The sequence below is a fragment of the Pleurodeles waltl genome, chromosome 1_2, assembly GCF_031143425.1.
Source record: "Pleurodeles waltl isolate 20211129_DDA chromosome 1_2, aPleWal1.hap1.20221129, whole genome shotgun sequence".
Classification (NCBI taxonomy): domain Eukaryota; kingdom Metazoa; phylum Chordata; class Amphibia; order Caudata; family Salamandridae; genus Pleurodeles; species Pleurodeles waltl.
The window spans coordinates 603,984,074-604,056,162 of record NC_090437.1 but is presented as its reverse complement, the minus strand read 5'-3'; the positions used below and the strand labels follow the sequence as shown (position 1 = coordinate 604,056,162).

Below are 72,089 nucleotides of genomic sequence, written 5' to 3'. Positions count from 1 at the left end.
TTTTGTTTTTTCACTGCTGATCTTATCACATTTAATATGTGTTAACTTTTGATTGGGAGCAGGTAGAAATGTCATATTTAGATTTAAATGAAATTGACAGTTTTAAAAAGTAAAAGTTAGCATTTTGCTGTCCTGAACATTCTGAGTCCTTTCCAGAGTTTCCAGCTGAAAAGAAAAGGCCTCTTTTGATATGGTTAACCCCCCACTGCTTCCCTGGTATTTGATGTAGCCTAGGAATTGGTAGTGACAAGGCCCCATGCTAACCAGATTCCCTGGGTCAGATCACTTTCCCTAAACCATTGTGATGCCCTGGCACAATTGGCAACACTTTTAGCTGCCACTATAAGTACCTAGTAAATGGTACTAAGGTAACCAGAGCATGGGGTACTAAGGGTAGGCCCCTGAGGGCAGCAGCACTGATTGTGCCACCCTCTAAGGCCCTACATCCAGATACACCCACTCCTACCATTTTAGGCTGAGTGTTCTGATGCAAACCTAAAACACAAACTGGACATGGCACCCTGCCTGTATGCTCTGTCCAACATACACTGCATTCACTATGGGTAAGACACCCCTCTGGCAGACCTTCCAGCCCTAAGGCAGAGCGCACTATACTGTATGTGGGGTATAACTGCATGAGCAATATGCCCCCACTGTGTCCTTGTCAAGCCAGGGATATAGTGAGTGAACAGAATAGCCATGTTAATACATGCGCTGGCCACTTGTCAATACGAGTTTCACAGCTACATGATAGCCACTCTGAACCCTTGGTTGTTTGGTATCAAATATCAAACAGGTACAAGTATTGTATGTATTACCAAATGTACCCGGGGGTCACCTTAGAGGTCCCCTCAGCAAGAGCTAACTACCCTGGCATGGTTGCTGGCCAGTCTTATCCAGCCTGACACCACCAGACACAAATCTGCATCCCTGGGGTGAGAAATCCTTCTCTCTGGGACTCAGAACAAAGTATTTCCTGGGTGGAGGTGGTAATAACCCTTCCTTCAGGAATGTGCACTGCCTGTTGGCAAGCTTCAAAGGGCTTACTGCCTTTGAAACTCAACATCCAGCCCTGCTGCTAGGAACAGATGGTTGCCCCCACTGCAAACCCACACTTTTGGCAGAAGCAACAGCGGGAAACTCAAAGAAAGAACAGGAAGAAGGGCCCTACCTAGCATGCATCACTCCTAAGGTGTTGCATGTCAGGTTGACTCTCCATTTAATTTTCCTCCATCATGGATGGAAGGTAAATAGCCAATCAGGTGTAGGAAAGTGAACTCTGCCCACAGGAAGGGGTCACTTAGTAGGTGTAGCCACCTTAAGGTAGGTGTCCCATTGGTCACTGCTAAAGGGACACCTAACTTCAGGTGCCCCCTAAAATGCCCAGTATTTACAGTATTTAGTGGGCATCCCTAGACCAAAAATCTGATTCTAAGGACTCAAGAAGAACAGCAACAAAGAAGACCCAAGGCACAAGAAGTGAAGACCTGCTGCACAAAGAAAAGGCACCAAACCCTGCCTGCTGCTCCCAGGACTCGACAATCATGCTGAGGGGTTGCTTGGACACTGGTCATACTCTAAAAAAAACAGAGGATCGCCACTCTTCAAAACTCACCAAAGATGTCCCTCCAGAGTGAATGCATCACTCTGCAACTCCAACAAACCAGCAAGCAAGTGTTGTCCACTTTAATGATTAGCTGTTGACCATCGAGCAAGATGCTGCAGTTCCACCAAACTTCACACCAAGGACCATGAGGACAAACCATGCCAGTGTACCAATTTTGGTGGCACTGCACCCTGCAGCAGCTGAGCCATATCATTACCCTCTGTAGTGGTCACTTCACATCGGACACCTGGAAAGACAGTCCACCCCAGATTGTAAAATGACCTTGAGGAAGCCCCATGTGAGGGCTTCAGAAACCATCATGACCTCCCACCAGAGTGCTCCTGCTGAACTGTAAGAAACCCTCAAACTGACCTACCTCGTGCTTCTAAGGGCCTCTTTGCGCACAGCTCCTGGCTCACCAATTTGCTTTGTACCTGGTCACCCTGTGCCCTAAAACGAATACATAGCTGAGCTTTAAGGGTCCCCCACCCCTTGAGACCTCAACACTCTAAGGGGACACCCCGGATTCACCTTTAAACTTACATGAGCAGTGCTTTTCCAAGTGGTCCCCCGCCAAGGCCCTGCACTATCTCTAGAGACCTTTTTCTCTTCTCTTGCCGGAATTGGGAGCGGCTCGAATTTTTCAAACTGGCACAGTGTGACCACTGATGGACTTGACCAACCTGCAAAAGATCAACTTGGTAAACCTACTGTCTGGTTTTATTTGCATTTATAAAGGTTAGCCTCCGTTGATTCCTGTGGTGCATAATTATGCACAAAATACAATTTTTATTAAACTTCAAAAATTCATAACTCAAGAATTACTTACCCAATTTTGATGATCTTGGTCTTAACACTTTTATAAAAATCTGAATTATTTTTGTAAATTGGTCTTGAGTTATTCTTTTAAGTGTGTGTTTTGTTTTATTGATACTTTGAGTACAACAAATTCTTTGCACTTCTCCAAGATTAGCCTAACTGCTTGACCAATCTACCATAAAAATTAGAGCATTGCGTGGTCTACTTTTTACCTGTTTGAACCAACATGTGGTTGCCTGGACCCCCTCCACAGTGTGCCTAGCTTTTCACACTACATTGAGGGCCATCCTCCAACACTGCCGGGACATGCTAATTGCCCCCATCAGGAATGCACATTGGGCGAGAAGGTTAACAAAAGAACTATGACAATACTGGGTGAGGGCCATTCTGCCAGGATGGAAGTGGGGAAACTATTCCCTGCCTCAATCACACTTCTAAGGGCTGCTTTCAGAACACTCACAAAGGAACTTGGCACCAGCCTTTTGTTGCCCTCGACCTCTTGGAACAGAGGAAGAATGGGGATGGAATAAACTTTCCAGAACCAGATGTGTCTCTGGACTAGTAGTTTTCCCCACTTCAGAGAGTGGCACCAGGTAGAAATAGTGGCCCTCCTGTGTCACTCATCAGTACACTGCTGGACCTGCAGACATTACAGAAGAAGGGAAGCCCTGTTCCTAGAGGATTGTCCTGCTGCTTGAGGCCTATATTGTTCTTTGGAGGACTGACCTGCTGCCACTAGAGGACTGCCCTGCTGCCTAAGGCTGCCTTGCTTCCCAGTGAACTGCCCTGCTACATGCCGTGGTATTTAATGTACTGTCTGCTCTCTGAGAAAGAAGACTGGACTTGCTCCCTTCATCCCAAGCTAACCAGAGAGACTCTAAGGGTCAATTGACTGACATCCTGTTCTGAGTAACAGGAACGCAACAAACTTCAGAGGCCTCCATGCAACTGCCCAGATGTCTTGCTGCAAGTGGCCCTGACTGGACCTTCAACTAACCCTGCCTGAGCCCTGCTGACCTCTGCTGGTTTGAGTTCCTGATCCCCAAATGTTGCCTCTCCAGGTCCTGGACCCTTCACTGGCATCAGTTGAGCTCCATCTGTGAAATGCTAAACTTTTGAAATCTTTGCCCAAGGCTTTGAGAAGGTAACTTTTTCAGCAGGACTAAATGGGTCTCTATATCTGGTCTATGCTCCATTGGGGTCAGCCTGAATTTATGACTTCTCCCGATCTTATACAATCAGATGGCTGTGAGTGGAGCTTTTTGCTTTTAGACTCTATACCTACCTAAAACTTAAAAATTGCATATCTCCTTTTCTACGGCTTGGATCTTTGAGGAATTGGTCGCATTTTATTTAATACATTTTACTCCATTTTTCTAAATTGGTGTGGGGCACCTCTTTTGTAGTGTTTTCACATCATTCCTGTTTCCGTGCTGCATAAATACTTACCACAGTGGGGGTCATTACAACCCTGGCGGACGGTGTTAAAGTAGCGGTAAGACCGCAAACAGGCCGGCGGAAAAAAAAGGGAATTATGACCGTGGCGGAAACCGCCAACAAAGACAGCCACTTTAACACTCCGACCGCCACGGCGGTACAGACAAACAGCCCTGCGGTCACCGCCAACAAACAGGCGGGAGACAAAGTACCGCCCACAGTATCACAACCTACCAACCTGCCACCTTTTCCGGGGCGGATTCACCGTGGATAAAAACACGGCGGAACCAGCCATTTCAATGGGAAAACGCTCACCTCAAACACTCCATGAGGAAGGAGGGCACCATGGAGCTAGAACTCCAAATACTCCCTGCGATAGTCTTCCTGCTCCTGTATGATCACCAGCAACGCTGGCGCCGAAGACAACGGTGAGTACTGCACCTACGACATAGGGGAGGGGGAAGGCAAAAGTCAGGGACACACATGAAACACCCCCACCCTCACCCTCACCCACTACAACACACACACTAATGCATATCCAAACATTACAGTAACAACCCCCAAACCCCCGGAAGAATGCAAAGACAAAAGGAAATGAGTGCAACCATTGTAATGTATACAAATACAGTAAACTAATATATACAGATATATATACACATCCAACAATATACACATCACTATTAGTAGTGCAGGTATGCACCATTCAATGTCCGTGGACCACTGGCCCCAAAATGCATGGGCGAGGCCCACACTAGATACCTGAGCAAAATGGAGAGAACACTGCTGTGGCATCAGATCGAAATACAACAGGCACCTCAGGGGGAAGGGTAGGGGGGGCACCTCAGCCGGATGACACCACCACGCCAGATCCACGAGGGGGCTCCATGCCCATTGATGTATCCTGGGGAGTGCAAAGCCACAGTCTCACAAGTCTTTTCAGTGGGTGGTTTGCCCAATGCTCTATCCTGAGGAGTGCAAAGCCACAGTCTCACAAGTCTTTTCAATGGGTGGTTTGCCCACTGTACCATCCTGGGGAGTGCAAAGCCACAGTCTCACAAGTCTTTTCAGTGGGTGGTTTGCCCAATGCTCTATCCTGGGGAGTGCAAAGCCACAGTCTCACAAGTCTTTTCAGTGGGTGGTTTGCCCACTGTACCAACCTGGGGAGTGCAAAGCCACAGTCTCACAAGTCTTTTCAGTGGCTGGTTTGCCCACTGTACCATCCTGGGGAGTGCAAAGCCACAGTCTCACAAGTCTTTTCAGTGGGTGGTTTGCCCACTGTACCATCCTGGGGAGTGCAAAGCCACAGTCTCACAAGTCTTTTCAGTGGGTGGTTTGCCCACTGTACCATCCTAGGGAGTGCAAAGCCACAGTCCCACAAGTCTTTTCAGTGGGTGGTTTGCCCACTGTACCATCCTGGGGAGTGCAAAGCCACAGTCTCTCAAGTCGATAACAGGCTCCACTGGTTCTGGAGGGGGCACAGTGCCCAGACTGCTTCATCCTGCTAAGGACAGACAGAGTGGATGTATGTCTCCACTGGTTCTGGAGGGGGACTGGTGCCCAGAGTGCTTCATCCTGTTAAGGACAGACGGAGTGGATGCATGTCTCCACTGGTTCTGGAGGGGGACTGGTGCCCAGAGTGATTCATCCTGTTAAGGACAGACGGAGTGGATGCATGTCTCAACTGGTTCTGGAGGGGGACTGGTGCCCAGAGTGCTTCATCCTGTTAAGGACAGACGGAGTGGATGCATGTCTCTACTGGTTCTGGAGGGGGACTGGTGCCCAGAGTGCTTCATCCTGTTAAGGACAGACGGAGTGGATGCATGTCTCCACTGGTTCCGGAGGGGGGGCTGGTGTCCAGAGTGCATCACTGTCCCAGTGACGGTCTCAGTTCCGTCACTGCCCCTGCCGCCCATGGGCTAGCGGTGCTAGAGTTGGCGGTGCTTGCCCTGTTCAGCGGTGCTTGCCATGGCGGTCTTTGCCCTGTTCAGCGGTGCTTGCCCTGTTCAGCGGTGCTTGACTTTGCAGTTTCTGACCTGTGGCAGTCTTTGCCCTGTTCAGAGGTGCTTGCCCTGTTCAGCGGTGCTTGACTTTGCAGTTTCTGACCTGTGCAGCGTTGTTTGCCATGGCGGTCCCTCATTGCTAAGCGGGGCTGTGGCTGCCGGGGCCCTCCTGGGCACTGACTCTGACGGTGGTCTCTTGACCACTGACGATGGGACTGCCCTCCAGGGCACTGACTCTGGCAGTGGTCTCCTGACCACTGACAATGGGACTGCCCTCCAGGGCACTGACTCTGGCGGTGGTCTCCTGACCAGTGACGATCGGGCTGGCGGAGGCCTCCTGGGCAGCGGGGATGATGGCGGCCTTCTCCGCCGTGCTGCTGTTCCCAGACTTTGGCTCTTTCTTCTGCCCCTTCCCCACCTTAGGAGGAGTCACAGCTGAGTCGACACTCCCCCCCGGGACCCTTGTAAGCGGCTTTGCAGGCTGGAGTCTTCCCCCTATCCCGTCGGGCACTGTCCAACTTCTGGTGCTTCACAGGGTGGGGGACTGGCTGTGCTTTGGCTCCGTGTCACACTGGCTGCCCTGGTGCCCGGTGCAATCCACATACCTCTAACAGGCACCACTGGTACCGGAGATTTTTTGGCTGAGGTGCTAGTACGGGACCTATGAATTGGAGGGGGGGGTGGTGGGAAAGAGATCTACGTTGCTCAGGAAAAGTTTTTGACGAACACTGGGACGGGTAGCTGGAGGGGGTCTGGGAGTGGAGGAAGAGGAGGTGGTTGTAGGAGGTGTAACTTTGGATGATTTTGGCACAGGTGCATGTTCTGGAGGCTGTCGTGAGGTGGATGGATGTCGGGTGTGTGTGTGCCCATGTTTGTGTACTTTGGAAGGAGGCGTCACAGACACACTGGGAGAGGACACAGGGGACGTGTAAATGGTAGTGGGGTTGGTGAATGCAGGTGAGCGGGGTGTGGTGGTGGGTATGCTGGTGCGAGTCCTAGTGGCTGTAGTGGTAGTGCATGCAGGTGAGAGTGTAGACGACACTAGGAGGGAGGAGGGAGATGACAAGGAGGGGGACACAGTGGAGGCAGTGGATGTTGATGTGTCTGTATGTGGGTGATGCTTGTGTGAGTGCCTGTGGGATGTGTGGTGCCTATGTTTGCCTGAGCTCCCCTTGTGTGTTGACGTGTGTGCAGGCTGGTCTGATGGTGTGCTTGGGATAGGCAGAGGTACAGGGAATTGCGTCTGGGTGGAGGAAGTTGGAGGGGGGAGGCTAGACACAGGGACAATGGCTGCCATCAGTGCTGAGGCCAGAGATTGCAGGGTTCGATGATGGGCAGCCTGACCAGAATGAATGCCCTCCAGGAATGCATCAGTGTGTTGCAACTCCCTTTCTACACCCTGGATGGCATTCACAATGGTAGACTGCCCAACAGTGAGTGACCTGAGGAGGTCAATGGCCTCCTCACTGAGGCCAGCAGAGGTGACAGGGGCAGGGGCTGAGGTGCCTGGGGCGAAGGTGATGCCCACCCTCCTGGGTGAGCGGGCACAGGGCAAAGGCTGAGGGGCAGCTGGGAGGGCGGTGCTGGTAGGGGGGGTGGCGGCTGTACCTGTAGAAGTGGGGGGCACAGATGTTGCCACCACCACAAGGGAGCTCCCATCGGAGGACGAGTCTGTGTCGCTGGCTGCTGATCCGGTGACCGCTGTGAAGCTCCCCTCGCCCTCCGTCCCACTGGTGTATTCGGAGTCCGTGGTGTGGCCCTCCATGGCCATGTGGGATGCAGCCCCCTCAAGCTCCGGTGCCACTGTACCTCCGCCTGATGATGCTGATGCACAAAATAACAGGGAGAGGACAAAAATGGGGGGGGACGACAGAAGAAAGACAGGTTGAGTGCATGGCTTACCGCTACCGTTGGCGGACAATACAGACACAGCAGCCCCCTGCACTACGCCGTGCTGTTGGGCTCTACAGATGCAGTTCCGGGGATATGGCCTACATGGCTATGGTGGACATCTGCACACATAGATGACACAGGGGCATGTATACCTGTACTTTGGCACTCTACAGAGGTAGGGTTGAGTGGCACATGGCCTGCATTATGGAGGGGCCTAGTCTACGGAACTCGCCCTGGCCTAGGGAAACCCACAGCCCTCCTCCCCCACCCAGACCCCTCCACTGCACGCAAAGTCAGCTGAATGAGAGTGTACTCATCCCCTTGTGTCTGCTGTGATGCCCTCAAGCGCCCATCCAACTCAGGGTAGGCCACCACCAGGATCCGGAACATCATGGTGCGACGGGCACCCCTCCCACGTTGGGAGGCCATCCCCAGCTGAGCCTCCGGCGTCTTCTTGCTCCAGCGGCGAATGTCCTCCCATCTTTTATGGCAGTGGGTGCTCCGTCTCTGGTCGACCCCCAGGGTCCGGACGCCCTTGGCGATGGCACGCCAAATATCCTTCTTTTGGTTGGCGCTGACCTACATGACATGGACAGGGGAAGAAGGGAAGTCATTACCAACTGCACCGTCGAAATGAGTGGCCCACATCCCTGCCCTTGCCATGTGGCACATGCATTCACAGTCCTTCATGCTCACAGAACTCTGCCCCCTTCCTTCTTACGACCAGCCCTATCCACCCAGGCATAGCCCATACAACTTGCACCCTATGTACTCACCTGTTGGTCTGGAGGACCGTAGAGTAGCGTGTACTGGGGAGGACCCCGTCCACGAGCTTCTCCAACTCCTGTGTAGTGAAGGCAGCGGCCCTTTCCCCAGACGCATGTGCCATTGTCTCTTCCAGACCGAGGTCACAGCAGCACTTGCAGTATAGGTCCTCTCCTGTCGAAGATCAGGTATTGAGTGATTCAACAGATAGAAAATGGTGGTCACGTCCGCGGCGGTAACGTTCGCGGCGGTGCGTACCATCACCGCTGGCACACTTCGTCATTGGCTCCTGGGACCCATAGGGTCCAATGTTAACCAATGCAGCATTGCGCTGCGGTCTTCGAACGCCTACCGCGACGGTGTACAACGCCAGCACAGTTACCTCACATCCCATTGTCCCAGTTTAGAGGTCAGGCAGCCGCCATTTCAGGGGCCCACATGACTTCATTTTCAACTGCGTCACACATACCTATACCTGGACTCAACACTCTTACAGACAACTTTTTGGATTATGTTTCGTGTTCTGTGTAGCTATGGGTACATACCTCTGAGTTGCTTGACTCTGTGGTCGCTTTTGTCCTTCCTAGGCACCGTCAGCTGGGACATGTGAGGAGATGGCGGAATCCTCCGGTGTACCGACCACTGGTGGACCTGTTGACAATGGAGGAGCGACATTTAATCATCACCTACAGGTTTGACCGTGCCACAATCCAGGAACTGTGTACCCAGTTGGAGGCAGACCTGATGTCAGCAATCTGCCATCCCACAGGAATCCCCCCTCAAGTGCAGGTGCTATCAGTGCTCCATTTCCTTGCAAGTGGGTCATTTCAAACAACAGTGGCCATGGCATCAGGGATGTCCCTGCCTATCTTTTCCAACGTGTTGTCCAGATTGTTGTCTGCCCTGCTGAAACACATGAGGAGCTACATCGTTTTCCCTCAGGTGGAGGATTTGGCTACAGTTAAAGGTGACTTCTATGCCCTTGGACATATCCCTAACATCATAGGTGCCATTGATGGGACCCATGTAGCTCTGGTCCCCCCCGACAGGAGTGAACAGGTGTACAGGAACCAGAAGAGTTATCATTCAATGAATGTACAGATGATATGTTTGGCAGACCAGTACATCTCCAAGGTAACTGCTATGTTCCCTGGCTCTGTGCATGAAGCCTACATCCTGCGGAATAGCAGCATCCCTTATGTGATGGGTCAACTCCAGAGGCACCGGGTGTGACTATTAGGGGACTCTGGTTACCCCAACCTGTCAAGGCTATTGACCCCAGTGAGGAATCCCAGGACAAGGGCAGAGGAACGCTACAATGAGGCCCATGGGCGGACTAGGAGGGTGATCAAACGCACCTTCGGCCTCCTGAAGGCCAGGTTCAGGTGCCTCCATATGACAGGTGGTTCCCTATTCTACTCACCAAGAAAGGTGTGCCAGATCATCATCGCCTGCTGTATGCTTCACAATCTTGCTTTGCGATGCCAGGTGCCTTTTCTGCAGGAGGATGGTCCAGATGACGGTGTTGTGGCAGCTGTGGAGCCTGTGGACAGTGATGAGGAGGAAGCAGAGGAAGAAGACATTGACAACAGGGACTCAGTCATACAGCAATATTTCCAGTGACACACAGGTGAGAACACTTTCTTGACTCCTACAAGTACTTTCACACTTCTACCTCTATCCTGTCTGTCATTTTCAACCAGTATTTGGTAACTGAGTTGTACATTTCCATTACGGTTTCACAGGTGTGGTTACCAACGTGTGTCATCTGCTTGCATCCTTCATGGACTTGTGATGTGTGACATAGGTATGTTGACATTACTATTGAGCACGGATTTTGTCACTGTCATTGCTAATACACATTTTCTCAATCACAGACTGACTCCAGATTGTTTTGTGGTTCAAGGGTGTTTATTGAAGAGCTAAATATTGGAGGGGGTGGTAAAATGGTGAGGGGTGATGGTGGAGGAATGTCCATGCAGAGTCCAGTCTATTAGTCTCACAGGTGCATTGCCCATATGGGCATGAGAAGTGGAGCTGGGGCAGTTCCAATATGGACAGGGTTACAAAGTGGGGCAGTGGGATGACAATCAGGGTGGTCTCATTTCTTGGCGGGGGTCTTGCCATCGTGCTCTATCCTGTTCCTTGATCTCAGGGACCGCTTGTAGTGGTGGACACACAGCTGATTGACGTGTCCTGGGTACGGAGGTATGGGCCCGCTGGGTGGGTGCTGTGCTGGTGTTTCGAGAGGGTGGAAGGTCTGTGTTGGGCTGTGCCTGTGCGAGGGGAACCGACTGTCCCGAGGCCCACTATGGTCCGGGCTGGTCATCTGGATCCAGTTGGCCAGAGCTTCTGTCATCACTGTGGGCCTCTTCTGTGGGTGGGGTAGAGATGTCTGGACCCTCCTGTCTGGTGACATTAGGTAGTGGCCCTGCAGGGGTGTATAAGTATGATTATTGCATGTGTGTGTGTCATGGTGTGCAATGGGTGGGTGAGCGTGTACCCCAGTGATAGCATTCCTGTGTGGGGGCTTGTGTGATGATGGTTGGGGGGGGTGTTATGGGTATGTGCAGTGGGCATGCTTTAGTGAGGGGTGTCCATGCTTTGTTGTGTCATGCAGGGCTTGGTGTTGGGATGGGTAGTTTGTGTTATTAGTAAATTAGTGAGGAATTGGAGTGATAGGGGAGGGGGTGAGGATGTGTGATAGCATGCAGGTAGGGTGGGGGATATGATAGTTAAGATTTGACTTACCAGTGTCCATTCCTTCACGACTCCTCCGAGGCCCTCAGGATGCATAATGGTCAAGACCTGCTCCTCCCATGTTGTTAGTTGTGGGGGAGGAGGTGGGGGTCCGCCGCCTGTCCGCTGTACCGCGATGTTGTGCCTGGAGACCACGGAACGCACCTTCCCCCGTAGGTCATTCCACCTCTTCCTGATGTCGTCCCGATTTCTTGGGTGCTGTCCCACTGCGTTGACCCTGTCGACTATTCTTCGCCATAGCTCCATCTTCCTTGCAATTGAGGTGTGCTGCACCTGTGCTCCAAATAGCTGTGGCTCTACCCGTACGATTTCCTCCACCATGACCCTGAGCTCCTCCTTGGAGAACCTGGGGTGTCTTTGCCGTGCCGAGGGGTGGTGTAGGTGATGTGTGGGGTGGTGTATGTGGAGATGAGTGTGGTGATGTGTAGTGGTGTGTGGTGTTTTGTGCGTGGATGTTGTGGGTGATGGTGTTGTGTGCCTCTGTGTGGTGGGGTTGTCTATTCTGTGCTCTCTCTCTGGCCTTCGTCAATAATATTGGGTCATAGGGGTTTGTGTGTGATGTGGGTGTGTGTTTTATATTGTAATGGGTGTGTGGGAGTGGTGTTTGTATGTGTATCAGGTGTGTGTAATTCGAATTGTCCAATGTGGCGGTGTGTTGGAGATGTTTGTGTATTTTGAGCGCGGCGGTGTGTACCGCCAATGGAATACCGCGGTTGAAAGACCGCCGTGTGTATTCGTGAGTCGTGATAGCATGGGCGTGTTTCTGTTGGCGTGACTGTGGAGGTTTGGTTTTCGCCAGTTTATCACTGACCTTTGGTGTGGTGGACTTGTGTGGGTGTCTGAATTTCGGTGGATTCCGACATGTGGGTCATAATAGCTGTGGCAGATTTCCGCAGGCGCGGCGGTGTATTGGCGGTCTTCTGCACGGCGGTAAGCGGCTTTTACCGCCAATGTTGTAATGACCCCCAGTGTCTCTAAGTTAAGTCTGGCTTTTGTGTCATGCTACCAGAGGGTTAAGCACAGGTCAATTTAGTTACTTTTGTGGTTCATCCTGACAAGGATTGTGGTTGTTGCTTGAGAAGGGTTTCACCTCCCTCAATATAAAATCCAATTTCTTACAAGAAGTACTCCCTTCAAACTATTAATGATCACAATCACCAGCTGTCCACAGCTGGTACAGAACAGACAAATTTAAGGATTACAGTTCTCCCACCAAAATGGATTTACGTCCTGATTTAGATTTCGGCAGATGGGTTACTCTATCACAATGGTGACAGATATCCCATTTGCTGAAACATAAATCCCATGATTTCCTATGGGATTTATATTTCAGTGGGCTGGATATCTGTCACCATTGTGACGGAGTAACCCATCAGCCGAAATCTAAATCAGCCTCTTAAGTTGTTTCACATTGGTAAAGTTTACTGTTCATGATTCTAGAATTTGTGAACACCTAAACTCACCAGACATAAATAAAATCCAAATGCAAATGATAGATAGTATACCCAGCAACCTGCAAAAGAAGAGGATAGTGTGGGAGAGTTTGGAAAATGTATGTGCTGGCTCCTGGAAAGTAAAACTATGTCCTAGTTCTGAAATTATCAGTGTCAGTGAACAAGAGTCTCTGTGACATTAGATCCACACTCATGAAGAACACCCCTGAATGGGGTCAAATGTAGTACCGGTTGTAAGATCAAGACTCATAGGGCTTCTCTCAGTCCACAGACACTTGCCTTGATCCAGCTAGGTGGTAAAACAACTAGGTGCTGTATAGATGTGGGCACAATTGTGATAAATTCCTTTACATGATACACATACATTTTATTGAACATTAGGTGAAATTACAGGAATTACATGAAATTCCCTCCTCCAGTATTTTGCTTGAAAAGTGAATTGAAAGGCAGATATTGCCTATTAAGGTCACGTGACATGCTGGTGGGAGACTCCTTTCAACAAAACAATTCTTGCAGCATACAAACAAAAACTGCAAGGCCAACAATGAAGGAAGTATCAAAAGCGATGAAAACAAGACTCACAGATATGGAGTTAGGAATACTTACCTTAATGAACAAGTACTGGCAAATCCAATAGGTCTCACGTATGCAAGAGGTATTGGCTTTGTCAATGTGTTTTAGCTATGTTGTTCACTGTGTGGCTGCTGTTTAGCATGGCTAAAAGTTAGTGGCTTAAAGGAGAGTGGCATGGAGTGTCATAGAGTGGAATGGCAAAGTGTGGAGTAGAGTGTTGTAGTGTGGAATGTCAAATAGTGTTGTTAATTACATGACATAGTGTAGAGTTATGGATGGTAGCATAAACTGGACTGGCACAGAGTAGAGTGGACTGGTGTAGGGTGCATTGGCGTGGAGTGTTGCAAAGTTAAGTGGCATAGAGTGCAGTGGCATTACATTCAGTAGCGTAGAACGCAGTGTCGTAGTTTGCAGTGGGGTAGATTAGAGTGGTGCATAGTAGAGTGTAGTTGTGCAGAGTGGAATGGCATTGAGTAGAGTAGCCCAGAATAGAGTGTTGCAGAGTAGAGTGGTGCAGAGTGCAGAGCACAGTGACATAGAGTGCAGTGGCGTAGAGCAGGCTTCCACAAAGTGGTGCAGAGTTGAGTGGCATAGATCTGAGTGATGCAGAGGCCATAGGCGCAGAGTGGTGCAGAGTGCAGTGGTGTAGAGTGGTGCAGAGTACAATATCGTACCATAGAGTGCAGAGACATGGAGTGCAGTGGCATAGAGTAGAGCAGTGCAGAGTAGAATGGCATAGAGTTCAGTGACAGAGAGTGCAGGGTTGCAGGGTATAGTGTCAGAGTGCAGTTGTGTATAGTGGAGTAGAGTAGATAGGGGAGCAGTGCAGATTAGAGTGCAATGGCATAGAGTGCAGTGACAGAGTGCAGTTGTGTAGAGTGCATTGGCGTAGAGTGCAGTGGTTAAGAATACAGTGGTGTAGACTGCAGTGGCACAGAGTGAGGTGGAGCAGAGTGGAGTAGAGCGGCATAGAGTGCCGTGGCATAGAGTAGATTGTTTTACAGAAGAGTGCAGTGGCATATAGTGGAGTGGGGCAGGGTAGAGTGCAGTTGCATAGAGTGACATAAAGAGTAATCGCATACAGTAAAGTGGTGTAGAGTACAGTGGCATAGACTGCAATGGTGCAGAGCAGATTAGAGTGGAATACGGTGGATTGGGCATAGAGTTCTGGAGCACAGAGATGAGTGTTACTGTGTAAAATGCATTGGCAAAGAGAATATTTGCATTGAGTGCAGAGATGCAGTGTTGCAAAGTGGCACTGAGTACAGTGGCATAAAGTGAAGTTGTGAAGAGTAGATTGGTGTGGCCTCGAATAGAGTAGTGTAGAGTGCAGTGACGAAGAGCAGAATAGAGTAGCTAACTGTGCATTACCATGGAATAGTGCAGTACAAAGTAGAGGCATAGCATGAAGTGGCATAGAGTGGAGTGGTGTAAAGGGGAGTGGTGCAGATTAGAGTACAGTTGTGTTGAGTGGCACAGAGTAGAAGTGGAGTGGCATAGAGTGGAGTATTTATAGTGTGGTAGGACATTGCCATTACATACAACACGTTTTCAATTAAATGACCATAACATTTGTACAGGTATACAGCTTTACTAATAAAACTATACAGTGCACAGACGGAAATGTGTGGAAATGGCATTACGTAGTTTAATGATTCCGTTTGATCATTTTAAATTGGTTATTTCCAACACACTTGAGAAATAACAAGAAATGTGCTTCATTTGTACTTTCATAATTCTGATATTTTCTGAAATACTTACACAATTCATTTAAACATTGTTGTGTGTTAGAAACAAAACTTCCTACCCCCAGTATCCAGCAAGATTGTCACATACATACACTCAATTTGAAGTCAGTCAGAGAAAGAAAAGTAAACAGGCGTCCTCTGAAGACAGCGACTGATATTTGACCTCGGTCTTTGATTGCACTGCAAATGTTACGAGCTAAATACAAGATTGAAAGGTCTGTTAACAGAAAGTGAGTAGGGGTGGGTGAAAAATTCTGCTTAGCCAGTGGAGTTCATGGAGGTTTTCTCCCTAAGCACTCCACTTGGGGTGGGGGGCTATGGCAAAACTCCACCAACCAAGTAGAAAATCTACTTGAGCGTCAGAATGAAGCAGCGCTGTCTGGCCCACTGTGTGGTGCCATTCTTTCTGATTTTACAGCGTTTAAGAAGCCTCCAGTGCTTAAAATCAGTATGAGTAGTGCAATGTGCCGATTCCGCCCTGCTGACGGAACTCCGCAGATTTGTTATGTAACTCTGTAGCATTCCGCTGAGTGAGACTCTGCGTTTTCCACTCAGACCTAAAAGTGAGTTCATGGATGGATACAGAAAACACGGGTTAGACAACGAGAGGGATGAACTGAACCTGGATAATCTAAAGCAAATAATTGCTGCAAAGGAAAAGCCAGAAACTATGAGTTTACAAACCACAAAGTCAATGGTAATCAACAAGCGAAATGCATTCCTAAGTCAATTTTCTGACAGTCACCAAGATGTCTTTAGAAAACCAAACTACGACCGAAATAGTAATAGTCTATAAAAAAGCTTGATATTTTATAGGACAGCCATGCAAACTGGACATTAAAGTAGCCTTCCAATACAGCCTTTCCCATTCTCTAGAAGGTTGGCCCAAGTTCCATTATGGCTCACGCATATCTAGCTACCTCCTGAAAGCCCTTGATGAACCTTGGATTAGGAAATAAAATATTCCTCTGAGACAGAGGGAGCTATCCTCTACATCGATGAACAAGTTGTTTGAAAAGAGAAGAAAAACAAGTTTAATCAGCCCATAATTGACGCATTATATAAAAAAATGCCTCAATAACCTAACCACGGTTTGCTTGATAAAATGTGACTCCTTAAACTATGGGAAGCCGTTCACGTCAAAATTACAGAAATCCATATAGGACACCCCTGCAATAAATAGCGTCCTGCAAAATGAATATAACACATATAAGACTGAATGTAATATGTGTCAAAATTATTATGATACCTGGCAGAATGAATCTGACTTGTACCAGAACAAATATGAAACATGGCAGAGCACATATGCTACTTAGTGATTAATATGAATAACACACACTTTGAATTGATTAAGAGATATATTGAAATATATTTAAGTTATACTTAAATGAATATGGCAGTCCCTGTAAACAATATAGCAAGCACTGAAATGAATAAAATATGTATCAAAAAGAATGGGACAGTTTTTTTAAAGACTGACATATGGCAAGAGGAATATGATATAAGTTGAAATGACTACAACAGATTGAAATGAATGTCTGTTACAGTAGTGAATATGTTATATTTTGAAATGAATAGATGGTACACTGAAAATAAAATCACATACCTTGAAATGAACACTACACATGTTGCAATGACTATGAATTGCAATGCAATGAATATTGCTGAGATTGGAGTGAATATGAGATATACAGAAATGAATATGAGATGGCTTAAAATGAATATGACTTGTGTTGAAATTAATATAAGCCACATTGAATTGAATTTGACATGCCTAAAATGAATATGACTAACATTGAGATTCCCATGACATTTTTCAAAATGAATATGGCATGCATTGATATTAATATGATACCTATTGAAATGGATATTACATAGGTTAAAATGGATATAATGCATGGTAAACTTAATGGCAAGTGTTAATATGATTATGAAATTGATTGAAACAAACATAACATCATGCTAAGCTGCCTATGAATTTCATTGATGTGAATGTGAGACCTATTGAAATTGATTCAACATGCCTTAAAATGCATATGACAAATGCTAACATTACAATGAAACTTGTTAAAATTAAAATGGCATTCTCTGAAATTAATATGATACACATCAAAATCAATATGGCATGTATTAAAATAATTAGAACATATGTTAAAATGTACATGACTCATGGTAAAATGAATATGTCAAGTGTTAATGTGAATATGACATCCATTATAATGAATGACAGTAATTGAAAGGAATATGACATGTTATAATGAATATGAACCACTTTTGAATGAGCATGACACCTGTTGAAATTTATATGGCCCATGAAAAGCATTGAAATGAATATGAAACTATGTAAGATAAATGTGCCCTGCATTCAAATGAATAAAGCACGTATGACTAATAGTTGATTTTGAAATTAGTGTCACATATTCTGAAACTACATGATATGGACTAAAATTAATTATTTAACATGACTATAGGAAAATATTAACCAAATTATTGAAAATGGTGTAATTAGTTGGCAGTTAGTTTACGCCCTGACTCTAGTCAGGGTAAGGGAGTCAAACACCTAAGATAACCCCTGCTCACCCCCTTGGTAGCTTGGCACAAGCAATCAGGCTTATCTCAGAGGCAATGTATAAAGTATATGTACAACCACACAAGGTAACACAGTGAAACCACCACAAAAGGAAATAAATTAATTTTCAAAGTAAAATGTGTCGTAATCCATATAAATCAATGGATGCATGTTTTAGCACAAAGTACCTGGTATGGGTCAAAAATAAAGCTGCACGGGTGAGCGTGCATCAGAGAAGCAAGCAATCCGTTGATTCCTTACTCGCAAGTGAGGCCGTGCATTGATTATTTCTCTGCCAGTTAAGCAATGCTTTGGTTTCCGGACCACCAGCCTCGGGTACGTGCGGTGATGTTGAAGATTTTGATGCCCAGGGACAATGCGTGTAAAATCCGGACGCGCAGCATCAATGAACCCGTGCTGAGCTAGCGATGCATCGATTTCACTCACACTATATTGATTTTTCAGCCGCAGTGCAAGTGCTGAGCCGATTATTCTGTGGCTCAGCTCTGGTGAGAGGATTTACTCTCAGGTTCTGCCAGCTTCTCCTTCCAGGAGCCCAGGGAGTGGATGTGGTACCACTTGGTAGTCAGGGGTTTCAGCAAGAGAGCCCAGGTGCTGGCAGTGGATGTCTTTGATGTCCCTGACACTTCTTAACAGGATGCAAACTCAGTTCAAGCCCTTGGAGTATCTTCACAAGCAGGATACACAGCAAAGTCCAGTATTTGTCCTCTCTAAGGCAGAAGCAGCAACTGCAGGCCAACCCAGCAAAACACACACAGCAAAGGGGCACTACTTCTCCTCATAGCTTTTAAGTTCATCTCTTTGGCAGAATCTTCTCTTGATCCTGAAGTGTTCTAAAAGTCTGGGGTTTTGGGTCCACTGCTTATACTCATGTATGTCTTTGAAATAGGCAATCCTCAAAGGAAAGTATTTGTAGTGCACAAGGCCCTGCCTCCTCCTTGCCCTGCCCCAGCCACACTCTAATGGGTTGGATACTGTATTGTGAGGGGACAGACACAGCCTTTTCAAGTGCAGGTGAGAGCTCCTCCCTCCCTTATATCATCAGGATATGCAGAACATACCTCAGCTCCCTTTGTGTTACTGTCTAAAGTGAATTCACAGCCCAACTGTCACTCTGACCCAGACGTGGATTCAGCAGCCAAGCAGAGGCACATAATGGTTAAGGAAGAAAATGTCTACTTTCTAAAAGTGGCATTTTCAAACAGACAATCTAAAAACCAACTCTGCCAAGAGATGTATTTTTAAATTGTGAGTTCAGAGACCCTAAGCTCCACATATGTCTCTGCTCCCAAGGGGAAACTACACTCAAAAGATATTTAAAGGCAATCCCCATGTTAGACTATGGGAGAGATAGGACTCGCACTAGTGAAAACCGAATTTGTCAGTATTTCACTATCAGGACATGTAAAACACACCAGTACATGTCCTATCTTTTAAATACACTGCACCCTGTCCACTATTAGTATTTGATCTATAGGCCATTGGCACCTGTAGTGCACTTTACTAGGGACTTACTAGTAAATCAAATATGTCAACCAGGGATAACCAATCATAATCACAATTTACACAGGGATCACTAGCACTTTACCACCGATCAGGAGTGGTAAAGTGCCCAGAGTACCAAAAACGAGCAAGAACAAAATCCAGCACAGAGTCAAAAATACAGGCAGCAGAAGTAAAAAGGCAGGGGAAACCACGCCAAGGATGCCAGGACTAACAAAAATATACAAGAAGGAAACATCCTTTATCACACATCCATTACCATGCTGGTAAGTGGTAAGTACCACCAAAGGAAGTATTTCTACCTTTACCACACAGTACATAACCATGCAGGTAAGTCTTACTTTTGTTAGGTGATGTTAGGGTTTAAGGGTGGGTGAATGGAAAGGGAGTTTAGGGTAATTTTAGGATTTAATGTACAGCACAGGTGTACAGTGAAGTGGCATAGACTGGCCCGGCTCACAGTGGAGTGGGGTAGAGTGGAATACCATGCAGTGGAGGGGCAGAGATTTGAGTGGCATACAGTGAAATAGCATAAAGTGGAGTGGTGTAGAGTGGAGTGACATACAGTGGAATACTTAAAATTTGTAAGTAGCATAGTAATCCCTAGGAATTATTGCAGTACTGCATAGACTTTTTTTAAGATTTAAAAATGTTAAAAATTGTAAAAACACTAGTGTTTTGCAGTGTTTTTTCCAATATTTGGGAAGGAGGTGGGTTGAGGGTGACGGTTAAGGAAGGAGGTGTGGTGAATCAGGGGTGATGAGTAGGTCATGTGGACAGGGGAAATTGGAGATAGGGATGAGTGATAAGGAATGAAGAATAAGATCAGAGGCATGAGGCGTGCAGGATTAGACTGTCCTAAAACAGACAGGGTGGTGTACATTTTAGGACATCATAGTTTGTCAATTTCACTCTCAACCAAAGCAAAGAGAAAATGTGAACCGCAAGAGATATAGGGCCAGATGTACAAAGCCAGTATGAATTTCTTAATGGTCCGAATTGCTATTTTGGGCCATTAAGAAATGCAAAATAGGCTTTTTTATGTACAAAGCCTTTTGAGGAATCGCAAATTGTGATGAAGCCTCTACTAGTAGATGACCTCCTCCAGCAGCCACAGCATTCCCCAATGATTATACCTTGGCACCCTACTGCGAACTGGGAAGGGCCCAACTGCCTTCACTGTTGTATGCATAATGTGGAAGGGTGACACTATATAAGCTAAATTACACAGTGAAGCCATGAAGACAGGCATAGCTCACTCATCAGAATAAGCATTATCCTCGCAGTGTGCCACCGCAGAAATGGATGACGGCAACATAAAGTCACACCTAGGGCATATCCAATAAAGCCTGACTGCCATATGTAACAAGATTGAAATGTTTTACTCCAGAAGGGGCAAGCTAACCACTACTCTCAGCTAGCAGGAAAAATGGATTACTACAGCTGACAGTCAAATTTGCACTCTCAAGAACAACATGGATGGCTATAATGAAAAAGCAGTAAACATCAGTAAAGTGCTAGATGTCAGTGAGAAATGAACACTTGGACCCAGATTATTATGCAACTACCTGCAAATCATAGGTGTGCCTAAGGCAACAAACACTGGCAATATGGCTTTTCAAATTCTTCATTGGAGCTGGCAGCTTTTTAGTTTTCTTTACTGTGGAAAGGGCTCACTGATCCTTGGGCCCTAGACTCTCATCTGGTGCCAGATTCCACGCTCTCCATCTTTTTTGATTTCACACAAACAGTCCAAGAGGCACAGAGTGTGTATTTGACATCAAGGGGAAACTGTGCCATGCTTGAATGCAATATGCATTGCTGTATCTGGTGCACCTTGAGATCATGCATTGCAACAGGCCCTGTCTTTTCCAGACTCCTGAAAGCACTGCACCTTTTTGTGTAAAAACTCATCATAGGCTGTCTGTGTCACCACATGGGTCTCCTGTCCCAGAGGAGGATTTCAGCGACGTGGACTGAGCTAATCAACATTAGTATTGATATAAGTTTAAAATAGCTTCTCCCTCTGAAATACTGTGAAACCTCTGCTCGAGGTAGCCACTTGACAGTTGAACCTCATGGCCTTGTATGCCCCACAACTACTGATATTGAGACAGAAGCTCCCCAGCCAGGTCCAAGGCTTCAGAGATGTGCGAGTGCCACTCTAGACAGCATGCTTTTCGATGTCATCTTCCTTCTGTGAATTTAGTGGACTACAGTTCCTTCTCTTCTTCCCGTCCTACCCCTGAGACTCAATCACAAAAGTGGGAGCTCATAGATGATCTTTTTCTGGCCAGATGCATGGATCCAGTAATAGAAATGGTTATTGGTATACCACAGATATTTACCCCTAGGAAAGAAGGTAGAGAAGCCCTGATGAAAGTCAAATGACACATATGGGTATAATTCTTTGTCTCAAACATGTCAGCAATATAGGATGTTTGATTTTTAATCATGATATGGGTACCCAGTAAATAAAAACAGATATTTCTCCATGAAATCTGATAGTGTCTATGTTGTTGATATCATGCTCTACTTATCTGTAGGAAACTGCCCCTTTTTTACATAGTCACCGCCACTTTTTGTCACTGGTATAGAGATTTTTTGACTGAGGTGCAGTGGGTCCCTGCTAAACAGGCCCACAGTGCCAGTGCTCTTTCCCCAAAACATGTAAATTGGTTTACAATTGGCACACAATTCCACCCGTTTAAGTTCCTAGTAAATGGTACCTCTTGTACCGAGGGCCTGGGTTGAGGAGAGGGTCACTAATGCCTGCAGCACAGGTTGTGCCACCCTCAGGGTCCCTCCTTAAAACAAGAAACACGCATCTGCCATTGCAGACTGCATGACCGGGTGCAAACTAGGAGAAAACCTGACACCCTTTTTGTACCATGCCCCTATCACTGCAGGTAAGTGTATGTAAGACACCCTTAAGGTAGACCTAAGAGCCCTAAGACAGGGTGCAGTACACTTGGTGTGTGGACATATCTGCATGGGTGGATATGTCCATGTGATGCTCGGCCCCACTGCTGAGAATTGCAAGTGAACCATGTAGGAGGCTGGCCTGGCTTATAGTGGGTACCTGATGGTAATTACACCTTGTGCCAGGTCCAGTTATCCCTTATTAGTAGATTAGTAGTGTTCTAGCAGCTTAGGCTGATAGAGGTAGCTATAGCAGAGCAGCTTAGGCTGAACTAGGAGCCATGCAAATCTCCTACTATACCACTTATATCATATAGGTACTATGGGCCAGATGTAGCAAAATGTGATTTTGTGAATCGGAAATTGAGAGTCGGTGCGACCCACAATTTCCGATTCGCAAAATCGTATGCAGAATGGTGTCTCAGACACCTTCTGCGAATCTCAAGGGGGTCGCAAAGACCCACCTCCTTAATATTAATGAGGTGGGTTGCAATTTGCGACCCCCTTGAGATTCCCTGCACTCACAGGGATGGTGGCCTGCTGGAGACAGCAGACCTCCATGTCTGTGACTGCTTTTTCAATAAAGCATGTCTTTTCTGAGTTGCAATACAGAAAAAAAAATTAAACCATTTGGTTTAGTTTTTTCAGAGCAGGCAGTGGTCCATTGGACCACTGCCTGCTCTGAAAAAACATTTATGGCGACATGGGGACCCCTTCCCTTTTACGAATGAGTTAGCACCCACTTCAAGTGGGTGCTAACTGCGAATTGCTTTGCGACCGCTCTCGCGGTCACAAATCAATTCTGCATCGGGGTGCAAGTCGCAAATGGGAAAGGAACACCCCTTCCTATTTGTAAGTCGCATTCCCATTTTGCGAGTCGGTACCGACTCGCAAAATGGGAATGTGCATCGCAATGTCTGTTTTGCATGGCGCAAACTGCGATTTTTGCAGTTTGCGCCCTGTAAAACGGTTACTACATCTGGCCCTATATCACAAGAAACACAATACTCAGAGTTATTAAAAATAAAGGTACTTTATTTTAGTGACAATGAGCCAAAAATATCTCAGAGGATATACTCCCTTAGGAGGTAAGTAAAATACACAAAATATACACACAAACCAAAATCAGATAAGTAAAACAGTTAGAAAATAGTGCAAACACTGTAGAATACAATCGGGTGCAATAGGCCTAGGGGCAGCACAACCATATACTCTGAAAGTGGAATGTGACCATGAATGGACCCCATGGCTAGTGTAGTGTGTAGAGGGTCACTGGGAGTATAAGAAAACACTAAGGGTGTCCAAGATACCCTACCCCAAGACCCTGAAAAGTAGGAGTAAAGTGATACTACTTACCCAGAAACACACTAAACTTGTGATAGAGGATTCTGCGAAGACCACAACAGACTGCAAAGCACTGAAGACGGATTCCTGGACCTGAGGACCTGGAAAGGAAGGGGACCAAGTCCAAAAGTCGTGAAAGGGTCCAGGGGGGCAGCAGCCCACTAAACCCCGGATGAAGTTGCAAAATGGCTGCCTCTGGATGGAAGAAGCTGAAGATTCTGCAACAACGAAAGGTGCTAGGAACTTCTCCTTTATGCAGAAGATGTCCCACAGAGTGCTGTAGGACGCAGAGTTTTTTCTTTGGAGAAAGACCACAAACAAGCCTTGCTAGCTGCAAAGGTCGCAGTTAAAGGAAAAAGGGTGCTGCCCGGGCCCAGGAAGGACCAGGATGTTGCCACTTGAGAGAAGAGACAGAGGGGGCCCTCAGCAACCCAGAGAGCCTATGCACAAGAAGGCAGCACCCACAAAAGTCCTTGAACACGGGTTCAAGAAGACCGAGCATGGTGATCATCTCAACACTACAAAAGAGGGTTCCACGAAGCCGGAGGTCAACTCAGGGAGTTGAGCAATGCAAGACGGAGTGCTGGGGACCTGGGCTAGGCTGTGCATGAAGGATTCCTTGCAAAAGGGCACAGAAGCCCTAGCAGCTGCAGTTTACGCGGTGCACATGATTACTGTCTGGAGAGAGGAGGCAAGGACTTACCTCCTCCAAATTTGGACAGTTGGACAACTGGACAGTCTGGGTCACTTGGGTCTACCACCTGTGTTCCAGGGCCATGCTTGTCGGGATGAGAGGGGTCCCAGAGTTCCAGTGTTGCTGAAGTTTGGTGCCTGCTGGAGCAGGGGGAAGATTCCGTCAACCCATGGGAGATTTCTTTGTGGCTTCCAGTGCAGGATGAAGGCAGGCAGCCCCCAAAGCATGTACAACCAGGAAACAGTTGAGAAAGCCAGCAGGATTAGGCGCTACAATGTCGCTGTTAGTCTTCTTGCTACTTTGTTGCAGTTTTGCAGGTGTCCCTGAGCAGTCAGCGGTCGATCCTTGGCAGAAGTCGAAGCGAGAGGTGCAGAGGAACTCTAGTGAATTCTTGCAAGTTGTTATCTGAGGAAAAGCCCACAGGAGAGACCCTAAATAGACCTCAGAGGAGGATTGGCCACCTTGTCAGGTAAGCACCTATCAGGAGGGGTCTCTGACATCACCTGCTGGCACTTGCCTCTCAGAGGCCTCCAGTGTGCCCTCACACCTCTGGATTCAAGATGGCAGAGGTCTGAGACACACTAGAGGAGCTCTGGCACCACCCCTGAGGTGGTGATGGACAGGGGAGTGGTCACTCTCCTTTCCTTTGTCCAGTTTCGCGCTAGAGTGGGACTGGGGGTTCCCTAAACCGGTGTGGACTGGCTTATGCAAGGAGGGCACCATCTGTGCCCTTCAAAGCATTTCCAGAGGCTGGGTGAGGCTACTCCTCCCCAGCCCTTAACACCTATTTCCAAAGGGAGTGTGTGTAACACCCTCTCTCAGAGGAAATTCTTTGTTCTGCCTTCCTGGAACTAAGCTGCCCATACCCCAGGAGGGCATACCCCTGTCTGTGGGTTGGCAGCAGCAGTAGCTGTAGAGAAAACCCTAGAGAGCTGGTTTGGTAGTACCTGGGGTCCATAGTGGAGCCCCGAGGATGCATGATGGGATTGGTACCCCACTACCAGATTTGGCATGTGGGGACAATTCCATGATCTTAGACATGTTACACGGCCATATTCGGAAGATACATATAGGTATTGACCTAAATGTAGTGCACGCGTGTAATGGTGTCCCCGCACTCACAAAGTCTGGGGAAATTGCCCTGAACTATGTGCGGGCACCTTTTCTAGTGCACGGGTGCCCTTACACTTAGTAACGTTGCACCTAACCTTCAGCAAGTGAGGGTTAGACATATAGGTGACTTATAAGTTACTTAAGTGCAGTGTAAAATGGCTGTGAAATAACGTGTGCATTATTTCACTCAGGCTGCAGTGGCAGTGCTGTGTAAGATTTGTCTGAGCTCCCTATGGGTGGCAAAAGAAATACTGCAGCCCATAGGGATCTCCTGAAACCCCAATACCCTTGGTACCTAGGTACCATATACTAGGGAATTATAAGGTTGTTCCAGTGTGCCAATTAGAATTAGTAAAAATGGTCACTAGCTTATAGTGACAATTGTAAAGTCAAAGAGAGAGCATAAGCACTGAAGTTCTGATTAGCAGGGTCTCAGTGGCACAGTTAGGTACTACACAGGTATACACATTCAGGCCACAAACTATGAGCACTGGGGTCCTGGCTAGCAGGATCCCAGTGAGACATATAAAACATACTGTTGGAAAATGGGTTATTGGTAGGGCAGGTAGGTACCTACACCTAGCAACAAGCCACTAACCTCCACATAGGTACAGTTAGGTCTCAGTAAATTAATCCCAGCTCAACCCTTGGTAGCTTGGCAACGAGCGTCAAGGCTTAACTTAGGAGACAAAGTGTAAAGCATTCAAATATCACAAAACAGTAATTAAATAAAACACAGGAAACAGTTTAAAAATCCGAAACCAATTTATAAAAATAGTTTATATTTTTATCTTTAAAATGACACAAAAACGATTAAAATCGGTTCAGGGGAACCGGAGATATTAATTTTTAAAGAATTATTACTTTTCTAGCGCTTAGAAACAAAAAGCGCCAATCGGGTCATCTGGTTGCACCTCGACCGGGGCAAAGTCAAACTTTCAGGCCGACCGCGATGGAGCCCTGCTCGGCTACAGGTCGCGGGAGGCCTCGGTTAAAAAGTTACCTTCTGACTTAGTCTTTATTTTGAAGTTTTTCTTCACCGGGACGAACCTGCCAGTTGAATCCGACCTCCTGGAGCCCTTGTCCGGATACGCGATGTGGGTTTCCTCAGTGGAGACTTTTACCTTCGGACTTAGTCGTTTTTTCGAGATGAAAATCCTTCGACCGGGGTAAACCTGGATCTTGATCCGACGTCCATGGAGCCCTTCTCGGATACGATGGCTGGGAGGTCCCGGTCAACTTTTTACGTTCGGACTTAGTCTCTTTTTTGGATGTTTTTCTTTACCGGGACGAACCACGAAGTCAGGCCGGGTCGCGGTTGAGGCAAGCCGGCTAGAATTTCCGCGGCGGGTCGGTCCCTCTCTGGAGCTTTTTTCCAAAAATTCTCAAATCTTTTCCAAACTTCTGGGGCTTCACCCAGATGTTCTTTTAAGGTTCTTTTGGGGTCCACAGCTCACCCCAAGGGTCCAGAAGTTCTGTGATGGTCCTTGGGGGGTGCGGACTTCAACTCCCAGAATGCACCTGGCGCAAACTCCTTTTTGGCCACTGGACAGTGGTCAGCTGGTCGCTTTCTTCAGGAGTTGGTGCAGGGGACTCTGGTTAGCAATTTTTCACCTGTAGCAAACAGGGAGTCCCTCCTTGAACCAGTTGAAGCCAGGCAAAGTCCTTCTTGTGGTGAAGCCCAAGTGTGCAGCTGGTGCAGTCCTTCTGAGTGCAGGTTCCAGGTGCAGGCCAGGGGTCCAGCAGGGCAGTCCTTCTTCTTCTTAAGTTCCTTTCTTGTTGAATTCTGGAGGGGATCTGAGGTGTGGGTGCAGGTCTGCCAGTTTTATCCTTGCTCCTGGGTGAAAAGCAGGGGGGCCCTGGTTCTCCAATCAGGGACAGGGTCGTCCCCCTGTGATGACCACTTCCTGGGAAGTGTGGCAAAAATCCATCCCAGAAGGCAACAGTCTCCAAAAATCCAACATGGATGAATCTGATTTTTGGAGGTTACATCTGGCTGAGCCCACCCACTGGTGTGGCTAAAAATCATAAACACACCCCTCTCCTGCCCTCTCCTAATCTAATCAAGGGGGCACCTAATTGTCTGGGGTTGCAGGATGTGGGGGTGTTGCTGGGTGCTCCAAATGTCCTTCTCTGCCTTTGAAGACCAGTTTGGCCGCCCTCCCCCTTCCTGCCTCACCATCTGCTGAGGGGAGATTTCTCTCCCCCAAGCACATTCCTTTGTGTGAAGTCAGGCCACTTCACACCTCATCAAGGTAGCCTGGCAGAAGCTGCTGCAGGCTGGCCAATCAGAGTACAGCAGCAAAAACAATGCAGAGCTGAAATTGGCAACTTTTTAGGTAAAGTCTAAACTTTTTACCTGGACAAGTTATATTAAATCCAACAACTGGAAGTTGTGGGATTTATTACAACAATCAATTTGATACCAACTTCTTGGTATGTAACATTTAAGGAGACTTTAAAATTTAAAATAAAGTCTGCCCATTCTAGCCTATGAAGGCCATTTACTTCCATGAGGGAAAAACGAATTTGGCTGTTTTTACCTCACCAGGGCTTATAAATCAATTTTTATAAAGTCCCTGCTTATAGTTACATGGCACCCAGCCCTAGGGGCACATAGGGCACACCTTAGGGGTGACTTATATGTAAAAATAAGGTAGTTTAAGACTTTGGAAGTACCTTTAATTCCAAAGTCGAATTTGCATATAACTTTAATTTAAAAGCAGCCAGCATTGCAGGCTTGCTTTTAAAATGACACTGGGCACCTCAGCAGTGCACCTAGGTGTGCACCACCTATGCTGTGGTCCCTAAACCTACATGCCCTACCATATACTAGGGACTTATAGGTAGGTTAACTTAGCCAATTATAATTAGCCTAATTTGCATATCCATTTTACACAGAGCACAGGCCCTGGGACTGGTTAGCAGTACCCAGGGCACCTTTAAAGTCAGGAAAACACCAGCAAAAAGTGGAAAATGGGGGCAAAAAGTTATGGGGCCTCTGCAATCAGCCCTGTTTTCTCACACATACTGACAAATAGGGTTTTCACTATGAGCACTGGGGCCCTGGCTAGCAGGATCCCAGTGAGACAGTAAAAACCCACTGACATATACTCATAAACAGGCTAAGAGTGCGGGTAACAATGCTAGAAAGAGGCTACCTTCTCACAAACCAGGAAGCCATTTTAAGGAATGTGCTGGACACTCGTCAGCATGAGTGACCCAGATACATAATGGCTTCCCCGAGCCCTATGGTGTTTGGTATCAAACACCTAATATTCATTAATCCAGGTTGATGCCAGCCTCTGATTTATTCGGATGTGGACACAGAGGGCCTTAAAGTTGCCCCCTGAACTCTACGAGTCTCTTGGTGTGCTGACTGACTAGTTTGGTCCGTTCTGCCACCACCAGATACATTTCTGAAGGCGAGTGTCCATGCTGTCAGAGGGCAGAAACAATGCCTGCTCTGGAGAAGGGTGTTATCCCCCACTCCAGTAGGATGGCTAACAGATATGCATAAAAAGGGTGGGATTTACACTGGACACGGCCGCCTTTGGTATGCAGAGCCCCTGGCTTCCTCAGTCTTGGATGTAGCCACCCCCTGACCTGAGTCACTTTTGGCACCAGGACAGCTGGGAAAATTAACTAGCCACTAGGCATGTACCACCTCTGGGCTAACCACACCCCTAAGGTGGGCTACGCGAGGTGGGCACTCGAAGAAGGGTTCCACCCTCTTGCTTTTTGTTGGAACTAGGCCTTCTGGTATAGAGATATGCCCACTTCCAATGTGAAGTGGTCATATTGGAGTGTGGACCCCCCAAGGGTATGTAGCCCATTGGCTATTGCTCTACACTCCCCTAAAGTTAGTAATTAGGCAGCTCCTCGACACAAGAAGCTATCATCATTTGACAACAAAGAGACGAGGACACAGAAGACCTGGAAGAGCAAGAACTGTGGATACCAGGTAAATTTGGCACCTGCCTGCTTTCCTGCCGCCGCCCTGACAATCATGGTTCTTTGACTTGTCCTGCAGCTGTGAGGACTCCAAAAGCCGCAAAGGTTCTCAAACACTTCGCCAGCCCTTTAACATCTCCCTTGGAGCTTGCATGCACCAACCACATACACCCAGTCCACTGCCCTACGGACCACACCGCTGGGTCCACTGCCACAGCAGCCATCCAGGTGGAGGTCCCATGCTCCAAAAAGCCAGCCCTGTCACCCCTCCAAGTGAGGAGACCCAAGGATCCACCAGAGCCGAGTTGCACCAACATCTAGGGTACTGGACCCCATGCACCGACCAAGACTTGTTGAAGCCTACCTCTGACTCCAATAGGAGAACCGAAGACCTGCCGGTGAGGGATGTCAGCATCACAGAAGAAAGACTTCAGTCATCCAGTTGCCTTGTCTTGTTTCTTCTTCTGCAGGTGCACCAAAGAACCATGTGCTCCTTGGCACATGAGCACCACCGCTAAGAAGCACCACTGTATCCGAGCACCCCAGCCCAGGTCCACCACTTCCAATGGTCTCCCCCTGCTCTCTGGGTGTCCACTGATTGAGCATTCCTGTTGGGAGCTCCCGGACTTGCCACCAAGCCCTCCCTTGAATTCTTTTTCCAGGTGGCTCCTCTTGTCGCCAAGTGTTCGGTGCGCAGGAACCCAACACGACCAAGACCACTGCAGCCGGACGCTCCTGGGCAGGTAAACCTTAACTGCTGGTCTTGACAGTAACTTTGCAGCCCAGCACCCTACTATCTACAGGGGACCCATGAAAAGTGAGCGTAAGAACACCTATGCAGCCATAGTACTTTCAAACTTGTGCCACGTAAAAGTGCATACATCTACACAGTGTTACCTGCAAATCATTCTAAGAACTGTAACAGTATCTATTTTTCTTCAAATGTTCTGGTGTTTTTAAATAATACAAACAAAGTAAATATTTTTCTAAACAATTGGTCTCAGGCTGCTTCTTGAGTGTGTGTCTCATTTATTGTCTCTGATAATTCAATAAATGCTTAGCGCTTCCCTCTGATAAGCCTAACTGCTTGCCCCTACAGCTTCCTACAGGATACAACCCAAAACAAAACATCAACCTGGTCACCCGAGAATGCACTTTATCTAAAGCACTATTCAGTATTGCAATCAATTGGAATAAATGCACATTTCTCCCATTAACACCAGCAGCAAACTCGAGCATTACATTTTCCCCTCTTTTGGAGTACAACCTCTGACAACTATTTTGGTGTGTCGCTCACCTAAGATAATCATGTAGAACTATAGAACAGAGGTAACATACATCGAAGAGTAGTTTTTCTGTTTGATGCAACTCCTGCTATTTTTGTTAGGCTGGGTTGCATTTACTGAGATGGTCATCTTGCCCAATCTAATTTACCTTTTTAACAATGTTCCTCTACTTATTGAATCAACAGTTTTTTAAAACACTCACATCCTGGACGGGCAAACCAACTCAGGTTCTGTGGTACACACTGACTTTACCTTGCAAACAGGCTGAACTGGGAACACCTGACTTAAGGCCTCATTTACAAGGAGTTAGCACCACCTCTGCCTTGTCAGACCAGACATTAAAATTACACATTGGCACAGGTACATAAGGAAAACACACCCAAAACACTCTGGCGACCTATAGGACAACATGAATTTACTCCTACTACAGCTTGAGGCACCAAGAAGACCACAACCACAACTCCCGCCATCACCACCACATCCACCAACACCACACAATCACCACCACCCACACCACGGATGAAGCTCAGGAGAAGGGAGCACATCTACCTCCAGCGGATACCCCTGATTGTGGATATCCTTGAGTGCCTGATCCCTGAGGTCATCAACTTCTACCGGCTGCAAAGGGAGTCCATCATCCAGCTGCTCCACCTCATAGTGCCCATACTGCAGGCAATGGTCAACAGGGTGAGCAACAAACTACCACTGACCAAGCTCCTCGCTGTGCTACATATGCTTGCATTAGGTTCCTTCCAGACCACTACACTACGAGTGGTAGAAGTATAACAGCCATCCCTGTCAACATTCCTCCCCTCTGTCCTGGATGCCATCATTCGCCTCACACCCTGCCACATCATCTTCCCTAATACCCAGCAACTGCAGCAGGAAATAAAACAAGGCTTCTACATCGTTCCTCATTTTCCGCATGTGCTAGGTGCCCTGGACTGCACACGTGCAACTAGGTCCTCATGCTGCAACTGCCCACTTATACAGAAACTAGAAACATATCCACTTAATGTATGTACAGGCCATGGTTGACCATCATGTGTGGATCATGTATGTGATGGCCAAATACCCGGGCAGTGTATATGATGCCAACATCCTCCAGCAGTCAATCATTAACCAGACATTCCAGGATGGACAATATGGAAATGGCCTCCTTGTAGGTAAGCAAATAGCAAGTACCTAACAGACACAATAACAAATAGATATGGGGGACACAGCACACAGATAACTCTCTGCCTGCACAGATAGGAAGTGCAGGGTGAGGCCTGTTACACATATATGCACCCTGCATCAGTACACATATGTAATGCATATCACCCTGACCTACAGGTGAAGACATCTCAAGCCAGTTTTGCACATGTTGCATGATAAAAGGGACACAGCCATGCATGGCAGCCAGGAACTCTGCTCAATATCTCTGTGTGCACGTGAGTTGGTCCATGCACACTGGGGAGTGTTCACATGCAACACATATGGACCATCGGCTGTGTCATAGCTAACCCATCAGGAACCAGAGACCTAATTCACGAGGCCCTAGTGGTGCACTGCGGCACTGGAGCAAAAAATTTTTTGATTCTCCCATGGTGCAGTGTGCCAGTCCATATTTACAAGGCCATGTAAAGCCACCTTACATGGCTTTTCATGGCCTTCTAAATATGGACACCTTTCATTCATAACACTGCATGAAAGATGCGTTCCTTGTGTGTTACTTGGGGTGTACTCACCAACACCCATGGAAGGCAAGGTATCTGATGCATTCCCAGATTTACAAGTCTGGGAATGCACCAGAATCCTATGCCACCTCCGTGGTGGAAGAAGAGTGACGCAAAAAGGAGAAATATCTTTATTACTCCCCGTTTTATCCACTTCCGATGTGTGCTGCATTTTCAGCGCACATAGAAAGAGGGAAAAATATTGTGGGATGGTTTTTGTGCAGGAAGGTCTCCCTTCCTGCACAAAAACAATCATGCCCTCAATGTAGGCACCCTTGCACCATGCTGCAAGGCTGCCTGCATTGGTGCTAGGCAGCAATTTGTGCACCAGCAAAGGTGGAAAGGATAGAAAGGCACCATAATATTGTTGATACATCACATTTCTGCCCTTTTCCGATGATGTACAGCAGCACAGCAAGGCACTTGCTGCATTGCCCTGTGCCATGGTCCTCTTAAATGAGGCCCCAGGTGCTAGATGAGAAACTATGGCCCATAGGCAGGTGACATGTAACCTTACAAATGTATATTGGTATGTAAAATAACTCCCATCTCACATGTGTGAAGTGTGATGCTACACACAGACATCACTCACCATGGTTTTGAGGCAGCTGTCTTGGCTGGAAGATGCTTTTCCATACACAAATTCCATTCTGAAAGCAAAGATGAAAACCTACAACCCCTGCTGCACGTATGAATGTGTACTTGCTAGGCAACCTGTGTTTAAGTCTAGTTGTACGGACCCTGAATTTTCACCAGGTCCTAAGTATTGTGTACAAGTTCACCTTCTCAGTTACGTAGTACAATGCAGGAAGTCGTATAGCTGGACTGCAGATGACCACCCACAAATCTGCAGGATACATGTGTTGTGTGCTCAAATTGGGCACAATGCCATCCCACATGTACACAATGTTCCCCCACTGTGACATGCAATCATGGATTGGGAATAGGCAGTTGTCACATCATATCACTCAATTGTGATGTGTGAGTGCATACTGTATGGATGGCATCATACCAACTATCATGGACAAAATAGGTCAATCAAAGGCATGGGCATATGTAATGTAGGGAAACACCAACATCTGGTATGAGCATGGACCTATACATGTGTCTGTGTCAGCCGTGTCTGGCATGTCACCACAACGAAGGCTGGACCTATAAAAAAGATTTACATCCACATTTTCTTTCACCACACATGTAAAGTGAACATGTGACTAGAGTGATGGGAATCAGCCACTATCAAAATCTGCTGCAGAAACATGACAGTAAGGAAGTTGAATTGTATGATGTATCTGCCCATGCACTGCATTTGACATCACATACAGTGAGTGAACAGGCCCCTGGAAATGGAAGCAACTGCCATGATTGACATATCATTTGGTCACATAACGCACATGTGCAGGACGTATGCGAATACAATAATCCAAAACAATGACACTGTTTCTTTTCTTTTACATTACAGCTGACTAAGGACATGGCATCCAACAGTGAGTCACGACACCATTTGGAAATCGACAAATTGTGGCAGAAAAGTTCTACAACCAGGTGCACATCCTTATGATAAGCATCGCCGAGCGGACCTTTGGCCTGCTATAGGCCTGGTTTTGCTGCCAGGATGTTTCAGGTGAGAGACTCTTGTATTCATCCCCTTTGGCGGGAATACTGCACAATATTTCTGTCAGGATAAATGTCCCCTGGTATGAAGAACTGGAGCCACCAAGGGAAGAGGGGGAGGACAAGCCAACACATCATTGTGATCCCCAGAACACTGCTGCAGGTGCACGCAGGTGTGCACACGTCATGCAGAACTTATTTAGCTAAGCATATGTGACTAAAGGCATGATTGTTAAATATGTAAATAAATGACTTGATCTAACATATATCTTAGAATGTTTGTCACAGTCCCACTTAAAAAAGCACACCCACATCTAGGAAACCTTTAGTAGGCCACAACAGATGCAACACAGGACAGCAAGCCGGCTGCAGCACCACATTATGTAATTTCCACAAACATGGGGCCCTCAGATCAATAGTGATGTGTAATACACATGTTGGGCATGGATATTGATGCACAGTTTGGCAATATTTGCATTACATATGGATTGCTGTCACAAGCATTGTGTGTCTGCTCTGAGTGGATGGGCCCTGTACTACTGGGGAGTTTAGCCCAGTTACATTCCTCCCTAAAACCCTGATGTGAATTGTTTATCTGCAGAGTGTCATACATCATGTGACTGTGGACCCTGTCAGATTACCCACTTTTGGTTCCTTGTACCTGGGTAAGTGGCACACAGTGTTCATATGCAGATCAACATTCGTTCTCACATGCTTTCAACACGTTGATCATGCATGACCGTATCCAGTTTTACATGTTATTTTTTTATAGACAGCAGTTGTTAGGGCATCACCCCACATTGTATTAGCGGTGTGATTAGTGTCAAGTACCTACATCTGAGTCCCACATCAGAGGCCCACCCACTTCAGCCTGGGCTCTTCCATGGGTCCTGTGATTTGTGGTGGACAGGTGTTTCTTCGTATCCCTTTCACATCCCTGTTTGACATCCTCCAAATTGTACAAATTTCATCAATAGATAATGTTGCATCATACTCCCTACTGGCACATGCCACATGTTGCCCGCAAGCTACATGACATGCAGGTTGTAGTCCCCCAATTGGCTTTTCGCTGCAATCCCTTCCCAGGTATGCCACAAGCATTGCAGATTCAGACCCAGTAGTCCCTGTGTATTTGTGTAGGTACCATGCAGTACACATTTCCATCTCCCCAGTATGCACAGTCTCACAATTCAGAGGAAATGTCATTTTGGCTTCCACAGTCAGCAAATATCATGCAGAGCAGTAGCAGTGTTCTACTATGCCCACATATTATCATTAGTTTGTCCATACATGGACCAGTGGTGTGCATCTCTTAGATTAACCCCCCATTGATTATTTTGAATGAGTTCCTGTAGTCTTGTCCATGGCAACTGAGAGCAGTGGGCATTCACCCTGCCTGCCATGTCAGCTGGGAACAATACAGGAGCTTATTTACAAGCCCCTTGCACCGCTGGTGTGTCACTTTTTCTATGAGAAAAAGTGACACATCAGTGGCAGAAAGGGCTTGTACATAAGCCCCTGAGTTTCATTACATACAACGCATCAGCAAACTTTCTATTTGACACAGCATGGCGCAGCTGCTGGCTTTCTGCACTGCACTTTGTCATTTACTCATACATGAGGCACAATATAAGGTAAACGTTGACATATGCTGCACTTCGGAGAATGAGGTGAGTGAGGTGATGGTGCTGGACTGGGCTGTGCAGATGTGGGTGGTCAGTGTGCATTACATGTCTTTGCTGTTTCACCATAGGAGTGCCAGCATACTATCCTTTGGACTGCAGACTGTGCGTTTGGGCGCTGTGACATACTGTCCTGTCCTTTGACTCCTGCCACCAACTCCTGAGGTATGACGGCTTACCCCATCTCCTCCAACTCATCCAGGTGCTCCTTGGGCACTGGACTTACACCTCTGGTCTGCAATACTGCCTTGCGTTTTTAGGCCAGTTTCTCCTTTGCTCTGCGCTTGCAATCATGCCATTGCTTTTTGCAGTTAATGACTGTCCTAGTCACCTCTGCCACACTATGTACTTTGTCCACAATGGACTGCCATATAGCCTCCTTCATTTATAATGGCAATTTTGAGTTGACTAAGTGCTGGTGTTGATGCTCCGTCACCTCGGTGATCAGGATGTTGTTCTCCTCCTCACTAAACTTGCACTTCATCTTTCTCTTCCCCTTCTCCTTGGAGTGTGACTGGACAGCCTGGCTGGCACTGAGGTTGTTGGGGTTGTCGTGGGGTCTCTGGTCTTCTAGGTTCTCCATTTCTGTTTCTCCAGTGTCTACTCTTTGTTTTTGTTTTTAATTCATTTTCTGGCTGTACTTTTTACAATTTTAGGTGCAAAAGTGGTGCTAGGATGGGTAGCGTCAGATTATGTGGCACTAATCAGGCTAGTGTCACTTTTGCAGCACAAACGTCATTTCTTTTAGTGCCATGGCACACAGGCTAGCATAGTTTTTTTAATGCTGCACCAATTCTAACATGAATGGTGCACTGCTTAGTTAATTTGGTGCAAGCATGGCGTTAGGAGCTGTTGTTACATGGCATTAAAAACTTTGACGCCTCGCTGCAGCAGCAGTGCGTAATTTCTAGTAAATTAGTTTCTTAGAGTTTAATTACCATTGTGCTCAAGCACACTTTGCACACTACTGCATTATGCCACTACCCCTACATGGCAGACACAATTTTGAACATGACATAGCACACCCAAATCCATTGGGAGCCTTGCTGGGCACATCCTGCGCTACGGCCGAGTAGAGTTACAGTTTGTGGCATGCACACAGTTGGCCTGGGAGGAGATTTGTAGATGGCTGGGCTACCGAATGCTCTATTCCCCTGAACAATCCTCGCATCACTTCCTTTTAATACTGCTGATTAAAGATAAAGTTGTCGTCTAGAGGTTGACTAAACAGGGATCCACTCACTGAGTGAGCTATTCCTTACCAATCATTTTTTGGTTGCCCAACACTTGCAAACGCAGCCAATTTTTCCTCGATGGACACATTCACCTATTTTTGCCTTCGTACATTGTGCAGGGATATTTACCTTATGTTTACTGTGGAGCTGCAGAAGCCAAGACATTAACCATGTTCTTGAATGTACAGGTGGCTGGACAACTGGTAACCAAGCTCTGCTCCTCTATACAGGCTTATGCCTTATCAGTAAGGCCTAATAACAAGGTGCTGTGGGGTGCAGACCTGGGAGATTTATTTACCCATAAGGAGTCATCTTATGGTTGTAGCTGAATTGGGGAGCCATCTCCTAACGGTATATTTATACAGGGCAAACCATACTCTCCTAAAAATTGTTTACACAGAAACTACGTCCCACTCCTGGTTTGCAGGATGCAACAAGCAAGAAGTGGTCTTCCTTCACCTGACCTGAGCATGCCCACTGATTGCAAGGTACTGTGGCAAAGTTTTTCATGTTCTAGGGACTATACTAATGGCACACCATGCAGCATGTGACGGTTCACATTGATGGTACTACTACTGGCAAAGAGGCATGTGTCATGTGTGAGGGGTAGGGATCTCATACCTGCAATGAGGACCTGGTTGCATGATATGATATACTACAGTGACCAACTGGAACTCTACTATTATCCAGGGTCTCCAGACAAAGAACATCGGTGGCCCATTGCAAGCATACTTGTTAACTCACAATATTAATGGCTTGGAAACTTGCTAAAGATTGTGCCAAACATGGGAAATGGGGGAGAAATGGCAGCATGGTGGCAATATGTATTCAAACTGATTCCTGGACTAGAGCTCAAAATGCACTGTGCTTTGGAGGTGCCACCATGGGGCCATATCAGACATACAATGCATTTTAATTGTTGTGCCAGGCGCACCCTTTAAAAGGTTTGCCCAGCGCAACCAAGGAAGATGCACAGTATTAGCATGAATGCTCTGCCGTCACGGCAGTCAAGAGTTCATGCTACTATGGGGGCAGTGCACTCATGTGAAGAATGGAGCGGCTGCTTTAAAAAGCTTTGTGTATCACTGAGCAAGCAGCAACCTGCCTGCATTTTGAAGGGGAATTAGAGATGCCCTTGTAGGCGGGTGCAGTGAGTGACTGCACCCACCTGCAAAGAGAATTCTGGGGCTCCATAGGACCCCTTTTCTCCTTCTAGAGGGCTGCCTTCTAGACCCTTTAAGTGGCACAATTTCAATGTGCCTCCTAACATCTTCTTTGCCTCTGCCCACACGTCTATAATATTGCCAGGGAGCAGAGGCAGAGATTCCGACATTTGCATGGGACGACTCCCCCATGTAAATAAGGGAATACCCTGTTGTGATAGTGCTGGCACTATATGTGTGCCAGTACTGTTGGTATTACAGAAGGGGCATCACAAGCGTCTGCCGCCCCTTCTGTAATACCAAAGTGCCCCGTGGTGCGCAAAGCGGGAGCAAACGCCCATTGCCACCCGAGGCATTTTTGTAATATGGCTCCTAATGTGCGAGAAATATGTTATGGGAAAAGAGGGATACTGCTGGACCATTAATATATTTATCAATATGCTGCCCATGTGTTAAGGTACTGTAATTTACTGAATACAAATGTACTGTTTTGTATAGAGTTTGTATAACATAACAGCTAATTAAAAAAAAAAAAAAAAAAAAAAATATGGAATGATTCAAATGTGATATTTCTTTAAATAGATATAAATAACAGTGAAGCAAATAACACTGCTCTTGAAATGAATATATGCATCACTGAAATGTGGTATGAATCACATTGAATTGCATACAATACTGAATGAACTGAATAAGGATGTGAATCAATTGGATAAGGTGAAATGTGTGTGTAAGACACACTGAAAAGCACATGACAGTAACAGCCAATCACTGTGGAGCTCAATACTGCAGAGCTCACATTGGATACTGAATCGGCCATCTCAGCAGCACGTTTTCAACACGTGCATGAACAAGCTGCACACAGAGCAGTTACACCCTTCTCTGCTCTGCTTTTTGGGGTTGACAGTGGCACTTGCCTGCCATAGCCCCTTCCCTCATTCCACAATCAGTGACCTTTGTCCCAGCCTGACTTTTGAGTCCAGCAGCTCTGTGCTGCCTCCTTCGCACGTCAGGCTGAAACATTTCTGGTAGGTGCTGTTTGTTTAGACTTTCGTTCTGATTTCTTTTCTTTAAATAGCTTGCACTGTTGAAGGGTTTATTAAAGATGCAGTAATACCCATGAGAGAAGGGGTAGCAGCACCCCTGCCTGATGCCTATATCAGAACCTAGACTGGACGAGTTGCTGAGGCAATGCCCCGGAGCTCTGCTGCCTTCTGAAAAATTAGGTCCGTGGGCAGCCTTTCCTGTTAGCTGCGAGGTGAGCAGCTCAGGAGTCCGAGAGTCAGGGCCTGGGAGAAGGCAGGGTCGGAGGCCTTTTTCACTGGTTTCAAAAGAATTTATTGCAGGATTATCCAGGCCGGTTATTTATGGGTCCCTGTAGGATTGTGCTGACATTCAGCTGTGTTAAAGTTCCTTTCCAATTTGGAAAATAACTTTAACACAGAAATAAATGACCTTCATAATCATGCATTATATTCTTTTGAAACCCGTGAAAAAGGCCTCCAGCCCTGCCCTCTCCGGGCAGGGCTGGAGGCAAGGGCTCTAGGGCGGTGCGACAGGTGCCACTGTACCGGGTGATGACTCTGGGTGGGGGCGCCGGATTTGGAAGAATATTATTGTTAAAGGACATGCCGTGGCGTTCCTTGTTTCCAGAAGTTTGCAGGCAATATTAAAGATGTCACCATAACTCAGCCGATTAATGTGCTGGCTGGAGAGAGATCGAGTTTTCTGCAGTGGGAGTTTTAAGGTAGTGCAGCAGGTTTATATGCCTACTGCAAAGAAGGTGTAACAGGCAGATCACAATGTGCATAAAATGCAAACAGGTTAGTGGGTCACTTCTTTTGTCAGAGGTAATTTTGTTGCTTGCAGTTTACAACTTAAAATCCTAATATAGAACAGTGAGCTATTATCTGCCATTAATGAAATGCATGCCTACTGTAAGGTATAGATTATTGCGTTATGATTTTTTCCCCAACCTTTCATTATCCTAATGTTGGAAAACGGGTTCATTTTGGTAGAAATCAATTATTATTAAAGAGAAACCCCAAACTTGATATCACAATTTAAATTCTGAGGGCGTGTTTCTCCAGACCAAGCATTATTAAACTATACAGCATACTAGTGTGGATGACATGTCACTCATAAACCTTGTACTTCTATGTCTTATGTAACATTGCTCATACACTGATTTATACACCTATAATTGATTGCCTCTGTGTAATGTCTGTACAATGTAAAGTGCTTTGACACCCTACACTGGTCTGAGTGGCGCTATATAATTATATGGATTTGCGAGAGAGAGTGGTTATGGAAACTTAAGAGGCTCTGTTAAAAAGTGGTAGTAAGGGAATCCGTTGCAGAGGTGGTCGTTGGTGGACGCCATCAAACATTGTCGCACTATGGCGCCACCAACGCTAAGGCTGGCCCTGGTGTGCTGCTGTGAATGTCGATCTCGCCTTTTTTCACTTCAGCACCCTTGATAAAAATTATATTCACTTCACTCACGGACCAAGCATGTTTAGCTTCAGTACTGCACAACCCGTTGAGCTAGATGAAATGCTGGCCTCCACTGTTGTTGTAACTCATCCAAAGGCCTACGAGAGGCATTTCAATTACCTCACTTTCAAATCTCCACCTCTTTGGAATGCACGGATTTATTGTCACCCTGACCTGCTAAAACCAAGTGCAGAAAAACGAAAATGGTGTCAGAGAAAAGGTCACAGCAATGGGTGTGTACAAATAGTGCCAGCTTTATATGGAGTTCTGAGCGCAGATTCAATGCCACGAAAATAGCTCATTGGATTGAGTGGAGTGTCCATTGCTGAGGTAATTCGGTAGTCCCTGCTTGATATTCTGCATGAACAGTGTGACTGCTCATCCTTGTGAGGTCTGACAACAGTCATGTATTTCCTATGTACTAATCAGCTCTTAAGCGGTACAGGGATGTTTGGGTTCTGTCAGCTTGCAGTCTTTCATTTTTTGATGAAGCACATGTTTAGACCTCTGTCTGCTGTGCACAATTATGGGTTTATGAACTGATGACTCTTATTGGGTCTCTCCGCACCAGGCCCCTCCTGATGGAGCGGGACACCTGATACTCCTTGTAAGGCTGTAGTTTCCCTGTCACCAGGGGAGGTCACTGATAGGGATCTCCTTGCATGTGGGTTATGCACATTATTCGGAGGTAGCAGAAAAAGGTCAACCATTCTAGATTATATAATCATAGCCCCTGCACGGGGCACAGGGATATCTTTGGGACTTATCAGAGGGAATGTATTTCTAAGGCAAGATATAACAAAAACAAGTCAAAACGTCTGCAGAGTCAGGGGCATATTTATTCCCTGTTTGCGCTGAATTAGCGTCATTTGTTTACGCTAATTCAGCGCAAAGTTAACTCCATATTTACAGTATACTTTGGCTCAAGATATTGAGTTAACTTCATTTTTTTGACGAAGAAACCTACCTTACATCAATAAGATGCAAGGAAGGCATTCAGGTCCAGAAAATGACGATATGGCCTTATCGCCATATTTATCCCCAGTGCTAAATTCATGCACGGGGGCTTAGATAAAGGAGGTAAGCTTACTTAGTGCCATCATTTAACACCTGGGTATGGGCAGGCGTTAGGGGACCTGTGAGCCTGTTTCCATGGTCAGAGACCATGGGAAGAGCCCACGGGTGCCCTTCCCTGGCCCCAGGGACACCCCCACCCACACCAGAGGGACACCACAGGATGGGGGACCCATCTCAGGGAAGTGACTGTATTTTTCTTTTTTTTCCCTGCTCTGGGCCCTGTCATGGGCCCACTGCATGACGCTGGCCCCAGTGGCCATGCCCAGGGGACATTTGTCCCTTGGGCATGGCTATTGGGGTGGTGGACATGGCTCCTGTCTTTACCAAGACAGGAGACATGTCCATGGGGGTTGTGCGACAGAAAATGGCTTTACACTGCTTAGAGGCATTTTTTTGCCTCTAAACAGTGTAGCGCCATAATTCGGTGCACAGGTTCTGGTTCCCCCTACGCCTCCCCCACCCGGTAAGCATAATTTTCAATGACGCTAACTGGATATTACTGCCATCTAGCGTCATTCCATAAATATGGTGCCTGGCTGGTGTCCAGGAATGGCGCTAGCCGGCGCTATACTTTTTGACGCTAAACTCCGTTAGTGTGGTAACTCGTGCAATGCTCATGCATAAAATCAGATGCTTCTGAATTTCAAATAGATAAGTGTAGGAAAGTACCATCTTGCCTGGCATGTTACCCCCATTTTTTCACTGTATATATGTTGTTTTAGTTGTATGTGTCACTGGGACCCTGTTCACCAGGGCGCCAGTGCTCATAAGTGTGCCTGAATGTGTTACCTGTGTAGTGACTAACTGTCTCACTGAGGCTCTGCTAATCAGAACCTCAGTGGTTATGCTCTCTCATTTCTTTCAAATTGTCACTGACAGGCTAGTGACCAATTTTACCAATTTACATTGGCTTACTGGAACACCCTTATAATTCCCTAGTATATGGTACTGAGGTACACAGGGTATTGGGGTTCCAGGAGATCCCTATGGGCTGCAGCATTTCTTTTGCCACCCATAGGGAGCTCTGACAAATCTTACACAGGCCTGCCACTGCAGCCTGAGTGAAATAACGTCCACGTTATTTCACAGCCATTTTTCACTGCACTTAAGTAACTTATAAGTCACCTATATGTCTAACCTTTACCTAGTAAAGGTTAGGTGCAAAGTTACTTAGTGTGAGGGCACCCTGGCACTAGCCAAGGTGCCCCCACATTGTTCAGAGCCAATTCCCTGAACTTTGTGAGTGCGGGGACACCATTACACGCGTGCACTACATATAGGTCACTACCTATATGTAGCTTCACAATGGTAACTCCGAATATGGCCATGTAACATGTCTATGATCATGGAATTGCCCCCTCTATACCATCCTGGCATAGTTGGCACAATCCCATGATCCCAGTGGTCTGTAGCACAGACCCTGGTACTGCCAAACTGCCCTTCCTGGGGTTTCACTGCAGCTGCTGCTGCTGCCAGACCCTCAGACAGGCAGCTGCCCTCCTGGGGTCCAGCCAGGCCTGGCCCAGGATGGCAGAACAAAGGACTTCCTCTGAGAGAGGGTGTTACACCCTCTCCCTTTGGAAAATGGTGTGAAGGCAGGGGAGGAGTAGCCTCCCCAGCCTCTGGAAATGCTTTGTTGGGCACAGATGTGCCCAATTCTGCATAAGCCAGTCTACACCGGTTCAGGGACCCCTTAGCCCTGCTCTGGCGCGAAACTGGACAAAGGAAAGGGGAGTGACCACTCCCCTGACCTGTACCTCCCCTGGGAGGTGCCCAGAGCTCCTCCAGTGTGCTCCAGACCTCTGCCATCTTGGAAACAGAGGTGTTGCTGGCACACTGGACTGCTCTGAGTGGCCAGTGCCACCAGGTGACGTCAGAGACTCCTTGTGATAGGCTCCTTCAGGTGTTGCTAGCCTATCCTCTCTCCTAGGTAGCCAAACCCTCTTTTCTGGCTATTTAGGGTCTCTGTCTCTTGGGATTCCTCAGATAACGAATGCAAGAGCTCATACGAGTTCCTCTGCATCTCTCTCTTCACCTTCTGCCAAGGAATCGACTGCTGACCGCGCTGGAAGCCTGCAAACCTGCAACATAGTAGCAAAGACGACTACTGCAACTCTGTAACGCTGATCCTGCCGCCTTCTCGACTGTTTTCCTGGTGGTGCATGCTGTGGGGGTAGTCTGCCTCCTCTCTGCACTAGAAGCTCCGAAGAAATCTCCCGTGGGTCGACGGAATCATCCCACTGCAACCGCAGGCACCAAAAAGCTGCATTACCGGTCCCTTGGGTCTCCTTTCAGCATGACGAGCGAGGTCCCTCGAATCCAGCAACTGTGTCCAAGTGACTCCCACAGTCCAGTGACTCTTCAGTCCAAGTTTGGTGGAAGTAAGTCCTTGCCTCACCTCGCTAGACTGCATTGCTGGGAACCGCAACTTTTGAAGCTACTCCGGCCACTGTGCACTTCCGGCGGAAATCCTTCGTGCACAGCCAAGCCTGGGTCCACGGCACTCTAACCTGCATTGCACGACTTTCTAAGTTGGTCTCCGGCGACGTGGGACTCCTTTGTGTAACTTCGGGTGAGCACCGTTTCATGTATCCTCGTAGTTCCTGTTTCTGGCACTTTTCCGGGTGCTACCTGCTGCTAAGAGGGCTCCTTATCTTGCTCGACGTCCCCTCTACCTCCTGGTCCAATTTGCGACCTCTTGGTCCTTCCTGGGCCGCAGCAGCGTCCAAAAACGCTAACCGCACGATTTGCAGCTAGCAAGGCTTGTTGGCGTTCTTTTGGCGGGAAAATACTTCTGCACAACTCTACAAGGCAAGAGGGATCCGTCCTCCAAAGGGGAAGTCTCTAGCCCTTTGCATTCCTGCAGAAACTGCAGCTTCTTCAGTCCAGTTGAAGCTTTTTTGAACCCGCAGCTGACATTTCCTGGGCATCTGCCCATCTCCAACTTGCTTGTGACTTTTGGACTTGGTCCCCTTGTTCCACAGGTACCCCAGATTGGAAATCCAGTTGCATTGTTGGTTTGTGTCTTTCCTGCATTATTCCTCTAACACGACTTCTTTGTCCTTAGGTGAACTTTAGTGCACTTTGCACTCACTTTTCAGGGTCTTGGGGAGGGCTAATTTTCTAACTCTCACTATTTTCTAATAGTCCCAGCGACCCTCTACAAGGTCACATAGGTTTGGGGTCCATTCGTGGTTCACATTCCACTTTTGGAGTATATGGTTTGTGTTGCCCCTATCCCTATGTGTCCCCATTGCATCCTATTGTAACTATACATTGTTTGCACTGTTTTCTAAGACTATACTGCATATTTCTGGTATTGTGTATATATATCTTGTGTATATTTCCTATACTCTCACTGAGGGTACACTCTGAGATACTTTGGCATATTGTCATGAAAATAAAGTACCTTTATTTTTAGTATAACTGTGTATTGTGTTTTCTTATGATATTGTGCATATGACACTAAGTGGTACTGTAGTAGCTTCACACGTCTCCTAGTTCAGCCTAAGCTGCTCTGCTAAGCTACCATTATCTATCAGCCTAAGCTGCTAGACACCCTATACACTAATAAGGGATAACTGGGCCTGGTGCAAGGTGCAAGTACCCCTTGGTACTCACTACAAGCCAGTCCAGCCTCCTACAATAAGTCGCTACATGGAAACGGTATGTTCTGACACTGCCCCACTGGTGCAGGTTTCTTTGTGCTCAGTCAGTGTCATGTGAAATAGTCATGCATTCTTGAGGGGAAGTGAAAAGTAAATCAGCTTTGCAATAATGCAAAAACTTAACAAAAGTTTACCAGTGTTCACTAAACTGTGGCATACAAAAATGCCTTCTCTTCACCTTTCTATTGCAGAGCTGACACATCCTGGGCATGTGTTCCAATGTAGTATGTCCTATAGCTATCTTGTGAGACAGTGCTGCCCATCTGGATGCTTGAGAAAACTCTTAAAAGTGTTTATTTATGGCTCTTTTTGTGTCAGTTTAATCCCTCTGCAGCACTAATGGTTCTTTGACAAATAGGGTCCACCACTTAGCAGCCCCTAACCCTACAGTCACACATTCATTTTATACTTAAGTTCCAATTACAAAAGCACGATAATTTCGGCTTTTATTCATCCTGAACCACTTTATTCACTACTTCCTACCGCCTAATTCTGAACAGGAAGTATTTTCCAGGTCTGCCATTTGGCATTCAAAAATGTGTGATAGACAGAACCAGTAACATTAAGGGGCATACTTAAGAGCCCCTAGCGCCACCTTAGTACCGCCATATCATTATTTGTTTACGCTAAGGCAGCGCTAACATGGCATTTTTCCCCTGCCATATTTACAAAGTGGTGCAATGCATGCATTGTGCCAATTTGTAAACCCTGGTGCCACATTATGCCTGCACCAGGCATAATGTATGCAAGGGGGGAGTTCTGGTCTTAAGGGGATTGTAAAAATGGTGCAAAGAAATCTATGAGATTCCTTTGCAAAACATTTTCTGCATTTTTAATGCCTTCTCTTTGCAGGCGTTACAAGGAGGCTCCCATTATATTCAATGGCTCTCCGGGTGCTTTAGAGGATTAGCGTCACCATTTTCGATGCCAGTCCTGCAAAGCACTGTACTAGTGTCAAAAAGTTTGATGCTAGTCCCCCTAACTACTGCCATGGTGCGCCGTATTGTAAATACGGCACACACATGGTGGTGTCAGGGGGATGCTCAGGGGTGCAAGAAAAGTGGCGCTGCACTAGGTGCAGCGCTACTTTTCATAAATATGCCCCTAAATTTACAGAACTTCATAGCTTAAACAATTTGTCCTGGACAGACCAGTGACATTAAACAAACAGAACCTCATAGGTTAAAGAAATTATCCTTTTTTATTATTGTGACTTTGAAACCTCTATCAATGCACTGCTTTTGCATGACCTCTGTCCACTTGTTTTGCCAGTGACTGAAATACTTCAGTACCTGACAAATGTGGCTTGATCTACAAGCCATGTTTCTGGGAGAAAATGACCACACATCTCCTGTTCAATAGCACAAACTGCAAAGAATGTAGATGCCACAGTCAATTGATGACATTTTCCTGAGATAGCTAGGAAGTACTTTAACATCTCAGTCGACAGTCCCTCGGGTACAAAAAAGCATCAAGATAGTGCATCATTAACAGAAGGAGAGTTGAGTAGGTTCAGTTTATTTCCTATTACAAAGAAGGAACTGCGTGCCAAATATTGCTAACATGAGTTTAAGAAAGATCTAAATATGTTGTGACTGGAGCAGCGGGCAGTTGTCTACAACTTAACTCCAAGTATCTATATATTTATTACTTTACTCCTACTGTAAAAAAGGAAACAAATCACTCTCTCCAATGCACTACTGCCTTACACTTTACCTCTCTCAATCTAGTCTCTTTTTCCAACCTCTGACTCATCCCAAAAGTGATTCTACTACTAAAATCTCCAACATAACCATTCCTAGACTCTGCCCCCTCTATCCCTCCTGGCTCATCTGCTACCTCATTTTCCTACTATGATCCCCCAAACAACCCTATATTTTTCCCTCAAGTATCTCTCCTTTGACATCCCCAAACCTAATTTTACTACTATGTTCCCACTAATCTCTTTCAACAGACTCTTCCCTCCTCCATCACTTGTTTTACTCATCTCGTACCTCATCTCACTGCTATGATCTACCAATTAACACTTTGTATATTTTTCCCTGTTCTATCCCTCCAATATTCTATTTAATCCAACCGAATGACTCACAGGTCCACCGCTCATATTAACTCATATTTCCCTAGGCTAATCCACCACTAGTCCTTTCCTCGCTGAAAAGCACTTAGACGCCTTGTCAGGGGTAGTAACCGGTATATAAATACAATTACAATTAAACCAAAACAAGAGGTTATTGAATAACATACACTTGATAATAGACTGCATGTTGCTCCAGCCATAGTTAGAATCTAGGGACAGATTTACTCATTTTTCTTGCAACATAGGGGAGCAAGCAAAGTTGCTGCACTGTGTTGCATGCAGATGTGTGCCCTACTAATTAAAATATGATACTTTTCTACTGCTTGCTCGCATTAGCACACTGTGTGTTCCCTAGCGTGAACATAGGCACCCTAGGAACATAGTGCAAAAGTGACTGTGTTACAGCCAGTATTGATTTGTGCTTGAAGGGATACCTTCTTAAATAAATACAGTATTTAACACCCTTTTCCAATTCATATGTGTGCTACAAAATCCAGCACCCATGGAGAGGAAATAACAAGTAGAAATAGATATTCCTCCTCCTGCGCCTCACTTGGAAGATGGAGGATTTTGGCACATTCCCAGGTTTACAAGTCTGTAATTCTGGGAATGCTTCAAAATCCATGGGTGGATGCATGGAAACGCTTATGCTCCACCCATGGAACCTCTTCCAAAAGCAAGGGGGCCCTATGCCTATGAGTAGCTTTACATGAATTATTAAATAACAGAAATGATTTCGCATTGGAGCTGTGACATAAAAGTGACACAACCCGGACACAAAATCTTTGTTATTTTGCCCCTTAGTCTACATTTAAGGTAAACATAAGTGATTTACCTCTTAGTTTACTGATAGTGTCATGAAGGCAGGAGCAGGAACGTTTCTTAGTGCATGTTACAAAACTCTTATTTGTAATACTACTGTGTGATGTATTAAGGTGTAAAGATTCTGAGTTTTAAAGATTTACACTTTTTTAAATTGTGAACATCTTATCGGATTCAAACATGTTTGCAGCATGATTTTTATGGCACTTATTTTGAAGGTTTGACTTCAGCACAAGAATCTTTGAGCCAGAGTCCACCGCTGGGTTTGCTCTCCATGATAAATTATTGGTTCACCAACCTCTATAGTGCAGCACACATAATGAGCTTAAGTATTTTGATAACCTGTCATACGCACTTGGGATGTCATTAACACATACAAGAACACATTAAAATCCATGTGTTCAAGATGTGTGCTGTATAAAAAAATAAATTCTCCAATAAATTAACCTACATGTTTAAATGATATTGATTAGTAGCCTGTCAAAAGCATCTCTATGTAAGTTAATAGAGGCTGGTTTGCATGTGTGGTACACTAGTTTAACTAGTCCCATCAGAAAAGGTCTCGAGAGCACTATCCCAGGCCTGACTATGACAGGGGGACTGCACCTATCCAGCTATCACTTGCCTCTTAGGATACAGGCACCAAGGCAGGGCTCAGAAAAGTGTGCTGTGGGCAGCCAGTTGAACAAAAAGGCACATTCAGGGTTGCCCACAGTTCTCCAGTAAATGACCAAACTGCAAACATCAGGGCAACACAGTGTGTGAAGCCTAATAATACATTTAACGCAGAATGATAGGACAACAAGAATGTCCATGAAATGAATGACAGTCAAGCAGGCTGCCAGACTGTCTCTATCCCTGGTCTTGGGATGGGTCAACTCAATTCAGGCTCAAGGAAAACTTAAAAGATCCCTCAGGTTGGGCTTGGTTTTTGCAGCTTTTTAGGTTGAGCCTATGCAGCCCCTATGCGCTGTCGGGAGACATGATGTATCTCTCCCTGTGGGCTTTGTGCATGCCCATTGTTTCTAATTGGTTCATTGTAGTACTCCTTGTACAATGTTGCTTTTCTATGGTCCCTTTGTTGTCTTTGTCCCGCCTTTTGGTGTTCGGTTCCCTTCCATGAAGACTGCCCCTGTTAGATGAGATCTTTCTTGTTCGTTTCTTTCTTGTTTGTCTGATGAATTATTTTTTTATTTACTTTTGTTTTTGTTCATCATTGCGACCGTACCTCTTGCTCCGTTGGTTGTCATTACAATGGTGTTTTGCCAGATTTTCCGTGGAGCGCATTAGGCACTGCATCCCTTCCTACTCCCCCCTGGCCTTAGTTTAAATTGTGAACAGCTCTTCACACATGCAATTCTTTTGAAGTGGCTATGTGCCCCTCACACTTCGTTTGTCTTCTTGTTTAAATTGTACAGAGCTCTTCACACATGCAATTGTTTTTAGGTGGCCACGTGTTTCCTTTAACCTGTTGTCTTTGTTTCCTCCCTCGGGCTCTGCAGCCACTCATTGGAAGAAGGGTGGGGTCTAGCCAGAGCTGCTCTGTGGGCTTGTTTTTAACTTTCCACGCATAACACAAACAAATGGCCATATTTACTTCTAGTTTTATCTGCATACCTTCAACCTGTGTGTAAAGCAGTTGCTGCCCGGTGTCCAGTCAGAGCCCCGCCCGTGGGCCCCATGTAAAGTGATGCATCTTGGTCATACACGCAGTATATGTTAGAGCTGTGCGTGATTTTTTTTTGTACAATTTGTTTTCTTAACAATAAATGCTGTAGCAGCAAATGGCAATGCTGTCAAAGGCAATGAATACCACTGCTGAGAGCATGAGTTTTAAATCTAGATACAGGCTCGCTGCGCCCAGGACAGGGTATTAGTCTAGAGGAATGCGTAATCTGGATAAACAGCCTCTTCATGTTCCTTTGCTGTTGGAAATCCATTCTTGCAGCTAAAGTGCCTGTGTTGTGATTGATCATTGAATGCCCCGACACTGTAGCCCACCTCTGGCTGATATCAGCCAAAAGCGTACCTAAGAAAGTCCGCTGGTTCACCACCGAACTCCAAGAATCAAAGTGCACCCACAGACGCTTAGAGAAAAAATTGAGGAACAGCCAAACCAGAGAAGACCTCGCCTCATTCAGAGCTGCAACCGCCACCCACCTCCGAAACATCTAGAACGCAAGGAAGGACGCACTCCAGGATCGCATCAACTCCTCTGGACACAACTCTAAGAAACTCTTCTCAGTCCTCAACGAGTTTACAAATCCCCCCCTCTGAAGCCACCAGCATCCTCCGTCACAGGACATCTGCGACAAACTCGCCATCTTTTTCCAATGCAAGATCCAGGACATCTACGATAGCTTCATCCCGGAAAAACCTGTCACAGGAACCTGCGACCGACCCAACCCCCACAGAACCCATCCACGCTCACCATGGAGGAAACAGTCAGCATCATGAACAGCACCCACTCCGGAGCCCCCATTGACCCCTGCCCACCCGAGCTCCAAAACACGATGAACTCCTCCATCAAAACTGGCACCTTCCCCAAGGACTGGAAACACGCCAAAGTATGCCCTCTCCTGAAGAAACCCTCGTCCAACCCATCAGAACTAAGGAATTTCTGGCCCATCTCGCTGCTACCCTATCCCGCCAACCCACAACTATGAAATTTCATCAAGGACAACAACTCCCTGGACAGCTCCCAGTCAGGATTCCACAGCAACCACAGCATGGAGACAGCCCTCCTGGCAGCCACCGATGACATCCGATCACTCCTAGACTGCGGCCACACCACAGCGCCCATACTCCTTGATCTCTCAGCAGCCTTCAACATGGTCTCCCACAGCACTCTAAGCACCAGACTCTATGACATAGGAATCCATAGAAGACTCCTGGAATGGATCCACTCCTTCCTCTCCGGGAGGACTCAGAGGGTCAGACTCCTGCCCTACATAACCTGACCCACAGGAGTCAACTGTGGAGTCCCCCAAGGATCCTCACTAAGTCCCACACTGTTCAGCATATACATGGCCCCTCTCAGAGCCATCGTCGGAAGCCATGGAATGAACATCGTGTCATATGCTGATAACACTACTCATCATTTACCTCACCGAAGACCTGGACTTGGCCAAAAGGAACTTCCACTCAGGAATGGAAGCCGTCGCCACCTGGATGAGAGAAAGCTACCTCGAGCTCAACTCTGACAAGACTGAGCTCATCATCTTTGGAAATGCCACCTCAGCTTGGGATGACTCCTGGTGGCCCATATCCCTCAGGGCCCCCATGCACCGACTGAGTACGCCCGCAACCTAGGCATCATCCTGGACTCCTCCCTCTCCATGACCCTCCAGGTAAATTCAGTCAACTCCTCCTGCTGGCACACACTCCACAAACTTTAGAAAATCTTCAGATGGATCACAGCAGACTGCCGCAGGTCAGTCACCCACGTCTTAGTCACAAGCAAGCTCGACTACAGCAAAATCCTCCATATTGGCACCTCGACTAGAAACATTAAAAAACTACAACTCATCCAGAACGCCACTGCCAGACTCATCCTGGACCTCTCACGCCGAGAACATATCTTCCAACACCTGAGGACTTCCCACTGGCTCCGGGTCAAGAAATGAAACACCTTCAAGCTACTCACCCCCACGTACAAGGCCATGCACAGCGCAGAACCAGCCTACCAGAACCACCGCCGGTGGACGATCCTCCCCCTGCACCTCAGACAAAGTCCATCGCTCACCATCTTCAGGAAGCACCTCAAGACATGGCTCTTTGGATGAGGCCCCCTTCCTCTCCCCACGCCCTGAGACCCTCACGGGTGAGTAGCCATGCTTTACAAAAACTGATTGACTGATTGAACATCGGACATCGAGAAAACCAGCTCGCTTGGGTCTGAAAAAGGACCAGGAGGAAGACCCAGTCAAGGGACTTCATGAACGCCCTGGACCTCTTGCTAGAGAACTCCTTTTGTCCTCCAAACAACCCTTAAACCAACTTAACTCCTGCTCCAGGGGGCACCGTTGCACACATCTCCTGGCTCACCGACTAGCTATGCATCCGGCTGCCCTGTGCCCTGTGCCCTGCACCAAAGAACCTACTAACCTGCTGTGACCTAAGGGTCCCCCTCACCTATGACCTTGATACTTCAAGGGGACCCGAAGAAACCATCTTTAAACTTAGCTTTGCAGTGCTTTTCCAAGTGATCCCCCGGAGTTGCCCTGCGCCAGCTCCAGACACCTTCTCCTGCTGCTCCCACTGGAACCAGGAACCACCCGAATTTCTCCAGTTGGCACAGTGTGCCCACTGAGGAGCTCGAACACCCTGCAAAAGAAAAACTTGGTAAACCAACTGTATGATTTTATATGTATTTTTTAAGGAGATCTTCCATTGATTCCTATAGTGCATAATTACGCACAAAATACTATTTTTATTAGACTTCAAAAATGCATACCTCAAAAAGTACTTAACCGATTTTGATCATCTTGATCATAAAAATTACATAAAAATCTGAAGTACTTTTTTTAATTGGTCTTGAGTTATTCCTTTGAGTGTGTGAGTTGCAAGAGTGATACTGTGAGTACAACAAATGCTTTGCACTTCTCCAAGATTGGCCTAACTGCTCGACCAAGCTAACTTAAAAATTGAGCATTAGGTGATCTAGTTTTTACCCCTGTAGACCAAGGTGTGGGTTGACTGGACCCCCCTGCACAGTGTGCCTAGTCTTGCACACTACATAGAGGGTCAGCCTCCTACGATATTCCTCTCTTTTATTGCACTCCTGATGATGCGCTACCACCAGATTTTGGCACATCAGTATTCCACCGCTGGTAATATTGTGCAAATGCACATTTGCTATGAAATGTGCCTTAACTAGTTATTTCAAGTTCAGTTATGATGACAATGTGCTAAATTTGAAAGGACTACCCCCGTTTTTTAAAGCACTTTGTGCCTTTTTATGAGAGGTATGTAAATTGTGACTCATGTGTAAACCCCTGTTTGCAGATGGTTGGAATTAAGAGTTCTAAGGTATTTAACACATCCAATAATTATCAGGTGGGTAATATAACTCAAGATTCATTCAATTATGACTGGTCAGACTTGCTGAAATTTAAAAAGGGCAAAGCTTAGGATATTTACTGGATCATGTGTATTTTGGGGCGTTAAGTACAGAAATCCACTAGGTTATTTCTCACAAACCTGTAATAAGAGTAATTTATCACACTCAACAAATAACATACCCTGAGGTATCTTATTTATCAAGAATGTTAAGATACATCTAAACTTGTAATCAGGCTATTAGTCGGAAAATCTTCTCTCCTTCAAATATACACTGGGAGCCCGATTCACTAAGGTACTTACATGCAGTAACTTTATAAATGCAGAGTCTCCGTACTTGTGGTGGAATCTCCACACTGAACTGCAGTGCGGAGATTCTGCCTCAAGTGAAGAGATTCCATCCCGAGATTCCACACTCTTTACTTGACTGCACAAAGTACCTTCATGAATCGGGACATGGGTACTTGGACAACATGTTCTCTACATTTTATGCAATAAATGTAGGAGCAGAGATTTATTAAATGTTTTATAGTAAAGCAGAACACATTATGTTTAATTGTTTTTTTCTTGTTTCAGGTATGCGAAATGATGAGTACTACCTTGCTGGCCAAGCAATGGCCGTTTCCCTAGTTCACGGGGGGCCTGCTCCAAATTTTGTGTCTCCTGTGTTGTATCAATGTTTAGTTTCTGATGCAAAACATGTGCATTCCAGTTTGGGAGATGTGGTAGATCCTGAGACACAAGACATGCTGCAAGAGGTAAGCAATAGATACTGAACATTGGTGCTGAGAAATCTTTATCTAGTTTTCCTACTTTGTTTTCATTTAGTTTTAGGTGAACTAGATAAAAACATGCAACTCATTTGTACTTAATTTGTTATGGTTAATATTTATGTATCATGGATTTATATATGTTACTATATGTACTATAAACAAAAATTAAAAAATGGCACTTAACTTTCTTATATGGATTCAGGTTAATTCAGAATGTCTATTCCAGGGGCTCCATAATTTTTTTAGACTTTCCAGGGCAGCCTACAATTATTTGCCACTCTCTCCACCGCCATAGACAAATCCATGTTCTTGCACAAGTGATCAACCTAGGAGGCCCTCGTGTGGGACCATTTTTGATCCATATTTGTTTCATCATGTGATATATGCTTGATATATCTGGGTCTCTTCATTCCAAGAAGACAAAGCTTCAGGCACATAACTAGAGGCATATCAACAGCCACTTCCAGTTGCCCCATCGGACGTCCTACGAATTGCTACAGTTTACAGCACTGACTTTTAATATAATAGAAGGAGCCTTTCTGACCATGTTTCCACAAACAATATGATATAGGAGAGTACCTCAATATCTGCGTACTGGATTAATTCACTCAATGTGGATTTTTTAATTTTCTACAGTATCGTTAAGTACAGTCCCAGGTAATATTGTTTAGTCTATTGAGTGCTATACTTTTAGAAACATTGAACTTACTTAACAAGATGGTCAAGTCACTTTTTCTGCATTAATATGGTTTAGTTAATGTTTTTTACAGTATCATTGTTTTTTTTTAAATATTTAATCACAATATCACATTCTTACATTCTTACAATTTCCACAGATTGAGAATGCTTCTTCTCTTGAGAATCTTCAAGAATTGATTCAAAAACACAGCACAGTTCTAAGTATAGCAGGTTGCTTCCGCCCATTGAAATCTCTGAATGACAAAAGAAAATTATTGGAGGATTTCATCAATTGGTACATTGTGGGGAGGACTGTTCCTTCGCTAGTTAGGTACGGTGATATTTATGTGCATATATGCTATAACACTATATCATTTTAAAAATGTAATTACCGTAAATCACTGTCCATCCTAATGGCTTCATACATAATCACATTTCCATGAATATCCAATGATAGAATTAGAAATCAATCACATTATTGTTATCAAATATATATTGAATTTACTTTGTTTCAGTCATTTTATTGGCATTTTGCAGTGCAACTTATGCAGTCCTACAGCAACAGGATGTAAATATACGGCTAACAAAAGGTACAGAAATCCCAACAATCCCCTTTGGTTTGACCCACCCAACACAATTCAAAATAGAGAAAAAATCCAGGAAGAATTAAAAAGAGAGTCCACGGACCACCCTTCCCCCTCTTTTCCACCTTCCACAACTAGAAATTGCACTTGAAAATATGCACTGGCTACCTTCCCTGAGCATCAGCATAAACAACTAAATTACAGAGGCAGAAGACTTATATTCAACGCCTTGCAACCTAAAATTAGTTATAAAAAATTAACAGAATCAGGGCTCGTGTCTGTGAGACACAAAAGTAAGGGCTGTTCCAAATTGCCTTATTTTAAATGCATCCACAAGGACATTGAACTGTTTAACCATTGTCCGAATAGAGTCTGTGATGCCACATTGACACAGGTGGAGGGTCCACTTTATTCCTCTCGGGTGCCGGTGTTGTTTTATTTGCCCCCAAATAATTCCACATATTCAATTCATTAGCAATTTTTTGCTACTTAAAGAAGTTAGAGTGCAGTCTCACCAAAGGAGGTAAAGCTGGAACTGGATAGCCAAGTATCACTTCAATTTGTACAAGGATTTCATTCTGGAAAGGGGAGACATGAGGACTTTCCCACTACATATGTTTAAAGTTTCCTAATAATCCACAACCTCTCCATTAAAGAGTGTTGGCTTGTTCTCCAAACTTAACAAGATATAGGCATCAATCAAATATCACCTTATAAGGAGCGCCCCTTCCTGCTAGTGTATGCAACATTGTTTGGGAGTCATGCCATAGGGTAGTCTGGTGTGGTTCTGTCTCATCAAGGACAGAGATTGTATGGGAAAATGCTTGCAAAGGTAGAGTACGAGTTGGGACAGATGTTAGTAGAGGTGATTTGGAAAGGTGGTCCTCACCTTAGTCTCTCCTGCCTCCTGCACAGACATCTCAAATGGTAGAGGATCTCAAACTCCCTAGAAGCCATTTCTTTAAGAACCCAATGATGTCATTGTGTGTATCTAAAACGCTCTCTATCATTTACATGAAATTTACTATTGCAGGCATCAACGGTTACAATATCTCTTTCCCCTGAAACATAACATAAAGTAACCCCCCCCTCCCCATCCACATGCTATCAAAGGGATTAGGTTCTAGTGCAGGTGTAAATGCTCTGTGAAAGCAGTGAGTGTGTGTGTGTGTGTGGGGAGGGAAATGTTGCCAATGCTGATTTCTTAGTAACCGTGTGTAGCCTGTGAAAGTTGTCTTTCTGGGAGTACATAAACGTACATTTGGTGGCCAAGCAGATCCTGACTTCTATGTTAGGTCCCAAATGTAGCATATTATCAACATCCTTTCCATGTGTGGCAAATGCTTCACAGTTTCTCAGAGAGACTAGTCCACCATCACCCTTATTTGGGCTGGTGTACAGTATAAGAGCATGTCCATTAGGGCAATCCCCCCATATTGCAGTAGTCGCATATGTTTATAGGAGAGTATATTGTCCAACTGTTTGAGGGAGGTAAACAATTCACTGCAGACCATTAAAGGAAGTGCCTGGAATGATTGAGAACTAGAAAGGTAATCTTAATGGAATTGAGCATTCACAACCAAGATAGGTAAAGAGGGGACAGTCTCCGGCAGTCCTGTCATGTAGAATGTAGAAGTGGAGTAAAGTAGGCTTTGTAAAGGTTCCCAGTCTTAGGAGTCAATTTAACACCCAGGCATTTGCTTGTCTTATTGGGTGTTTTTGCTAGTTCACCAACCTTCCTCAAAGATCGTGTAAGGTTGAAAAAAATGAAAGCAATGAACTTTGCTATGTTTACCTTGAAGCCCGATACTCCATTAAATCAAGTACAAAGTTGTTGAAATCATGGGAGCAATCTTGAGGGATCATTAAGAGATTAGAGGACATCATCAGAAACCAAGAATGCTTTGTGAAACTCCTACCCAAAGGTTGTGCCTCCCACCTCTCTCTCCACTCCATTATGTGATGCATAGGGTTCTATGCTAAGAGCATAAAAAAGCAGGGAGGATGGCTAACTATTCCCTGTTTCTCTACACATGTATACTCCCTCAATCTTCTGTGATTAACTAGGATGTAGGAGGTAGGATTATTATAATTTGGCAAAACTATCACTATAAATTAGTGACCAAATTCAAACCTCTCTAGAGTACTCGAGAGGAAGACCCAGGCCACCCAGTCGAAGTCTTCCTCAGTGTCTAAGGCTAACATATGACCGGGATCTTCTTGTTGACCTTTCCAACCAGCTGGACAATTCTCAAAATGTTATTTTGTGTCTTGTCTTAATTGATCAATCCTGACTGGGCAGGTTGTATTGGCTGTGGCATCAAGCTATAGTAGAGAAAAGTTTGGTATTAAGATTTAACAAGGCTGTTGGCCTGTAAGAAGCACAGAGCCTGTGAGCTTTCTTGGGTTTCAGGATTAGTGTAATTAGGGCCTCACTCATTAATTGGGAATGTTTGCTGTTTTGCCCGATACCAATAACTAAGGCTGGGGTAGCAACACTGCCAGGTTTTTCTTATAGAAATCACTTGTAAAGCCGTTGACATCAGGGGCCTTGTGCATCTTAAGCACCTTAACTGCCATCTTCACTTCTTAGTCATTGAGGGGAACCTCCCTCTGTGTGTGTGACCTCTGTGGGAGGTTTTACCTCTTCAATGGGTGTTATTTTTGTTTATGGTCGAACAACAGTCTAATGGATAAGTCAAAGGATAGCACATGTTTTCAGCACATTCATAGCTTTTAGTTTATGATTCTAAATTGCTGCCTGTGTATTAAGGTTGCCAGTGCAATATTTGGGGATAGGAAACATGTGGCCTCTTGAAAAGGGATGGTATCCTTTTCCTGGGCCACCTAGAGGATGGCCTCCTTTGCCTTTAAACTGTAGTTTTGCAAGGATATCCTTTCATCATCTCAGGTTTGTGAGTGATTGGCAGCCAACTCTGAGTACACAATCAATTTGTAACATCTGGATGATCGTCTTCAAGAATAGATGAGAATGTGCTAGCTACAAAAGCTTCCAAATTGCTTCTCTCCACACCTTCTTCCAGTTCGCGGATGTGGATGTTTGCCCTTTGGGATCCATTTTCAGGATTTTTGCAATTGAGTATAGTGGCTTGTCAGAAGTTCTGGACTTGGCTAGCGGGTTCACCATAGTGGTCAGTCCAGTATTCTAGAATCTAAATTTAGCTTTTAGCATTTATAATCCAAATCCTCACTGAGTGGACATCATGATTTAGCTCAGCTAGTTTATGTTTGAGTTCAGACTTGAGATCATTTAGTGATTGTGTTAAGTTTTACTTCAGGTTCTTCACTCACTTATTTTTTGAATTGTTGAAGGATCATTATTAAATTCTCTTTTGTAAGTGTCAATGCCTTCCTTGGGCTAGATCTCCTCTGTGGATTTATGGGTGTCCCTAGTGCTCGAGGCAGCGGTGATAAAATTGCTTGATACTTTGTTCTGCTAAATAAGCTACTATTTAGGTGGCAAGGGGATATACAGCAGGACACAGGTGTGTTAACTCTCTACTAATTAGCTATCTGTGGTTGGACTGGAAATGTCAGGCAGTTCAGTGTACAAAACAGACCAAAGTCTGTGCTTGTGTTTAAAGGGGCCCTTGCTCCACCACCAGAAGCAGATGCCCTCCTCATCAAAATGTGTACGTTCTGTTCTAATGGGGAGCATGAGGCAAACAAGAAATTGAAGATTTATTTCAGGGAAATCACTGAGACATGCTTTCTTGCCTCATCACAAGGTCTTTGTTTAGCCAATTTGGGATTGCCACTGATTCCAACCATGCTAAATATCTACCCCTCAATCTACCAAGCGTCTCTGAAGAGCAGTGGGCTCACAACCACAGAACACGGAGCACCTTTTACATTACTCAGCCACTAGGTGCCATCTCAGCAGGGTGGGACCTAGACATACAGCAGTTCTGATATTTTCTACTTGTCCATATACCCAAAAGGCTCCGAAACTCACACAGTTTGCCCTCTAATAATGTGCATGGTCAGTCTGATTAGTTATCCTCTTCAGCTTTTTGAAGAAAAGTTGCAGGTTGTGTGCTACCTTGCTGCTAGGAAATTATCACAAGACCTCAGGAAAAAGAGAATTGATCTTTGTCAGTGGTCTCCAGCAGCTAGTTTCAAATGACCCTAATTAGACTGAACTTTTTATGAACACAGCTTGAATATAGGGCACAGAATTACTTTTGGATGTATCATTGACATGTTCATTTTAGAATTACTTTTAAATTATAATTTGACCAGTAGTATGCCTAATTATAGTTAAGTATTCTTTATTGCAGATTAAAGGAGGGGTTAAAAACTCTGGGCGTGTTGCAGGCCATGGAAATACATAAACATATTTTTGAAGAGGCATTCGTTTGGATGGAACAAGAAATCACCACTGATACTATTAATGGAATGTTCAACATTAAATTCAGTCCATCAGGCAGTAACTACCGGATACAGGAAGAACACATCATTGGTTACTGGAGAGATTACCTACAAGATTGCGAAGGCAAGTGAAAGTGTTCCATTATAGTTCAATTTATGGCTAGACAGCCATTAAAATTACAATTCAAAACAACCTATTATAGCAAGCATCGTATGTAAGAATTCCTAAAGATAACTGTATAGTATAGAGAGAAAAAGAAGGACACACGTATTGGATTAATTTTCACAGAGTAAAATCCATTGCAAGGACAAAAGGATAAATGTGCAAATAATTGGAAAGTATGTGCAAACTTTATTTCATTTTCTCAACTTAATTTTGTGTGATATGACTATTGACAAGGTTGTTGCAGCTTAACTGAAGTGTCATCGCAGTAAAAGGTAGCTACCCAATTGTAATCATGCTTCATGTACTCCTATAATTAAAATGAATAAAGAAATACGGTGAAAAACAATGCTGTTCAACATTGACTTTGTGAAATTCAGGAACTAATACAACAAATAGCTCAGTATCATACAGTTTGAGTCACATGGGAAAGGATTTAGTAGAACCAAATTTTAAAGATTCAAGGCACATATATTTTTTGAAAGGTATCTCATCTGAGCCCATTCTTTCGTTCATCCACTCTCTCCTTACTTCACAACAGTATTTATATCTTTCTTACATTATATGCTCCCTATTTTACACTCTTTGCTCTATCATCACCTTTCTTTTTTAATAGATTGCATCCTTTATGCTATCATTCTTTCTGTCATCGACATTTAGTTAATTCCTTCCCCTACTTGTGAAGACATCCTTTGTCCTTCCATTGATATTTCCCTCCACATTGCTTTATTTTACTCTTTCTTTTCATGTTCTTCATAAATGTAGCAACACTCTCTTCCATCCATATCTTCACATTTTTAAGCCTTTTACCGTCATTTTCCTCTTTTGTCCATTCAGCTGAAATGTATACTAACCTTGCCTTCATTGTTGTCGGTACTGTTTACCTACCTTGTTCCTTTCTTTTATTCATCAGTTCTACATACATTAATCAGTGTTGGAATGTCAGGGTCTTTGGCAATGCCAGATGGTTTCCTGGAAGGGCCAGTATGTGGGCTGTTTTCTTTAACTTTTTGTTTTTGGCACATTGCGGTCCACAGAACAAGAAAACATGGGCACACACTGTCCGTTTCAAGATAGCCAATATGGCAGTGCATGAGCGCCTGATAAACCAGTTTAACTTTGCCTTTCATGTATTCCTGCCAGCATTCCTCTCCCACTTCTCTTTTATTAAAATATTATTTCTCCCTTTCCTTTTTTTCAGTGCCTTGATTTTTTTTATCTAGTTCAGTATTCTTTTTATCCCACCAGGTCCCTCCCTTGCTTACCTTACTCTGTATTTTCACAATCTCACGCCACCGCATGATTTCTTCATCATTGTTGCTTTCTTAATCTCTCACTTTCTTCATTGATCCTTACAATGTTTCACAGTTCATTTACTCTATCTTTCCATTCCTTTCATCTGTTTATGATTTGCTTGATTCAAACTAAAAATGCGTTTACACAATAGGCAGTGGTCCAGTGACAAAAGTGGTGGCAAGTTTGAAGCAGCAGAGGTATCTCCAGTTCAGCAGGAAGGTGTGCTGTCCATCGAGGAAAAGTAATGAAAACAGATATGGTGAATAAATGGGTCTGCTGTGTGTGTTTCTAACAGAGCAGAGCCTTTGCACAGCGGAGGTAGCAGTTACCTCCAGTCCCAAGTCTTTGAGATTACTTTATTGGCATACCAGCATTATTTAGAAAAGGAGCGTGTGTTTGAAGTGGCAGAGAATGTGTCAGATTCAGGTCTAGCAAAATGGACTACCCATGCCTACTACATGTTGAGCAGTAGTAAGTCTCCTATTAAGGGGAGGGGAAGGTGAGCAGGCTTGTGCGGATGGTAACATATGCTCAAGCCAGGACTAGACGTTTTCTCTGTTGTTAACAGCAAATAATCTAGAATTGATGAGTTTTTCTGAAATGATGCATAGCAAATCATGAGGGGTTTTAATTAATCATGTATCAACCGTCACTGAAGTATTCATTTAGCAGATGGAATCTATTTTGCTATTTTGACTCATACTTTTTTTCCTGTTTTTAGAACTCACATGTCAAGCCAAAATAAAAGACATTCTGGTGGTCATTACGACCCTGGCGGATTACTTCCGCCAGGGCCGCGGGACGCGGTGGCACCGCCGACAGGCTGGTGGTGCCCCGCGGGGCATTCTGACCGCGGCGGCTTAGCCGCGGTCAGAGAAGGGAAACCGGCGGTCTCCCGCCGGTTTCCCGCTGCCCCCAAGGAATCCTCCAAGCCGGCGCAGCTTGCTGCGCCGGCTTGGGGATTCCGACTCCCCCTCCCGCCATCCAGTTCCTGGCGGTTCTCCCGCCGGGAACCGGATGGCGGGAGGGGGAGTCGCGGGCCCCTGGGTGCCCCTGCAGTGCCCATGCCAACGGCATGGGCACTGCAGGGGGCCCCGTAAGAGGGCCCCAAAATGTATTTCACTGTCTGCATAGCAGACAGTGAAATACGCGACGGGTGCAGTAGCACCCGTCGCACCTTCCCACTCCGCCGGCTCGATTACGAGCCGGCTTCATGGTGGGAAGGTCGTTTTCCCCTGGGCTGGCGGGCGGCCTTTCGGCGGCCGCCCGCCAGCCCAGGGGAAAACTTGGAATACCCTCCGCGGTCTCTGGACCGCAGAGCGGTATTCCTGACCCGCAACATTGACGGACGGCCTCCGCCGCCCGTCAATGTTGGAATGAGGGCCTCTGTGTTTTGTAACTGGTGCTAACACAGTTCCACCACTTGGCTTCAACCCTCAACCATCAATAGAGTTTCTTCATGTATGCAGTGGCCAAGTCCAATTGTCCATGTTCCCAGAGGCAAACACTTGTGGAAATGTGTTGCGCCTCCCTCTTTCAATGTCCTATGAAGAATTTAAAACAAACATGGACTTTGGGATACTGAATTCACCGGGATTTGGGCGGGCCTAGTAGTCATGTTTTGATGATGAGTAGATAGCTTCCATATTTGATGTAGTAGCATGTGTTTTAGATAGAGAGGATTGACCATGCTGTTGTCTATGAAGGTGTGATAGTTCATCTGATAGCAAGGTGCATGTGATAGTCTTGTGGAAGTTCATATAATTCAAAGGCCTTTTTCTTCTGCAAATTCATTTGATAGCAAGGTGCATGTCTCTGTGCCTTTAGAAAAGCACATTTCTTTCCCTTCCTGATTTGTTTATCCTGGTATATTACAAAGGACTGCTAAGGACCTTATTTTTTCTAAATCTTTGACAATGTTTGTTGTTGCAATGACCAATAAAGTATTTTCCTACAATGGTTAACAATAAATAGAAGTTCTTCATATCGACAGAGTTCTTGTTTTAATTTTTTTCTTGTTTCTTGTGTCAGTGTCAGACAATGTTTGGTTGGATACAGGGTTTCAGGGGCTACAGGGCCTGAGGCCTGCGGCCATTTGCCTCTGATGTCTGGGGGTACATCACCTTATGGCTCTGCAAACTGGGCCAAGTACAATCGCTTTAACACTTGACTCTCATGTATTGCAATGGCAAGCAGTGACAGCTTCTCAGGGATGTAGTGTAATGGGGGGGTGCAAGCCATGAAATCATCAAATGGCCTGCAGCACAATAACTGATCGTCCAACCCATTGCTTTATTTTGCTTAGTAAAGATAATGATGTATATATGCATATGTAAAAATTAATGCTTCACAGAACAGGTACAATTACTCTACTGAGCAACTGTGCCTTGCATCCTAGTCCTCTTCTACCAGGTGTTTCCATCTTTCTGGGTTTTGGCTCTCTGGGGCCAGTAACAAGGGCAGGTGCATATCGCCTTTTAGAATGGGAAACATCCTTTATGCCAACTTTTTTATAACAAAGTCTTGGTTAACGAAAGCGGAACAACGCTTTCTTTAACCACGACTTCGTTATTTTGTGTCTTAACCACGCATGTCATAAACAACGAACATGCATGGTTAAGGTACAAACAAGGGAGTCGGCTGAGGAGGACGACGCAGATGACGAGGCGACGACTCAGGTAAGTGGGGGGTTTTAGGTTTTGGGGAGGGGGTGGGGGGCTGGGGGTTTTAGGTTTTGGGATGGGATTGGGGGGTGGGGCGTTTTTGGTTTTGGGGAGGGGGTGGGGGTCGGGGATTTTAGGTTTTGGGGTGGGGTTGGGGGGTGGGGCGTTTTTGGTTTTGGGGAGGGGGTGGGGGGTCGGGGGTTTTAGGTTTTGGGGTGGGGTTGGGGGGTGGGGCGTTTTTGGTTTTGGGGAGGGGTGGGGGTGGGGGTTTTAGGTTTTGGGGTGGGGTTGGGGGGGTGGGGCGTTTTTGGTTTTGGGGAGGGGGTGGGGGGTTTTAGGTTTTGTGGTGGGGTTGGGGGGGTGGGGCGTTTTAGGTTTTGGGGAGGGGGTTGGGGGTCGGGGTTTTAGGTATTGGGGTGGGTTGGGTGGTGGGGCGTTTTTGGTTTTGGGGAGGGGGTGGGGGGTCGGGGGTTTTAGGTTTTGAGGTGGGGTTGGAGGTGGTGGGGTGAGGCATGCAGGATCAATGGGTGCCTGTTACTAATGACTTTACCAGGAATGCCTTTACAACGAAATATCGTTGTTAAGGCATTCGTGGTAAAGGCATTAGTAGTAACAACGAGGTCGGTGTTCCGACCTTGTTGTATAGGCACCTGTTGTTTTGTTAGTCGGCATTCCGTCGTACAACCTTTTAGAATAGTTTGTGCACTAAGTTATCTCAAGCAGACCTGTGTGACAGTTCCCATCACTGTGGAATTTGTTCAGCCCACCAGGAGTGGTCATCAGGGACCTACTGCACTGTTGTGAACCCTCCCAAATCGTAGGTTGCACCCACAAAGATTCATATATCTCCTTGGGGATCTTGGTTATTACACAGCTGTCACAGAACAGTTAAAACAATTGGTGTCTCTCACGTTTCTCTGCAATGAGTTATGCTTACCTAGATCCAGAGTTTTATGAGTTAGACAGTCCAGCCATACACAGCTATTGATGTTTTAGAATAATAGGTTAGTAATATATACAATAATCACACAATCCTTGTGTATCAGAATAAGGGAAAATATTATAAATTCTGCAGTCATATTAGAATTTTTTTGTCAAATTGGAAAAATCCAGGATGTTTTATATCACACATCCCTGCTATTGGGCATGAATTGTCCTAAACCATACATAACAACTACATCTATAATAGTAGCAGTTTTGGGGGTTTTATATTAGTGAATGATTAATATTTTCCCCAACTATTTTAGGCCAGTTCATATTTTGCCACTGAATGCATTTGAAAGCTTGCAGTTGGGCGGAAGCATCTCCCAAAAGCAACCAGTCCTCTTGTATTGCTCTCCCAAACTCCGGGCCCACATTTGTAGGTCTGTTTACAATTTTCTCACCAATAATTCTTTCGGGAAAGGGAAGGGAAAGTTGGTGGTCAGTCTCTCGAATCTGTACCACAGAACAAACAATGATTCAGTTAGATGCATCTCTAATAGGTGAGCAAATGTATTGAAACATGATTCCACATTTGTCTATCCTGGGTTGGGTGACCTTGTAATGCTGCTCCATACACATAGCTCTCTTGATAGCTGAGTAGACCTTTCCTCTCTGCTGCACTGTGGTAATTTTGTTTGCATGAGTAATGCAAACTGCTTCAAAAATAATGCTTTTTGAGCACACGATGAGCAGGTGTGCTGATTTGGTTTTGTTGGTGTAAGGTGAAAAAAAATCTTCAAGTGCATTTGCAGTTGAGGTTGTAACTTTTAGCCTTCTATTAATCCATTTCACCAAGCCATTTCTGTTAATGGAAGGATTTACAAATGAATAGAACCCAAAAATTGATTTAACAGATTTAAATCAGTTTTCTCCTGCTTAGTTGTACCTTAGATGAGAAATGCCACTGCCACAAAAAAGATAAATAGTGACAGGCCTTTTCCCAGGATTACATCTAGCATTGAAGGTACTTCTGTAAAATGTAATGAGTTGAGGACCTTCTGCTGTAGATAAGCAAATTACTTTGACTTTGATGTCCTACAAGTCGATGGTGCCATGGTGTCCAGCTGATTGCCTCCAGGACTGCATTTATCATTCTTATTGTGAGCATTGGATAGAACAACTATATCTTGACCAAACAGAAAATATACAGGGCCTGATTCTTACCTTGGCGGTCGGCGGAGAGGCGGCGGTTGGACCGCGAACAGACCGGCGGTCCAAAAAATGGCATTCTGACCGCGGCGGTCACCGCCGCGATCGACCGCCACTTCCCCACTCCGACCGCCACGGCGGTCATGACCGACGGGCTGGAGTTCGCACACTCCGGCCCGGCGGTCGACCCAAGACCGCCAACCGTATCATGACCCTGCTTACCGCCGCGGTTTTTGGCGGTCGGGAACCGCCATGCGAACCATGGCGGTAGGCACTATCGGGGCCAGGGAATTCCTTCCCTGGCACTGATAGGGGTCTCCCCCACTGCCCCCCACGAGTCCTCCCCCCACACCCTCCACCCCCCTGCCACCCCCCAGAGGTGGTACGAACCCCCTGCCCCCCCACCCCGACATGCACATACACGCACCCCGACATGCACGCACCCCCAACATGCACGTATGCACACCCCCTAAACACACACATACACAACGGGGGCACATACCCGCACACATACATGCCGACATGCGCACCCGCCGAACTACACACATTGCCCAAAGGCACAGCAGCACCCCCCGCCCGCATGCACGCACTCACACACCCCCTCTACACACCCCCATGCACGCACACATCACACAACACCCCCCCACCCCCTCCCCTCACGGACGATCAACTTACCTTGTGCGTTGGTCCTCCGGGAGGCGACGGGAGCCATAGGGACGTGACCGCCAACAGAAGACCGCCAACAGAAGACCGCCACACAGAAATGTGGGTCGTAATTCTGGGGGCGGTGTTCTGCTGGCGTGGCGGTGGAGGTTGACCAGTCTCCACTTTCCCGCCGACCGCCAGTGTGGCTGCTGGCGGTATTCCGGCGGAACGCTCCCAGCGGTCGGAATACGCGCAGCGGCATACCGCCGCGGTCGGCGGTCTTTGCCGCGGCGGTAACTCGGCGGTCTTGCGAAAAGACCGCCAAGGTCAGAATCAGGCCCACAATGTTGAATAGTGGATTGTTGTTCAGTCTTCAGTGGTATCTGATTAACTAGCATATTGAAACTGTGTTGAGTAGTAGTGATACTTACCAGTTGATATGGTAAGTTAGGAAATTGTGTGTAATTACATCGGCTTTGGTGTTGTGTAATATTGCTATAGTCAAAGGCACCTTGTATGGTGTTGTACACGCCAGACGACCTGTCCTGCATGTTCTTTAGGAAACTGGGTTGCTCCAGTGGAGGAAAGCAGTAATCAGAAAGTCAAGCTTAACAGTTATAGAAATTAAATACCAGTCTCTTCTCAGCCAAGATAAGACAATTAGTGAATGAGTTGCATAGAAGGAAAGAAGAAATTAGTGACTTTTTGATGATGTGGTTTTATTGGGAGGAAGGCTGTCAGATTTCAAATGACAGCAGTAGCAGATGAGAGGGGAGTTCTTCACAGTGTAAGGGAAGGATGGACTGATTCTCTATATAAGAGTGTTTGTGAAGGTGATTTAATTTTTTTAAATTAACTTTATCGAACTTTAGGCTTGCAGTCAGATGAATGTCAGCCCACCTCAACTGGTTGGATGAAGGTGATAAATCAACAGCTCATTGACACAGTTATCCGTAAAGATGTCCAAGACTTGCGAGCATTAAGTTTAGACATCAGAGGGGCATATTTATACTCAGTTAACACTGAATTAGCGTAATTTCTTTTTTACTCTAATTCGGTGCAAAACTAACTCCATATTTATACTTTGGTGCTAGTCCCGTCTAGCGCCAAATTTATGGAGTTAAAGTCATTTTTTGGAAGTGGAAACCTACCATGCCCTAATGAGATGCAAGGTAGGTGTTCCTGTGCAAAAAATGACTCTTTGGCCTTAACGCCATATTTATACTCCCATGCAAAAATGGTGTACGGAAGGGAGGAGGGGTCAAAAATGGTGCAAACAACATTTTTTAACGCCTGGGTCAGGGCAGGCTTTAGGGGACCTTGGGCCTGTTTCCATGGTGCCCTCCCCGGGTACCAGGGGCACCCCCACCCACACCAGAGGGACAGCGGAGGATGGGGGACCCCATCATAGGTATGTACAGGTAAGTATTTTATTTTATTTTTTAAAGGGCCATTGGGGGCCCTGAAATGGGCCGCCCTACATGGCACTGGGTGCATTGGCCATGCCCAGGGGACCCTGGTCCCTTGTGCTGGCCATTGGGGTGGTGGGCATGACTCCTGTCTTTTCAAACCCAGGATTCATGTGGTATGGATGGTTTTGTGTCAGAAAATGACTCTAGACAGATTAGAGTCATTTTTTTCACTATAACCTGCCTAACGTCATTTTTGGGTGCAAAAACACCATCTTCCATACTGCCAGCCCAACCAAACTAAAGTCATTTGTTTTGCTGCTAGCATACCCTTTGCAACGGCTTGCACGATTCTATAAATATGGTGCTCCGCTGGTGCACAGAAATGGTGCACGTCGGTGCTAAACTTCTTGGTGCAAAACTGAGTTGGTGCAGTTTTGCACCAAAAAGTATAAATCAGTGCCAGAGATTCTTAGACCTTGCAAGTTTGAACTCTGCATAGAAGTCTTGTTAGGTTTATATGTAAACTGATGTAATATCTAAATGTTATGTGATCAGTCCTGCAGACTTATCTCTGTAGCTTAGGCAAGGCGAGAACGGGCCCACCTGTGTAGGCTTGTTTGGCATTGAGCTACATGAATGAAGAAACCTAGATCAAGGTGGAGAACCCACTGTTGAGCAGGGTAAATGTCATGGTGTTGTGACCCATGCAGCCAGTCTCTGAGTGTCCTTCTGGGCAGATAGGAAATATTTCACGGTTCACTGTTAATAAGATATGTTAATGATAATTTGGTGTAGTGTAATCAGGAGATAGAATGGCACATGTAAGGTGCATAGGTGGTTAGAGACAAACAACTGGGGTCACAAACGGTGGTCCAGCAGGAGGAGAAGAAATACTGAACAAATAAGGATAATTTGTGGGTAGAGTGGCTGGGTGTTCAGCTAGTACGGCAAGGGACAGAATACAGGGACAATGGAGCTCTCAAGGAAAAACAAGCAAGGGTTTTTTACAGGAAGTATCAAATAGTAGAGATTTGTCTCCAGTCCAAGCATGGCTGAGGACACGCAAAATATATAAACCAAGTAGCACAAAGAGAATATCAAGGGATAATGGGGCTAATGACAGTAAATGCAACAATGAAGATGGAGTGTTTTGAGAAGATTAGAAATTAAAATAGTACAGACTCAGTAGGGCCAGGGTGGAAGAGGTAAAAGCACATACAAGGTGTTTGGGAAGGGCACAGTCAGGGAACAGTACAAGCAACTGGAATATCTGATAGAGATTTCCATCTCCAAATTCCTTACCTTAGAATTGTCAGACTGGATCTGGATGTTTTCAAGCAACACCCCCACATGCCGGTAGGTGGTGTAATTCGGGTCCACATTGGCATTGTCAGCATCACCCACAATGGAAATTACATGCATGGTGTCTATATAGGAGCCAACCTTTACTTCACTTCTTTCCTTTCCATCCCAGATAGCGCTGATCCATGAAGAACTAACTTAGTCAACTTTTAAATGTTTATTCCTTGACTTTTTGTCAAAGTTTTTTGAAGAGATTTTTCTCCTGGTCTGACAGGATGTCCCCAAAGAAAAATACTGGTTTCAAGCCATGTGGTGCCTGTCACAAGCAGATGTCCACACTTGGTTTGTCTGTGGTACTTGGAGAGAAACCATGATTCTAACACCTGCGAGGACTGCTGTGCAATGCACCCAAAGGCACTAAAAGACCGTTCCCTCAAGAACATTTGCTTCTAATGTTGGATGATGCCACCACAATCAAGACCCTGGTTGCAAAGAAGGTTCTGGGATTGCTCGTAGAGCCACACCCAGCGGTCGCAGTCCTGTTCAAAGTCATCGGGTAAGTCCGACTGCAAGAAGAGATCCAAGAAGCCAAAGAGATCTTCGACTTAAACGCACCAATGCAAGGCACAGCAGAATCAGCAGCCTAAGTCACATGCTTGAGCAAAGCCTGGGATAGGGTCAGCTGTGTGCTTTATTGACTTTCCCTGAGCTGGAATGACCCTTACGCAGCTGCTAAAAATTGTATCCGGCCATGCACCTCATATTTGAGCGGCCCGGTCCCTCTGTAATACCTTTGGGCCTCCCAGACTCAGGAATGGCCCCCACTGGATCCTGGCTGGCAGTTTCACCCTTTGTGCCAGTCTGGCCTATAGATCTGGTGTTGGATCTCGAGTAGAGTTGACTGTGAGACCAAGACCTTCCTAGGCACCAGCTCCAGTACCAACAGTCCCGCCGCTGACCCACAGTGGCACCATCCCTATTGTCATTCCTGACTACGATATGGAGCTGGACGGGCGTCCAACACCAGTTCCGGCACCAACTGAGTACATGCCCGCTGGGTCGGAGCTAGTACCTTTTTCATTCGACAGGCCTGGAGGGGGAGATGAATGGGAGGGGTCTGAGGAAACGTATGGATTCCAGCATACCTAAGATGATACTGAGGACAACTGGTATTGGGAACTGGCAGATGCCAGTGGGTTAGACACTTCATCAGAATCTGGCTTGGTCTCTCCCACTAGTATCTCCAGAGGAGGGTGCCTCATTTGCTTTGGTAGTGCATAGGTCAGCTAAGGTATTTGGGACCTACAGTGGCAGTCAAGACAAATGTCTTGACAGAAGTGCTTTAGCCATGAGTTTCCCATCTGAACCCTTACTTACCTTTAGCAAGCCCGTAGTGATGTCTTACTCAGGGCCTGGTCCAAGTCCTGCACAGGGGCTCATGTGCATCTCTATGCGTCTCTACAATTGGCCACCACAATTGCTCCGATCCTGGGGACCCCAGTTTCTTTACTCAACACCTCACCCCGGAGAGCTTTGTGGTGCACGCCTCCACCTCTCCAGTCAAACTGGGCATGTTCCCTACCACTCCACTGGACCGGAAATCCAAAAAGCTGGATACCTTTGGGAAGAGGATGTTCTCTTCTGCCAGCCTTGCACTGTGGTCTATGAACACCACGTGGCTGTCTTAAATTTTGCAAATCATATCAGCTGCATCTTTGATGTACGAAGGGTGCTTTAAGACTAATGGTTCAAAAAAATACTCTACATACTTCCTGCGGGGTTCCCTAAGGGAACTCAGACTTGAGACTATTGGTCTCATAGGGGGATCATAGATATTTTTATGAATCTTGGGCAACCCATACAGGCATTGTAATATTGGGTGTTCATTATTAAGAAAATCATATTCATCCTGACAAGATTAACTCATTGTCTTTAGCTAACCTTAGAATGCTTTTGATTCTTACTACTAGAGCCTTCCACTCCTCTCTATTGGATTTCCTATAATGTGCTGCTACATTCAACAAAGCGTACATCCTCCTCATGTAATCACCCGTATCCATAACCACTATACTTCCTCCTTTGTCCCCTGGTTTAATCCTTACACTATCACAGCTCTCAAACAGTTTAAGGGCTTCTCTGTGTTTCTTAGAAAAGTTGTTCTTACTCCACAATTTCTTAGCAGAGAGATCTTCAACACCCCTTTTTCTATTTCTCTCTCAAATGTCTCTACTTCCTTTCCTAACATTTGCATAGATTGTGTCCACACAGAAGGAGGTTAAAACCCAGACTGATTATCTTTAACTATTAGTTCGTTCTCTGCAAATAATTTCCTTACCTTCATAAACAAATCCTTAATGTTATTCTCTATTGCAAATGTATTAGCTAATGTTGTAGGAGCAAATCCTAATCCCTTCTCCTTCACCCATGAAACGCCTTCACAGGGAAGAATAACGTAAAGCAGCTATTTGCACGGCATTGCGTTACTTCTGACATTTGAAGCCACTCAGAGCCACGTAAAGTGGCTTTGTGTGTCTTCAAATATCTGACTCTCCGTTTCCGTCACTCTTGCACCACTTTGCTTGGTGCATGATCGATGCAAACCTAGTCATATATATGGCCCTCTATCTGCAGATTCCTTACTGGCCTTAACATCCTCTCCGCACTATAAACTGACTACAGTGTGAGGGTCACCATTCTAAGGTCCTTAGAATTTCAGACCGGGTGTCAGTCTTCATCATGGCTCCACACTCCTGTTGTAGCAAGTCACAAATGGAAGGCACGTTCGCATGCTGGTGTGGCACCTATATAGGAACAGCACATATCATTTCCAGTGTGGAGAATGCTGACACGGGGCCAAATTACTCCAACAACATGCACGCAGGGGTACTGCTTGAAAATGTCCAGATCAAGTGTGACACCTAGGGATTATTGTAAGGTATGGAATATGTGGCTAGATAGAGTCTCTCACAGATATGGCATT

The 72,089-nt window shown here is 45.8% G+C and overlaps 1 long non-coding RNA gene across 1 annotated transcript; it reads left to right on the top strand.

Moving 5' to 3' along the window:
* The first annotated feature begins 38,700 nt into the window (after positions 1 to 38,700).
* LOC138295718 (uncharacterized) lies at positions 38,701 to 54,776 on the top strand. The gene is made up of 3 exons (XR_011203670.1): positions 38,701 to 38,895; positions 53,645 to 53,826; positions 54,678 to 54,776. It is a non-coding gene; the product is annotated as an uncharacterized lncRNA (long non-coding RNA).
* Positions 54,777 to 72,089: the final 17,313 nt, after the last annotated feature.